Consider the following 72,089-nt stretch of genomic DNA (forward strand, 5'->3'; position numbering starts at 1 on the left):
AATATACATATACATGTATTGACCAAAACCGTGGTCTGTTACTAACATCTATTGACCAAATACATGGTTTAAAAGTAATATAAATTGGTCTTTTACCAACATGCAACATTGTATCTAGTTTACATAAATTGTATGTATCTAAAAATCAAATTTTAATGAACAAATACATGTATAATGTGTACATCAAATATATATATCTCTAATAATAAATAAAATTCATATTTTATTGAATGAATAAATGATCTAAATAAAAAGTATATACATATTGTATTTATAAAAAATGTTCTTTGAGAATAAATACATTAAATTAAATTGAATAAAATGTATAAATATAAAAATCACATTCTATTGAAAATAAACATGTTCAACCTAATCTACAATGTATATACATCATGTACATTATATATATCTAACATGCAAAACTAGAATATTCTATTGACATTGTAGTACATGTACATGTAAATATAAATTGATTATATCTAAAAATTCTATTCCATCTAGCGATATGTACATGTACATGTATATTACCAACAGTGGGATGAAACACCTATCAATCAATCTTTTATGAACATCAATTTACAAATACAGTGTACATACGCTATATAAATCTATTATGTCTATGAAACAAGTATCATGAGTATATAATATTTAACTAACAAATATTGAACAAGTGCATGTACATGAGCTTTAATTAATATACAATGTTTAACTAAATTAAATATATATGCCAATTTATGTTCTATAAAGGAATATATATATATGAACATGATGAACATGGTCTAAATAGATACAGTGTTTAATTAAACATCAACTGATTAACTAAATATTTTGTTTTTAAAAAATTATGTTTTTTTTAGTTGTTTTTTTTTAAATTCAAATATATAAGCCTTATTAAACAAATACATTTAACATGTTTAACATAACAACACATGTATGAACCATTGATGCTTCTTCAATAAAATAACCCAAATATACAGTAAGTGTCCCTGTAGTTTTATTCATTCTTTTAACCAAATATATTGTATGACAATACATGTACATGTATATACATTTTGTATAGTTAAATTGTATTCTTTTCTCTCTGACTTTTCAATCTGTACTGAATCTGGGGTTGTTCTGACATGAAAATAGTTTTCACACAAACAAAATTTACAAAATTATAATTTATTTTATAAATCTCACATCAAATCTACATGCTTATGCATGTATGTGGTTTTAAGATTGCATCGCACATGCCATTACTTTCATTTTCAAATTGATCACTGATGGTTTAAATTGTATAATGTAGGCTGCATTATTTTGCAACTTGTCCACTGTGCCTCCACCAATACCATTACATTCCCACTAAGTTGCACTGAATTAAAGCCAGGTTTAACATTCAGTTATTGGTTAAAGCTTGATGATGAGAACGAACAAACGAAACGTCCTCTGGATAAAGTTTGTACATGTTTAAAATCTACCAATGTCATTACACACTCATCTACATGTACATGTATGTGACGCATAATTCCGGTTAGGTTGTAACTTCAAGTCATTTGTTAAAGCTTCAGTGAGACAGGTAATAAAGCTGTTATTTAGTATCAATACATTCGATAAAACGCCAATTTATAGGACGATGAGAAACGAACAGACAACACTCTTTCAAAATAAAGTTGGAATAAATCCACCAATGCCATTTCACACTATATATCTACCACTACGTTGTGCTGAATTAAAGCAAATGTTGTAGCTTTGGGTAATTTGTTAAAGCCTTAGTGAGACGTAAAATCATATTTTTTGTTTCTTGTATTATCCATACCTTACAAAAAATGTCGGTTAATAGAACGACTAAGTACTGTAGAGCGAACCAACGAAACATCTTCTGAATACAGTTTGTATAAAATCCACCAATGCCATTACATATTATAGCTACGTGACGCGTAATTAAACACAGGTTGTAACTTTGGTTCATTTGAAAAAGCTTGAGTGAGACGTGAAATAAAACTGTGCATTAGTATCAAAACATTAGGTACGATGTCAATATTTAGGACGACGAGAACGAACATACAAATCAACTTCCGCATAAAGCTTGAATAAATTCCGACTTACAACAATAGTGGTAAAAGTTCAAAAACTCAAGTGCTTAAAAGATTTATCGTATATATCATCATGATCATTGTTGTGGAATACACTATTACATAATGTTCCTATAATGTGTACGATATGTTTACATATTCATAATCTATGTTCGTGCACATAAAATATCCAAGATGGCGATCGAGAGAGCTGCATCATCACTACATTCGTGCATTCATGAGTTCAAAAGGAATAATATGCACGAACGAATGCTTAAATAAAATTTACCTAGTTCCTTGCTTACACATATTCAAACATTGTATCGGTATAAAAGTCCGAATATCTAATAAAGTTTATAAAATCTCAAAATAAAAATCTTGTTTACAAAACTATCGATCTGTAGATAAGCAAGAAAGTGTAATAAGATACATAGTGAAGAAACTAACCAATGGGCATCCAGTCAAAAGAGCGTAATGCAGGGGTTCCCCAAAGGATTATGAAAATAATCAAAAAGAAATGAATTAATGGTTTTCGTCGTTTGCATAAAATAAGTTATTAAAATAACTTGCCTATATTTATATAATTATATAGGAAGTTTTATTCAATAATACAAAACGGTACACGCACGTTTATTTTGATATTGTGGTTATTAACTACGACCAACGATCATCTGTGCGCTTTTAATTACGTAGTATTGTGAGAAGAAATTAAGACTTTAACAGATTTTATTTTTTCCCATGATTCAACACATCGGACTAAAACGTCACAACCCACTCTCGTAGGTCAAGCAAAAAAGTTACAAATACTTGATTTTCTCCGTTATTAGAAGGAATATAAATATAAAACTTTGTGATTGTGCTTTTTATGTTAAGACGAACATATTAAGATGATAAGTTAAAAATCAAGGAATTTCCCTTTAAAAAAGTTGACTTTTCCAAAGTGTTCATTATGTATATTGTTAAATTTTTATTTTTTTTGTCGATTCGTCCATATTAAGATATTTTCCTTCTCTGTTAAGACATATGATAGAGATATTTCATATCGGATGTACTAAACTTGGGGTCCGACGTCCATGATTTTTTTACTCTATTTGGGAACCACGTAAAAGGATCAATATATTAATCTGTTATTTTCGCCATTGTTGAAACATATGATAAAAAGATCATAACATGATATTATTTAAGGTTTTTCGGCATATGATATATAAACAAAAGTTGTGGTATGATTGACAATGACACAACTCTCCACAAGAGACCAAAAAAACCACAGAAATTAACAACTATAGGTCACCGTATGGTCTTCAACAATTATCAAATCCCATACCATATAGTCAGCTATAAATGTCCTCGAAATGACAATGTAAAACAATTCAAATGAGAAAATTAACGGCCTTATATGATGTTTATTTAATTAACATTAGTCAGGTTATTGCATCATTAATATGAATGTAAGAAGATGTTGTATGATTAGCAACTATCCATCAAAATAAAATGGATGGATTTAAAAATTTTATAAGCAACCGCACGGTTTTCAACAATATATAAAATCATATAATTAGTTATGAAAAATCTGTCATAAAAAATATGAAACAATACATTTGTGAAAACAAAAATTGATCTATATGATAAAAACACGACAAACAAATATGATAATCACAAACTACTAATTGAATGCTCCTGAGTTAAAACAGGGGCCTATACAGTGTGGCGGTTTAAAATATGTGCGAGAGCTTAATCATCCTCTTTGAAGCACATTCGTATTTTTGTTTCAAGCAAAAGAAGTAACATTAAATATTTTAGTCCTATATTTTTGCAATGCTATATATTGAATAATCTTAAGTATTTAACATTTAACATACATTAAACAAATGAAAAAAAAAGAATACATAATAAATTTCATGTGTCTTTCGCGCCATTCTGGATATACATTTTTCTTGAACGCTCAAAGCCAAATATTTGAAAGCCAAGTACCGAAACAGTTGTAGAGCTATATTAACAAACAACAGATATTCGACATATAAATATTGTCATTATATGTTCATCATTATTAGTTATGCATTGTATAAAATGCAATATAAATTAATGAAAAAATAATCAGAACACAAAAGATGATTAAGGGTTTTGTTTTAGCATTTGTGTCGTGTCAGTTTTATTCACAAATGTATGAACACTCTTTCTCTGCAACGGTAGATGACCAGGTGTAATTTTTATTCCGAACCAAACGTACATACATTCCATTTGCAGCCGGTTGGCCTTCTCCCCAGTTAGAATACGTCATCAACATCCCATCGTTAAACGTCCATTTGTTGGAATTGTTTATCATTCTTGTTCCCTGTATACAGATAGAACGTTTAAAAACTAGACCAATGTCAGCTGAAAAAAAAAATAATGTGTGGTTTATCATTATATATAAAAATGCATAGTGAAAACAAACATAATTTGTAATGGTAAACATATTCATTTTGTTATCAGTATAATAAGCTAACTATTTATTACTTGTTTTTTACATACATATACACATTCATGGTTCTACAATCTCTCGATACCTGTATCTCGCAATGCACAAGGTCATGTTTTTCTCTGACTGTTTATGACGTCTTTACACGAAATCCATTGGATGATGGATGTGTACGGATTGATAATTAAGTCTTAGATATATGATTTTTTTATTAGTTGTTAAAGGCTTCGAACTAGCTTCCAGGAGGCTGTAATTCAGTGGTTGTCGTTTTTTATGTGTTACATATTTGTTTTTCGTTCATTTTTTATACATAAATTAGGCCGTTGGTTTTCTCGCTTGAATTGTTTTACATTGTCCTTTTTAGGGCCTTTTATAGCTTGCTGTGCGGCATGAGCTTCGTTCATTGTTGAAAGCCATTAGGTGATCTAAAGTGTCATTTTGGTATCTTGTGGAGCGTTGTCTCATTAGAAATCATACAACATCTTCTTTTTATATGCATGCATATACAGTTCTGAAAAAAGAGGTATTATATATATACATGATGTATAAAGTAGGCAACCATGACTCCAAGTAAAAAAAAAGTAGAGAGCATAGTAGAAATACAGATTAGCAAAAACTAAACATATGTACCAATAATTAATAAAGGTGTTAACTCCGGTTAAACCTCGTTTGATCTAAACCTTCTTTTTTCACTCTTTAAAAACTAACCATCTGTCATTATCGTATTGTATCGTATTGAATTTACATGTCCCAATTGATATATTACGATCGTGCATGTTCTTATTTGTATGGACTGCATTTGCTGTAGTACGCTCATTACACACAATCTAGTCCAGAATTGTTCGGAGGAACAGGGACTACATTCGATAGTTCGTCAATTGTTGACCTGAACGATATGTCTGTGGCTCATACCCCTATTGTAATGTTGCTTAGACTGAGCAAGTTGTACGATCCCCATCTGCGATTTCAATGACTGAAACGATATGTATGTTTCTCATATCAATATTGTCATGTTGCTTAGACTAAACAAGTTGTACGATCACCATCTGCGATTATAATGACCGAAACGATATGTCTCATATCAATATTGTCATCTTTTGCAGTCATAGATCTCACTTTATTGAAATAGCTCTTACATCAGTTATTTTACCGCATGTTTCTTTATCGATTGTGAAAATTGACCCTTTGGGGATTTGCATAGTGGTAGATACATTTATAGAAGGATGAACGTATCATATCGACAGACTCAGTCCTATTCTTGGTTGATGTAGCATGCGATTTTCTGAGTTTGAATGTGTTACCTCAATTCGTTTTAATTCGATTGATGAAATTTAAACACCGATAAACTACTGTTGACCTTAATTGTTTCCTGTGAGATGAGCTATAAATGGCAATTAGCCATCGTTTAAGATTAAACTATAAAAGTGGAAAATACTGTTTGGTGCATTTAATAAAGTAATAGCCTCCATCCATTTGCAACACACACATATACTCAGACTCCATTTTATAAATACCTTTCATTCATAGAAAGATTGAGTTACTCAATACACCAAATCGTACAAGTGGAACACTACGCTAAGAAATCGACAGAGACTGTTCAATCTAGTGTTTCTATATACGTATACAAAGAATTGTTTAAATCAAATGTAACTGATTATCGTTAACAGGTTTTACTGATGTTATCGGGATGATAATATACTCATTACATTCTTCTTACTATTGTCATCCGTTGTTACCGTATGAATGTAATTCATCTTTTTGTTCAACAAAATAATACCATACTTGATATGATTTGCTTTTGCGTACAGTACTTGGTAGGATTTTTTTTATTAGGTCTACATGGTATAGTTGCTCGTTCAATATCGTCAAACTAGATAGGCATTCAGTTTCCGATCTTTTCAGACAATTACGGGAAAAATTTTAAATGATCAAAACTGTATAGACATCATTTTATGTGTAGTTTTAGGATAACAGTCTACTTTTTAGACAATTGTAGTATATATATATATATATATAAACATTGGGATGATCTATCTAAAACGTGAGTAATACACAAAATACCTGATCACAAATATAATGATCATATCTCATTGGTAATAAATGTTTATATATGTTTGTTGAATATTCCGACAATTGATGTGAATAAAAGAGATTTATTTTATTTTTTTGGGGGGGGGGGGGGAGTAGGGAGGATGGGTAGAGTGATGGTTTATTTTATTTGCTTGTTTCCTTCATTCTTCTTGGAACTTATGTACGATCATATCATGCATAATTGGTTATATGCACTTTACTGTATCTCGTGCATAGCATTGATTAAATAAAATAATGAGAAGAACACAAACAATACGTTGTGTATATTGTGTTTGTTTGGTGTTGTTGAGATCGAATGCACTCAACGAAACGTTAAACTTAACAAATTACATAAAATGTCGCTAAGACAAGTTTATTAATACACTCTCAGGCCCATATTGTGTGTAACAAGAGCAGCATTATGTAGTATAGAAAATAATAATAACGATAACAAGGCTGTATGACATTTATAAAACATTGAAGAGCCTATCCCACATTCATGAAATACGTGTCATTGGACCGTAAGCAAACATTTTATAATCAATTATTGGTTGTTCATATTAAACAGAAGATTATGTTTCTGCAGATACATTTTCATAAAACTACAAATATTTTACCCTTAGCGATTCTAATGGGCCAAATGGCAATTGTCTCGGATCGAAGCTCTCTAGGTGAAGGCTTTATTTGCCGTTCACATAAATAAACGCACTATTTAACTATGGTAAAAGAAGAATGGAACAAACTGAATAAGTGACATGTTTAAACTATTTACAATAACATATTGAGATGTCTTTGGTAATCTAAATGACAATTGTACATTTATGTCTTCTAAGTATATAAAAATGACTTATTTGACATAGTTTAGCAGAGTTTGTTTACGTTTCCTTGTTTGTGGTGATTTTCGGTTTCACCAGTGTGAATTTCCCTCTTAAATGCTTATATTCTGACGTCCTAGTTCTATGACGTCTGGTAGCTCATTCATAAAAAAAGCATATGAAGTTGAAGTGCGATCGGAACAGCCCAAACACTATATTCATATTTTACCACGGGTGTGTAGTCAAAACGTTTGAAGGACATCATTTTAGAATGACTCATACACAATTATTTTGTCTCTTATCCTTTATTTTTTTTTTTTAATAATTCTGGGTTTGTCATTCTATAAAACACAGCCAACAATAAAGATAATATGCACTTTAGAATTGTACGTATAGTTTATAACTAATTATTTATACCTGTGATAAGTGCTATATAATGTTGTCTTTCTTCCGAATCAATCCTTACAAGTTCTTCGCCAGGTGCACTACAAGCCTTAGCCACATTAGAATGAGACGAATTAATGATGGGTCCAAACTTAAAGCAGAGATCGAGATGTCGAAAATAGAAGAAATCAGCTTTGCAGCGTCCATGTGCTTCTATAAAAAAGATACCAATTTTCATCCTGCAATATGCTTAAATGCTAATGGCATTGACCGTCAAATTCCTGTTGCCCGATTTCATTTAAAAGTTCTTTTCGATTTCATACATTTATGACTAAAACTATACCATAGAAATCAAAGTCCATCAACAAGAATTAACGATGAATGCATTTTCTATAGTTTTACAGCATTTCGTGCATTTGTAATGTTGAATAAAAGACGTCGTATCTAATTGATTTATTTATTTCACAAATGTGATCTACCAAATCAGACTGTTTATCAGGTTTGTAATAATATGAGCAAAACGACGGGTGCCACATGTGTAGCAGGATCTGCTTGCCCTTCCAGAACACCTCAGATCACCTCAAGTTTTTGTTGGGTTCCTGTCTTTAGTATTCAATGTTGTGTATTGTGTGCTTTTATGTGTCTGTTAGTCTTTTTCCATTTTGGCCATGTCGTTGCCAGTTGGTTTTTGATCTATGAATTTGATTGTGACTATGGTATCTTTTGCCCCTCTTTTATCTATAAGGATGAAATACAAAACAGGTCAAGGTCATATAACTTCTTTATCAAAATTTACAACAGCATGAACAAACAACGGGTGCCACATGTATAGCAGGGTCTGCTCACCCTTCCAGAGCACCTCAGATCACCTCAACTTCTTGTTGGGGTTCCTGTCTTTAGTTTTCAATGTTGTGTATTGTGTGCTTTTATGTGTCTGTTTGTCTTTCCATTTTGGCCATGTCGTTGTCAGTTTGTTTTCGATCTATGAATTTGATTGTCACTATGGTATCTTTTGTCCCTCTTTTATTTATAAAGAAAACCTACAAAACAGTTCATGGTCATATCACTTCTTTATCAACATGTATATGAAATAGACAAATAAGTATTGGCCATCGTATAATGACGATTATTTGAGGTAATTTCAATTTCTTGATATAGGTAGAATCCTGAATCAATTATATTCAAATTACAGATTTACCTTTAAAAAACATAATTTGTCGGAGGAATTTGTAAACGAAACGGTAATTCCTAATGGCTGCCTTGATTCCCTTTCAACGTTTTGACATTCTTCTTCTTTTCAATGAATGAGACTACGTGTTACCACTGTCTTTACACACGTACAACCAATACCAGTATGTCACAGGAAATTCGAATACGAATTCAAATGTGTTGGCTTTGATAGATTTGCAATCTAATTCTATACTAGTCAACAAAAGAAACGATACACGATTTTGAAATAAAATTTATCAAAAAGTATTAAATATAAAACAAAATGAAATACACTATTTTAAAAAGCTTTCATTTGCAATGTATGCACATGTGATAATGAAAATCAAAACTTGTCGCAAAGTATCTAAATTCCCTGTAAACGACTATAGGGTACAAATAAGTTTTGCGGAAAGTTGAATAAAAAATCGACACGTAATTTTCTAAGTACTAAATAAAATTTCAACTTTGTTTAAAAATATTCAATATGCTAATCAAGTTGTGTTTCATGTTGTAACTAATGGGTTGAAATATTGTTTTTTCAAATTTTTGGGAAAAAAAGTGGTTTTTTTTTTGAAATCTCAAAAAATGCAAAAAATTTGTTTTTAATTTTGGCTCAAATCAATGCTTTGGATATGAAAACAACACACAGTAAATTTGGAACATTTCGGATTAGTTTTAAGATTGTGAACGCTTTTTGAATACACATACTGTCTATGGTGAATCAGTTGATAATGTATACATTTTAACGATTTCTCGTGGGGCCGAACTTTGGTAAACAAATAAACGACGAAACTGTATGATTTTTAAAAACAAATTGATGGCAAACATTGTCTTTACCTTTAAATGAGAGGTTGGCATCATTAGTTGAAACTTCTGTTTTTCAAATTGTCGTTTCATGTAAATTTTGTAAAAAACAAAACAAATCGTCAAAAAACATCACGAAAGCAAAAAAATATTTTTTTAAACGGATTTATATTTCCATAATGATTAAGTATTACTACCTTCTATATTGGTCCTATAAACGGAAAACTTTATCTTAAATTTGAAAAAAAGTCTTGTATCGTTTCTTTTGTTGACTAGTATATTTTAGCGATGTTTTCCAGCTAATTTTAACGAAGTAAATTTACCATTGTTTCTATATTCTGATCATGATAACAATGTTAAATATTTAAAGATTATATACCATTTTTGTATATAAATCGAAACCCCACCTTCAAGATCTACACTAGCTTTAAAAGAATATTTCATGCAATGTTTGTATTCTCAAAGTATTGTTTTTCTGACTGAGTGCTGAGTTTAAGTTTTAATAACGTTTCTATTTTCTACCGGAAATAACTTTGAATTTGTATACTTACAAATAAACGTTTGGAAAAATAACCAACCAGTTCCAGATTTTGTTCTATTTGTGAAAGTGAACGGGTCTGAATGTAGAATACACGTTTTCGTAATTGTATCGTAGAAAAACGATACGCAGCGGTTATCATTCAAACATTTTATTGAACATTGCATAGAAGATCCTACGTAAGCTATGCCAAGAGATTTTTCATTTTCGTAAGTTCCATCATACGCATGGACATGTTGAGAGGTTATATCCCTTACAAGAGTTCCTGTTATCAATTCAAAATATAGTAGAACGCAGAGCACAGCGCTGTATGCAACCTCCATTTTGCTTCTGAAAAAAGCACTGCTTTCGTTGATCAAACAATTCTAACGTTTTCTGTTGCGATTTTTTAATTTTCCACGTCTGCAAAGTCAAAAAAATGAAGCGCAAATATTTGATGATCCGCTGCACATATATTTCAGGATTTTCGAAAGGAAACTTTTATTGTCAAGATCCAATCTGATGAACGGAAATGCATTACAAACTTTCTAAAAGGATACAAAAAATGGTATCCGATCGATAATTTTTTTTTAATGGTTTTTCCATTATAGTTAAAACAAAAGTGCAAAAAAATATAAAAAGCACTATGTGTAAAAAATAAGAATTGACTGTCATTGTTTGGTAACTTTCTAAAAGCATGAAATCATTATTCATGTTATTAGTTATGACGCATATAACCTACATACTTATGCAAACATGAACTGTAGGATTTGTTACTTTTGTGAAGTATCTATAATTCCACTATCCTGTATATGTGTATAGCAGATATAAAAACGATATTTTAACCGGATATGTTTTAAGCGCGGTTATATAGATCTTTTAAGTCGGTGGTCTGTCTTTTAACAGTTTAAAATGTATTCACAGTGATTGTTTGCTACGAATTGTTAACAATAGACATTATTGATATTGCGATCAATTACTTGAAATATATTGTCATATTGTTTAGAAACTAAGGTTTCAACTGCCTCAGGCAAAGTTGACATTAAATGGGTTTTTTTTTTTTTCTTATATTTGCAACTGGATTATATTTTGCCAAATGCCATCAGTTATCAAACAATTTTATTACCTTTTACATGAAGTTCAAATTCTTCTACATGAGTCTTAGATTAAGGAAGTCATTAAATATTTCACTTTATTTTCTTTATTTAAAAACTATGTTAACATGCTTGTAACCACCACATCTATCCTTTACGTATTCGACTAAACTCAAAACTACGAGTAATGATGCATGTTTGGCTCTACATGGCATATAGTTTAAACTACAACTACGCAATATAAACTTAAAGTATGCGTATTTTCCAAAAACAAGCTTTCAAAGAAATGGGAACGTTAAGTGTCCTACAATAAAGGACATAACGTGTAAGAATCACTTCCGATTCTTTTCATTTCATGATGTTGATTGTTGAAGTTTCCCAACGTAATAGACGCTGTTGTTAAACTTTTGAAAGGTGACGAATTATAGTTGCAATTTGCAAAGGCTATGTGCATTCTGTTCTGTGTGAATTAAAGCATGAAAAACATTTTTTTTTGTTCTTCTTTTTTCGACTATCCTTTCTCTAATTACCCTTATTAAACGATAAATCATGTAGACAATTGACGATATAAAATGCCAAATGTTGGACAAAAGGACTTTCTCGAAGATCTTATCATTTGATTTAAAATACTAACACAGGTTTTGTTTTCATATCATGTCGCATAAGATCGTCCATAAATATCGGACCTAAACCTATCTAGTCAAGAACGTTATCTACACATTCCGTAAAACTACAAAAACAAGTAAGTTTTATGCGTCATTCAAATAATATTTAAATATTTTGTTTATATACATTATTTTTAATCTCTGTGGACACCATTTATCCCGAAAACCAGAATTAAAAATAAAAAAGGGCAAATTAATCAGTTTTTTACTTGAACAAGGATATTCGGAATATACGTCAAATGAGACAACAACCCAACGACACATTAAAACAAGAGGATATAAGTGTATTACTTGTAGAGCGCTTAAAAAGGTTGTGGATTATTAAATAGAAACTGTCAAAGATTTGTAATTATATATAGACATATTGTAATATGTAACCGTGGACCAACATTTTTTTATCAATGTAGTTGCGGTTTATTTTTCTATCAAATTTAGCATTTCTTGATGCGTATTTATATGGTTTTTCAGCCGTTTTGAATCACCAACAATTGGTATTAGTTTAGCTGATTTAGATTGAATAGTGTTTTGTCCATAGATTTACGAGTTTTGAACAGCGGTATTCTACTGTTGCCTTTATTTTGTACCTGCTTGAATAGATAGGTGGTAGATTAACTGTTTTACAAATGTTTAGATTTCTTAAAATGAACGATTTGTCTCCATCTTCCTTATGGTCGAGTGTCGTCCGATTCAGGTAGTTATACATATTTATGTTGATTTTGAAAACTATACAAGGAACCACCCTACAATTAATTTTTGTTAGATTTATTAAAAATATCAATAGTTCTTAGAATTGTTTTATTTCATATTTGTTTGGATTTTTTTTGTTAAATTCTAAGTTATCAGAACATTTTTCTTAACGTTATTGTTTGATTTGAACCCTCTATAATGAAATTTATCGTCTGGTCATACTTAATGATATACGGTTAATGGTAATGCGACGGCTGTCCATCGATACAAATAATACAAAGACAACTAGAGGACAACAGACAGTCGGCTTTATAGTAACACAAAGACAACTAGAGGACAACAGACAGTCGTCTTTATAGTAACACAAAGACAACTAGAAGACAACAGACAGTCGGCTTTATAGTAACACGAAGACAACTAGAGGACAACAGACAGTCGGCTTTATAGTAAAACAAAAGGTAATGCAAACTATTCTGAAGTCTGAAAAAAACTTTGAATAATATTGAACGTAAGCAATCAAAAAGTAAAATCACAAAAATGCTGAACTTAGAGGAAAATCAATTCGGAAAGTCCATAATCACATGGCAAAATCAAATAACAAAACGCATCAAAAACGAATGGACAAGAACTGTCATATTCCTAACTTGGTACAGGCATTTTCAAATGTAGACAATAGAGGATTAAACCTGGTTTTATAGCGCTAACCCTCTCAAATTGATGACAGTCTCATCAAATTTCGTTATATTTACATTGATGCGTTAACTAAACAGACACAATAAATAAAATAGTCAAAATATGGGTACATCAGTCATCATCGTATAACAATTTTAAAAGGAACAATTTAACAGAACACAAAAACATCTATCTACAAACACATTCGTTGATTTATATGTCTAACGTCAGAAAATTTAATACGTCACATAGATTTGTCGTTTAATAGGCATACACACAATTTTAAAGTTTACATAGGCAATGTTAGCATATAGGGTTAAAAAATCAAACGTATGCAAGAATAAATTTTAGATATAGACCGAGATTGAAAATGGTCCAAAAGTTATCTATAGAATTTATAAGAATCCACAAATAGTTAATTCCATCTACTCCACAAAGATCAGCACCATGTCATATTCTTCAAATGACCATAAACACAAATACGATAAAGCTTTAGCCTGAAAAATATTGTATCAAATCAGTTGATTTATTGATTAATTAGTAAATGTTCAACGATCGTTAAGCACTAATGGCCATGTTGTGTCGATCACGATTTGCAGTTGAGGAAGCTGAAGGAAGCTGGGGGGAACTGACAATTCTATGCACTTAAGATGGAGTCGAACACATCGTAATTGTCAAGTGCGGGGTTCGAACTTACAAACAAAGTGTTGATAGGCTATAGTAGAAGAGTACAATACAAAAATTGAACTGCATTCGAGGCCTTCTTTATCAATCGCAGAGGAGATATTTTATTGAATGCATGATTTGAATAAATTGATTTATGTCTGCAAAAAAGTTAACTACAGGTTAACTAGGTTTTAATCGTTGATTTATAAACCATGATGAATATAATGATTTCCCCTATATCTTTATATTCCCTATAGCTTACACAGTATAACTTCCTTCATAACTCAAAACAGGATATAATATGTAAGAAAATTTTCGACTAGGTGTACACGAATGTCACGCGATGTAAATATTCTAATCTATAAACTTAAGGTAAATGAGCTATTTATTTTACACAAACTTAGTGTGCCATTATGAAATCTAATTTGCTGACTTTTCCGGGTGTAATATTTCTATTTTTGTTCCTACAAAAGTCCACCTGTTTTCTGTTGACGGGAATCAGCAATGGATTTGCCATCTATGTATGGAGGGACGGTTATGACCCAAGAAAACCCAGACGTAGCCAAAGTGACTTTCTGAACTGGGATAAACATTGGAAATGCTTTACAATTACCTGGGACACCCATAGTAGACGACAATGGCTATGGAACACATGTAAGGTCCCAGGCAGAGAAATTCAATATTCGAAAGATATTTCTTGTGGACGTTCATCATAAATTACGTGATGGGTTTAATGCAAAATCGTGCGGACTACCTGGAATTCAATTGATAAAACAAAAAATAAAGTGAAGGTCATTCAACAGTACTTGGGCTCCAGATATATGCACTCTTTGCCGTTAGTGACATTGCCGTATCAGAAAAGGATTTAATTTAGCACGTTGTCTGGTACAACGATCATTGCTCAGGTATTGCACACATAATATATAAAAAGTATAGGATGAATAGCAATCAGACGGTCATGTTTGTCACTACACATGCATGTATACTAAAGCATAGAAATATCTGAAACGTATATTTTGTATATACATATATTCAGGCAAAAAAAAACATCTACATATATGCATGAAAGCGAAATAGTTCTTTTTTAATTTCAAATATATGGTTTTATTGATATACACTGTTGAAATGATATCGCAAAGGATATTTGCAATACAAAATATATCAAGTGAATTGAGTGTCACCGGTTTGATTTCAATAAAAAAAAAAACATGTCAAATTGTCCTCTTTTCATATGACATAAAAATAAAATACTAGAATCTTACTTAAAATCTATCGCTTTGTTTCCACATTTTGTCATTAATGCTCTTTTATGTTTTATAGCTTACACTACGGTATTGGTATTGCTCATTGATTAAGGCCGTGTTGTAATCTTAAACTGATAATTGTCTCCTTGCCAATACAACGATAACGTGTTTTTTATTAATTGTTAACTGAACATTTATATTTTTACATCTGTAAATATCTAGCTACAAATGAGAAGTTTGATGGAGTTGCTGTCAACAATGAAGCCTATGTATCAATAAAATTTCACAGTGGACAGTCAGACCAGACACGGTACTTACAAAACCTAAATATGATCAAAACGGAAGAAACGAAACAAGTCCATGGTCATTTATTTACTCATTACTCCGTCAGCTGACACTGGGGACGCTGTGATAGTACACAGAAACTGATTACATACAACGGGAAAATACAAGATGCAGTCAGACACATGATTGACATTTTTGACATTATTGATGTCCCGGTAAAATTATATTTTGTTTTAGATACACGTGTGTCGGTGTTTTAATCTAACCTAGCTACACAACAACTGCATATTTGAAAAACAGGGTCCTACATGGACTGTACGATTGCACGCAAATTATATATGTAGGACTCTAAAGTGCGATGCGGACGCTAAAGTGCGATGGTCACGCTAAAGTGCGATGGTATACGCTAAAGTGCGATGCCACGACACGCTAAAGTGCGTTTTTCCGCGAATGCGTGTTTGTTCGCGAAAGTGTGAACGTTTGCATTATGACGCTTCAAGTCGTTTGAAAATACAAAAATCGACATGCCGATAAACGAGAATATTTGTGGCTCTCGATGAAGGTTTTTTACAAGACAAAAAAAGAGATACAAATGAAACGAAACATTTTTAATAGGTGATATAGAAGACTGTATGCGGAGGATTTTTTCCAACGAAATCAACCACAGTACAAAACCTTTGAACTCGCTGTGTCGTCGCAGACAAACATTTTTGTGTCAGGATAGTGGATAAAAGGTTTTCTCATCAACATAGAAAACTGGCGACAGTAAGGGGAAGGCGCAAACCGTAAAAGAGAGAGAAAAAATAAAAATACACCAAGTGTCAAAGTATTTCATTTCGTCCAAATTTAATTTAGAAGCTCCTTCTATGTTGTGAAGTATCATCATATGATTGCCGATGACACAAGTCTCGATCTAAGACTGGAAGCGTATGGCTAACCCAGCAGATAAATAGTAGTTTTATGACTAAAAGTTATCAGAACGACCATTGCAAAACAATTGGTACGTGTTGCTGATGTGCGCACTTAATAACTTATGACCTAAGGCGTGGAGTATCGGCTATAGTCGAATAGCTAGTTATATAAACCACACAATAACTCGTCTACAACAATTCAAAAGAGAAAAACAACGGCATACTTTATAAACAATATACAAAAACTAATATTAACACAGCAAAAATTAAAAGACATTGCCTGAACACCATTCCCGTTAAACCATCGCACTTTGGCGTGTAAACCAACGTCCTTTAACGTGTCATATACCATCGCACTTTAGCGTGGCATACCATCGCACTTTAGCGTGTCATCTGATCGCATATAAAAAACAAACAACCATCGCACTTTAGAGTCTGACACCATCGCACTTTAGCGTAGACCATTGCACTTTAGCGTGACCATTGTACTTTAGAGTACCATCGCACTTTAGAGTCTTACATATATATTAAAAAAAACGTTTGTCTAATAAAAATCTGTATATGCTGAGGTCATGTTACTAAATTTTTTTATCCTTTTAACAGATTGATACATTAATGAATCGATGCTATATTTTTTAGGTTGGTTTCATCACGTTCCCTCAAGTATCTGACCGGACTAAGTTGGAAGGATACCAGTATGCCTTAGATACCGGAAAGGAAATGTTCGTCACACTCTATACCAATAAGGTATGGTATCTACTTAACACATTATATCACCTACAAATTGGAACATGGCATATTCTAATTGTCCGTCTTTTTGTCTCTCCTGCGATAAAATATCAGAAATTAAGCTGATCAAGATTTAAACATAGATGAATTGTGTTGTTTCTTTATCAACCTTTTGTCCATATATATCTTGTTATTTTCCAAAAATGTTTATTCATCCATGCATTTCAAATGTTCCGGCTTGAGTGTCCTTTTGAGAGTGAATTGGAAAAGCGCTTAGGACGTACAGCATTTTAAAATGTTTTATAACGTATTTCTATAACATTCATTTTCGTCGTTTATTGATATTTTTTTTAATTAACACAAAAAATATTTAATAAAACTAAATTTAGACGCTTTAATATTCAGCCTTTACCTTGTTTCAATAATTTTTCCATTGTTTGGCCTTGAATGAAAGTGTATCATTTTTTGTTGGATCTGAAAATTATTGCTTTAGATTTTATGTCTTATTTCAGTTGTTTTAACAAAGATATTTTACTGATTTCTTTTTCAAGGCGAACCTTGCCAGACAAATTTATTTCCATCTCCGTGTAGCAAAGGTAACCATACCGAGGCTAGAATGTTTAATGTCTTTGATCATTTCAATAATAATGAATCGCGTACGCCCGCCTGTGTATTCACTATTTCAGAGGGATATATTCAAGTGGTGGGAATCCTGATTGGCCAATACATTGACATGAAAGACCATTAACAACAGACTTAGAACTCAATTATGCATAAAGAGTCTGATATTAAAATACTTTTTAATTCTTAATTTATGAAATGCTTGGTTGTCATGCAAATGTATTGTGTGCTTCCTAAAGTATGTTATTTAAGCACCAAGTATTGATGGTTTGTATGCGTTCTTAATCATAAGCTTTAACATTATTGGTTTGTAGTGATTTAAAATATCTATTATATGGGGTGGTAGGAAGCACGTCTCTTAATTCTAAATTGATGTTACATCTCAAAATATGTACAATCATATAAACTTTCGAATGAACTGTGTAGAAGTTAAAATGAAATGTACATATCATGACTTGTGTACTTTTCACGTTTTTTGTATGTGTATATGAATTTGAACAGGTGCCACATGTGGATCAGGATCTGTTTTTCTTTCCAAGGCAGTAGAGATCACCGTTTTATAGAGTTTGTGTTGTTTAGTCCTGATATGGTTTTCCATGTTATATTTTGTTTACTACTTGATACCTTTTCTCTTTTTAGCCAAGACGTTGCCAGTTTATTACGGCTTATGCGTGTGAGTGTCTATTTGTCATGTTTTTTTTTCCTATCTTGAGCATAATTAGATTAAAAATTGCGAATACCCATTTTCATGTCTATAAAATTGGGAGGGGATACCTACGGGTACCTATTGGGAGAGGATAGAAAAAGGTCACTGTTTGTACAGGATACCTAAGTTTAATTGTTGGGATTGGACACTAAAAGGTAGTAGGTTGGAAAGGATACCAAATGATAATTGTTTGGAGTCGATAACAAATGATAATTGTTGGCAGGCGATACCACAGGATAACTGTTAGGAGGCAATACCAGAGAAAATCAAGAGGTAATTGTCAGAAGAGGATACTTAATGGTACATGTACTTATTAGGAAAGGATACTAAAGGATGATTATTTGGAGAAAACTTCTGACAGATGATTGTTTGGAGAAGATACCAAATGGTTCTTATTGGAAGAGGATACAAAAGTATAATTGTTGAAAGAGGATGCCAAAGGGTAATTGTGATACTAAATTGTACTACATGTATTTTAGAGAGGATACCAATGTTAAATGTTGGAAGGATACTGACTGGTAATTGTTTGGAGAGGATATTAAGGTAATTGTCATAAGCGGATACAAAAGGGTACATACATGTTTTTGGGAGAGGATATCAAAGGGTTCATATTGGGAGAGGATACCAAAGTTTATTATTGAGAGAAAACTTTTGAAAGGTAATTGTTTGGAGTGGACACAAAAGGGTAATTGTAGGAGATGATATCAAATTAAGGTACATAATGGCTGTGGATACCAAAAGGTAATTGTTGTGAAAGGATGATTCTTAAAGTTAATCACGCAATTGGTGTCTTTATTTATTATTTTCAAGCATCCATATACCATCATCATAAGTCGTAATTCCTCCAAATTTGTGTCTCAACTACTGTAAAAACAAAAACAATGAAATGAAATTTACAAACAAATTCCCAAGTTTTATAGTTTATGAATTTAATAAAGGTTTTAAAAACTTTAACTGTAGATTAAGTCAATTTATTAGTAAAACAAGAAAAGGGTATATCATTTCTTTCTAGATGCTAGCTGCTAGTCATAAACAAGCTTCTGTTCGATTTTAGTACAAATCCAGGAAAGTTTAAGAACTTATTAAAATTTTAAAAACTTTAAACACAGAGTGAACGTTATGTTTCCATTGATAAGGAAAAACGGGTACAAGTTTAACACAATTTCTTTCTAGATACTATCTTATGATCATAAAAGAATGATAGCAGTATAATAAAAAGACACCAGTAAATAAATTCATCGCGTTAACAGAATTCCAGTTATTAGTTATTTCCATTTTTTTCTTTCTATTTGACTTGTTTAATCTCATTCAGATACTATATGTACAATTTACTAAATTGCATTAAAGAGAAATTGATTACGCAGCTGCTAGTATATCTTCATTAAAATTAGTTTTTAATGGTAACTTTTGTCCGTCATTATTGTTGACTTTTTTCTGTTTTCTACATTACTATTTATACCAGTTAATTATTAGTGTAAACTATGGTTAGACGCAACTTATTTGAGCCGCCATCACTTGATGACATAACCACATTGTCGTTGTCAATGTCGCTGTGAATGAGCTTTGGATAGGATATATTCCCATTTCTTTCGGTTTTGACTTTATCAGCTGTATCATCGATAGAACCAATTGAGTTCGTAGTGTCTTTAAGCGAAAAAAAAAAATGTTAATGTTATCGTTACAGCTGTGACAGTTTATCGTTGATGCTTGCTCGGAAGGAATATATTCACTATCCTGCTTTACGGTAATATCTGTAAAATCGACACAAATCCTGGCATGCACAGTGAAACAATCCGGTGGTTCAGATGCATTATTTTTATTTGCTGCACACAATGAATCTCGTTTGCTTTCCACGTTTTCTTTGGTAATCTTAATATTACTGAACCATACGTGCGAATAAAGTTGAATTGGTTGATAATGTTGGTGAATATCTGTAATATCGCGCTCTATTTCTCTACGGTAGACACTATTACACGAAACTTGATCGTTGTACAGAAGAGCATATCCTGATGTTTTCTCATCCCAGACGTGGAGTGGACCACGATATCCATATTTATCTGGTTTGCATAAGCTTCCATAAGGTTTGAAACATCTTAAAAAGTTATAACCTATCCCTTCAGTATTGGGTATACGAAGACCCGGTTGTTTAAAAATTTCAGAAAGTTGAGATTTTTTAGTCTTTGATCTTTTCAAATTGTCAGTCCTTTGAATTCTTGTTAAGACTTTCTCAGTACGACTTAAACTTTTCTTCGTTGGCATATCTGTGACTGCTTCCAAAATGTAGCATCTGTTTAGCGTTAAATCAGACTCTTTCAAATAGTTCATAGAACAACTAACAGCATGGTCCGCGAGCAGACGTACTTCCGCTTCCGTTTTCAACATGGCAATTTGATATTCATACGCAAACCCTAACTCTGACGCAATGTCTTTCAGTGTTTCCACTAGATCATGATTAGGAATGTCTAGTAGTTTACTCTCTATTCGTGACGCTTTTGCACGGCGTACAATCTGATAAATTTGACGGAAAAGTCCTTTTATACTATATGCACCCTTCGTCCGACAGGCATTCTTTTTTTTATTTCTTTTTTCACTAACAATCATGTCAACTTCGTCTTCAAAAGTTGCACAGAAATTAACTGAACAGTTACTAAACGCTTCCGGAAGTGACGCTCCGGTCTCCTAAAGCAGTTTTGTATACTTCCAGTGTTTCTGAACAAATGTTGCTACAAAACAGGTCACAAATACATTTCTTGTATGTTCGATTTCCGGCCATAACTTCTGTAAGAGAGATAATACAAATATATACAATAATAAATATCATTTTATATGAGAGGAAACGTGAAGGATGTCTTTATTCTTTCGTACGTTCCGTTATACGTATGTGTTTATGTTCGAATATAAATTTTTAAAATGTGTGAAGTCCAAGATAAGGGAAGGATTGTGCACTCAAAATCCAAAAATGAGTATAAACAAACATAATTTTAATATGAGGATTTAAGTTGAAATATAAAACAAATATGTTATATGATGATAAAACAAAAAGTATTGTGTTGGACTGTCTATATCGATAAGTGCATACTTGATCATTCATTGTCTGTAGTGCATGTTTCATATAATATAATACGTCATTGTGTGGTTGACTTGTTTTGTAATGTCTAACGCCGATTTCAACACTTCTGGCTGTTCAGTGGCGGCCATATTTTTATTTGGGCAGACGGCATTGAGTACCAACGACATTCGGCAGGATACATAAATTATATTTGTCAATTTAGAATGTAGTTGAAAGCATGTCTCATAGAATACCATTCAGTTCGATCGATATCGAATCCAAAGCGTGAGAGAGAGGCTAGACATAAACATTTTGAATGCTCAGTGGAATTTCCGTACGAGTAAACGGAAGAGGCAGAACAAAATACACAAACAAACATTCTATAAAGCACTACACGCAAAATCCAAGACATGGTAACAAACCCAATACAATTCAACGCTGATCGCAGGTGCTAAAGAGTGCTAGGCAGCTTCTGTTTCATTGGTTATTCAGTTGTGTTGCAAAAGGCAAGTCATGCGTTCCAGGGAAAGGGTTATAATTGCAGTATTTCATTTAATTTAGATAAGTTATTGGGTACAATTAATAATGAATGGTTTTCGTCTTAATGCAGCCAAAATATCATAACTATTAACTCAATATGGCTGACTATTTAAAAGTTTGTCTACTGCGTAAGTCTTTCATACAGAAGCTGTGTTTGTATCAAATGATAGATCAGTTGTTTGATGTTAATATCCGGGGGCAAATAACACATGCATATAATAACCTAAATGCAGTTGAAATTGTATTCAACAGACATACCTACTGACCGTCTAGATTTTGGACTGACTTATCTTCTCATTGTCCCATTTTATGTGCGTTTAGGCGAATGGGCCTATTAAATGCACTTCTAAGACGTACATATAATCCTTCTTAGAGTGCAAATTCGTGCTTATTTCTACGTTCTCATTCAATGTATTGATTCGAATATGAACCCGCATGATATATTGTATATGTGATTCATCATTTGTTTTGTTGTTAAGTTGCTGTCAAGATGCTTTTTATTCGAATTCTGATTTACAACTGTGATAAATCTATTGCACATGAACATATTGTTATTAAGTTTTAACTTGAAAATGCCAAAGCACTCGCACGACTTAGGAGGTTTATGAACCTTAAATTAAGCAATACTAATTGATCTGTAAGAGAAGTTAACTTCTTAAACGAAACAATTTTACTTACACGTGTAAACTGCTAATTCATACACTGAAATTGTAAATCCTAATATGGCGTCAGTTACAAAATGAAACTAGCCAATTAAAAATTTCCGAGGTGCATGAGGTACGTGGACCTTATTGATAAATTATCACATGCATGTAGTGTGATCATTATAGGTTTCATAACGAGTGAGAATTAGATATCGATTGATATCAACTCGAGTTATTATTATTGAAATTAAATAACGAGAGTTTATATCAAGCGATATCTAATTCTCACAAGTTGTTAAACCTATTTCTCTTATGGCAAAAAGTTGTATGTGCGTGGCCTATTTGTTGCGAGTTGTGTTGCTACGGCCGTTTTTCTTTGCAATGTATACTTTTTGAACTAATATGGTTTTATTTTATTGTGTTGTATGTTCTTGTGTGAACAGAATACTGTTCCATTGGCTCCCAGATATATCTTTTTTTTTATATTTTTATAGGTTTCATAACGAGTGCACGGGTTCCTTTCTTTATTTCTTCGTCCATGATAAGATTTATATTAGATAATGCAGACGATAAAGCAGACGAAAATCGCGAAAACCGGAAGTAAACAATCAGTTGTTAAGAAAAAAAAGTAGTCCCGGCATGACCTTTTCCAGTGAATAATGGCCTGATCAACGGCCAATGAAAATATTGGAAATTTACGAGATAAGTCAATCAAATTAACGTAATTTTGATATCACTTTTTCATATCACACTCCGTACGGTGTGATACGAAAAATATCTATTCACGTGGGAGTTAGAAAACAGGCCCCAACCATAAGAGAATTTCCTTTATTGATAAACCCAGTCTGCACGAATTCGATTGTATTTTGCTTATCAAATTCATACCTTATCAACAATGATAGTAAAAAAAATATCCGATAAAAAACGTTGAATGTAAACGATATGAACCTCCAGAGTCTTATGTTATAGGACTAACTTTTTTTAACCTTTTTTTTAAACATCATTAATTTCATATTACTTCATTCCGTGTTGAAGTTGTTTTATAAAGATGTCAATGTAACAGTGTCGATAGACATGAGAAATCTGTTATTAAAAGTATTTTGTAATAAAATGATCTATTATGTCATTGATCATCTGGTTGTCAATATCTACTCGAAGGTGAAGGTTCAAATAAAGACATAAGAAGATAACTTTTAATAATTATCAGTATGTGACGGATTCCGGAGGCGTATGTACAGGGCGTGTTTATTAACTAGTTAAAATATATTACAATTTTTTAATTGATAACTACCATGATTACTATGATAAATAAATAGCGCGCTATAAAACCACAAATGGCTTTGCGTAGAACACAATAAATGGAAAACCGATCAGGCATGGTAATAACACATTTGGAATACATTAATCATAGGTGCGAGACGAAATGTTTAAATATACAAAAATATCCAAAACCCTACTTAATATATATATATCAATGTATATATTTTGAATAAAATATCGCTCTTATCTGGGTATATATTGTGAGCCATTGCAGAAAAAAGTGCAAAATATTTGTTTGCACTGCCCTGACTATTTACGTTACCGCCAGATCAATTTTGTGTAAAACAGCTTCTTAAGAGTAACTTTATGAAAACTTATATTTCAAAATGGTAGTATAACACAAAGGTATAAAGCGAGATCTAATTGAATATTTTGCAACAGAGTTGGAGCATAAATATAATTCATAGCGACAGAAAGTAAAATATTGAACATGAATGTGGATACAAGTAGTTAAACATGTCAAACCTTAGTTCAGTATTCACATCAAAAGCTTACAAAACCTTTAAACAGACTTATTAAACAGGAATATAGTTACGATACTGTTGTCGGGTCATTAAAGATTGCATATTTTGGCGTTAATATTGATTCACTTATAGGGTCTTTGCATCGGAACTAAACACATTTATTCAAAAACCAGTTGTTGGCATGACACGGGTTATGTTCTTCTCATAGATGTTATGATGGTATGATACTAAACCCTTAACGGGAAGGATTGTGCCTGATGTTCATATGATGAAATCATAATCTTTCAGTCAGTTTAATTGAAGTCTGGAGCTGGCATGTCAGTTAACTGCTAGTAGTCTGTTGTTATTTATGTATTATTGTCATCTTGTTTATTTATTTTTTTTTTTTTTTTTTTGGTTACATCTTCTGACATCAGACTCGGACTTCTCTTGGACTGAATTTTAATGTGCGTATTGTTATGCGTTTACTTTTCTACATTGGCTAGAGGTATAGGGGGAGGGTTGAGATCTCACAAACATGTTTAACCCCGCCGCATTTTTGCGCCTGTCCTAGGTCAGGAGCCTCTGGCCTTTGTTAGTCTTGTATTATTTTAATTTTAGTTTCTTATGTACAATTAGGAAATTAGTATGGCGTTCATTATCACTGAACTAGTATATATTTGTTTAGGGGCCAGCTGAAGGACGCCCTCGGGTGCGGGAATTTCTCGCTACATTGAAGACTTGTTGGTGACCTTATGCTGTTGTTTTATTTTTCTATGGTCGGGTTGTTGTCTCTTTGGCACATTCCCCATTTCCATTCTCAATTTTATTAGTTGTTTAAACATAAATGTTAGGAAATTCATCACATATCATTCAATTGCTTGGAAAATCTTCTTCCGATACAATGTTACTATATATATCAAGCGATAGTAGAAATATCAATTAATTTACTTGTGTTGTAACAGCCAGTTTTCCAAGAAACACATGTTACCGTAAAACAAGCAACGTAACAGTACGCTATCATATGTAATATGCATTATACATAACATTCATAAGTCATAAGTAATGATTTGCCTGATGACACATTTGACAAAACAATTATCACTGCACACTTTTACCTTTTTTTTATATGTGTGACAAGAGTTGACAACCTTTGATATCTTGAGTCACACCTTACCTCGGATATTGTATATTGATCTAAGCAACAAAAGTTGGATTATGAGGGTCTTGTAAGAATCCAATGAAAAATGAATTTAATTATCGACATGTTAATCTTAAGCTGAGCTGATTACAATGTGATATAGTTATTGATTATAATTAATCATAGACTTGTTAAGATTAAGTGAATTTATATTATCTTATATGTCTAATGTACAGAAAAATCAATGTTCCTTTCACTAAAAAAAGTCAGTGTATAAGGGTCTACAACATAACACTTTCAACCGCTTTAAAATACGCATTCGAATTGTTTTTGTTTTTGGACTTCTAAACAATATAAGAAATATGTTTACCAATAATTTATAATTAAAATATATATCACCAAAAAGGAAATCACTGTATGAATCTTTCCATGGAGAAACTCAGTTCTGGATCATTCTGTATAAATGTCAAGTGTGGAGAATTTTTCAAATTATTATTTTTTGTGAATACATTTTTTAAAATCAAACCATATCTTCTTAATTTTATATTTACGATAAATTTAAGGAAATAATTGTAGGCGTTAATCATTGATAGTTTCCGGTTCGAAATATAAATCCCTCTAATAATAAAGTTAGAAGGACGCTCTTCAAGAACCAGTATGTTATATAAGTGTACACCTTAACATCAAAGTAAAAATGTACTATTGCCATCTATATATGGCTGTATAATATATTGCCATGTAAGGTAGTGCACACTGTCAAAGAAGAAATACTTTTCTGTATTTATTTCTGAAAACATGTTTTAAAGAATGGACGAAACAGTGATTACTTCACTAAAATTTCAATGTTGCATGGCTGACACAGATAAACAATAACATGTTAAATTTGATTTTTTATATACCTATTCCTACACAATTTTGAAAAATCCCATATTTTTAAATTGACTGCATTTAAATATAACTTTAAGCTTACTGGGCTTTATTGTGCGTTTGTTTAACAAATTGTGACTTGTATGGAGAGTTGTGTCTTTGGCGCTCATACCTCATCTTCTTATATCTGCATATGATCTATATAAAAAAGAAGATGTAGTAATGTTTTTCAATGAGACAACTTTCCACTAGAGACAACATGACAAAGAAAAAAAAACAACTATTGGTTACTGTACAGCCTTAAACAATGAGCAAAGCCCATACCGCATAGTCAGCTATAAAAGGCCCCAAATTACAATGTAAAACAATTCAAACGAGAAAACTAACGGCCTAATTAATGTATAAAAAACAAATATGTAACACATCAACAAACGACAACCACTGAATTACAGCCTGGTTTAGCTCTGGTAAATAAAAACTTCCTTATCAAGATGATGCAATAAAATTTTAATTCATATTTCCTTGTTAAAAATCCCCCACAGAAAAGAATTCAATCTTCACAAGGTAGCTATTTAACCAAAAGTTCCAAGTGGTTAAGTTCATATCATCCCCTCGATAAATTCAAGGACGCCATCGTCAGTTTGTTGACAACCATTGAACATCCGTTTCAAAGATGATAGCGGATATGTTCAAAATCTCGTTCCTGCAATTTTGTCATATTTCCCTTGAATGTGATCTGTTAAATGAAACGCATCACTTGGCTTGTACTGACATGACCAATAAGACGGGTGCTACTTGTGGCGCAGGATCTGCGTACCTTTCTGTAGCACCTTGGCTAGACCACCCTCAGATTTTGGTGTGGTTCTTTCTCGCTCTTTAGTTTTTTATGTTATGTTTTGTATTGTATTGTTTATCTATTGGTCTTTTTTAAAGTTTATTTTTCTTTTAATTTCGACTTAGGAGTTTGTGTGTCCCTTTGGTATCTAACGCTTCAACGGCTAAACCTTGTAATTACCATCACTAATATTGTTCATTAAATCTGATGGGTTGCAAACAAAAAGAGCATTCTAGAAGATAAAGTAGATTTCAGTATAGAAAAGTATAACTTAAGGATGTCTGCTTGTCATGTTTTGGATTTTTTTTTTCAGATTTTCGGAATCCTCTAGTTTTATCCATTTGAATGCCTTAAAAAAAAATCCCCATGAAGCCCCAGTTTTCTTTTAACAAATCTTTTATATTTATAATTATAAGTCATTTGTAAAATTCTTATAAAATTCTATTTATTTTTTAATAGTATTTGAGAACTTTAACTGGTCAATGATAAAGCTATGAAAAGTCAAGAGAGAACATTTTCCCGCCAAAATTCCAATGGCTAATATCTCGAAAACAAGCACATTGACCCCTATATTTTTTTTGCTTTTTTGATTCCTCAATTTATTCCCTATCAATGCATACTAGTTTTATGAAAAGTTATTTATTTTGAAACTGAGCAGCAAACATCATTAATTCTTCATTGTCATTTGCAATCCTGAAAATGATGCAAACTAAGAACGTTGGTCCTAGTATGTTTTATAGAAAAACAACATAAGTGTCTTTGTTAAACATCAGTTCTAACGCAAGGTCGGAATTGTTGTTATTGTAGAATGGCTTTTTCTATAACCAACCAGAAATCCAGAAATTTAAAAACTACAAAAAAGTTTCGGAAGAAAATAATTATTATATGAGCGTGTCTGCAGAATCTAAATCAACACTTACAACTTCAGAGGAACTGAATAAATATACTCTTGCTTCCTGCGCCAATCAAAACTGGCCAACATGATATGCCTGGGTTGTTAAGAGTGACATTAAACACAAACACAAATAGAGTGAAGGTCAATCTATTTTCGTGAAGACCTATGTCATTTAACATGGGGCCAAATAACTAGTTTAACCACGCATCATTCTGTATGTGCCTGTCAGATGTTAAGAGTCTGTAATTCAGTGATAGTCGTTTGTTGTTGTGTGACACATTTCTTTTTCATACATTATTTTCTACATTAATAAGTTAAGGCAGTTAGTGTTTTCTTGTTTTCATTTTTCATTGTACATGTTGTATTGTTTTTTATAGCTGACTATGGGGTATTGAGGAGGAACGTAATATTCAGTGGTTATCGTTTATTTATGTGGTTCATAAGTGTTTCTCTTTTCAGTGTATATATATATATAGATTACACTGTTGTTTTCTGTTTGAATGGGTTTTCACTGTTCATATTTGGGACCCTTATAGCTCCGGGTTGAAGACCCTATTTAGACTTATAATGGATTACTTTTACAAATTGTGACTTAGACGGAGAGTTTTCTTATGTCACTCATACTCCATCTTCATATATCTACTAATTATTTAAAATTGGACACTTTAGATTAGTGATACAGTGTATGATCATAGACCCTTGGCCATCGAGGCCCATTAGATGAGAGGACAATAACTTTCCTTTGTGTTTCAGGATCTCCTATGAGTCATAAAAAGTTTTCAATGCTACATGCATAAGTTATTTGGTTAAACAATCTGATAAAATCAAATAAGTCATTAAGATATACTATTGAATTAAGATCTCTCTCATTAAAATGGTTCAGACCGACCACTATCTTAGTATGGCAGATTTAGTGTTAATTTACTATAGAAAATTAATACATTAGGGTTTAATAGCCAGTCAAGGCCGTATTAAACTCCCAACATCATATTCATGAAATACTTAATGTTTGAAAAGCTTCTATCTTTTATTTTCTGACAAATCCGGATATACAAAAATACATGAAATAAAAAATTCTTAAATAAATAATAAAAATAGAAAATCTGACAAATTATTCATAACTTATTTGAAAATTCTATCTCATTGATTTCTTTTTATTCACAAACATCTGTTTTTTCATGAACAATTTATGCAAAATTATGGCAATTTTGCACAACTTTTAGTTTGAATAATACATGTAGCATGGTCATGTTATAGTGACCCATACTTGAGGTAATGAGATTTTTTTGGGGGGAAACATAGTAAATTCCTAGTTTTGGCAAAGTATTATAAATTTCTATCTTAGAAAATATATACCAATGATCCACCTTACATGCACTACAAACTGCTCAGAGTCTGAATTGACAAGTTTTTGTGCTCGACCAGTAAAATCGAGCACACATTTTACTCGACTAGTCTCAACATTGTCTCGACTGAACTTAACTGTACTTAAGAGTACTCGACTAGGTCTCGACTTTACTTAATTAGTCCGTTTCAGTACTTGATTACAGACTGGCCTTCTGATGCGAACATAACAATATTAAATCTACATACACTCACGAAGAGTTAACAAAAGTATATATTTGTCATACTCAACTGTCTGATTGAACGCTACCATTCAATAGTATTTGCTTGTTACTTTTCTGTAAGTTTTATTTCGCTTTTATGTGAAATAAAAAAAAATGTGTAAATGTTTAAGCATAATCAAGTTGTTGTAATACCTAAAATAATTTGAAATGTTAATAATGATGCATGCGTTGTGTATTAAAACACTATAACGGGTACAGTACGTCAATATCGGAATTACTGTATTTTTGGTATTAAATATCAGCTGATCATCTTTGATGATTGTCTTTCTTTCCATATTACGGAGATTTTATTAAACAAAATTGGAATTATTAAAATCGTAATTATGGTAATGAAAGATTCGAAATAGTTGTATGATAGAGGTGCATTGTTCATGTAACTGGTTTGATGAACTGACCTATTAGCTCTAATGATTTTTTCTTCTCCTAGTAAGATTCGTTTGTAATGAAACCAGAAATATTAATATCGTAATTGTTGTATTTAATTTCTTTAAAAAATATATGATAAAATTACATTGCTCATCAGCTGTGATTTTGCTTATTAACAGACTTAGAAAATAACGCCTACATGTGAATCAAACATAGGATTATTCGTCATGTAAATGAGGGGCAATAGATACCAGAGGTACATTCAAATTTATAGATCGAAAATAAACTAACAACGGCATGGCTACAAAAAACACACAAACAATAGTACACAAGACACAACATAGAAAAACTAAAGACTAAACAACACGAACACCTCCAAAACAAGGAGTATCTCAGGTGCTTCCAAAGGGTAAGCATATATGTCCGTTGAACATCCGTTAGGCGTCCGTTTTGTACGGTACTCGTCAGTTTTGTTTCCGTTTTGTATCCGTTACGTGTCCGTTATACATCCGTTCGAGATATGGAAGATAAATCCACCAACGGACTTCTACCGGACGTTTAACGGATAAAACGGATGTTGAACGGATGAGAAACGGATTTCTACCGGACGTAATACGGATAAAACGGATGATGAACGGATCTGAAACGGATAAATGCAAATTGAAAATTTCGCGTCAGAAATGCCAATTATTGCTATGTCAGATTTCTTAAGGTTCATGAATTCTTATTATTCATAATCGATCTTAGAGTATAGGCACGTCTTCACAATCAAGCAGTTCTTATTCAGGCCAGACACTGCCCTTTGGCGGAATTTTGAAGAATAAACCAAAATCAGTTACACAGAATCATTTTGAATATGTATGCGATTTACATGTATTATTATTGTCGCCTTTGATTTTTATCGAATATCTTGTATATCCGTTTGATCCGGTACGCTTCCGTTAGGTGTCCGTTTTATGCGGTACTCGTCCGTTGGATGTACGTTCGACATCCGTTCTGTCCGGTACGTGTTCGTTTCTCGTACGTTGCATATCCGGTGTGTGTCCGTTATGCATCCGTTACACGTCCGTTTTATTCCGTCAGTACATCAACGGACTCCCAACGGATAACAATTTTGTCAACGGACAACTTTTATTTTCATCCGTTAGGCGTCTGTTCGTGCTATCCGGTAAGGTGTGACCGAGGCTTTACATAGTGGTACTTTAAAATGTTTTATTACAAACGAACTTCAAAATTTTTAAATATATCTCAAACCATGCATACCTTATTATGGCTACCATAAAGCTATAAAGGTGATGCAGAATCTTACGTGTCCGTAGTATACCCTCTTAAATTTCGCGATCTTTGTGTGTTACATTGTTCAAGAAGACATGCTCTTATACATGTTTAATAAACCTGCAGAGTTAGTCTTGTGTTGTTTTAAATCTTTCCCATGTTTTTTTTTCAGGATATTTAACGATTATACATGTCATACAACAATTAAATATAAGCATAAATCAACTGAAGTAGATTGGCATCCTCTGCATAATGAACCACCTGTTGAAATATTCAAAATTGATCAATATGGAAATCAATGTATTCCACCAGGGGCGCACGAGATGGTGAAGCAGCGTTTAGACGAACAAGAGTGGTCGGAATTTAAAAGGTTCTGTTTATTTGTTCATCCTTTTATTTTATTTTATTTTATTTTTATTTTTTTTTTTTTTATTTTATTTTATTCTATTTTATCTTATTTTATTTCATTTTTTTTTTTTTTTTTATTTTATTATAAAATGACTTTCAGTATGAGTTGGAGACATGTCTAAAGCACTGGAAGAGAGAGAGCATATCTTGCTCTACTTGCTTTTAGCGCTGCTGTATTCAATTTAAAGTTCCTGGCATGGCAAAATGAAAAAAAGCACAAACGTGAGAAACACTGGATTATTTTTTGAGAAAAAAAAACAAATAGCAAATATAATAGACAGTAAAAAACGAAATCAATTAATTGCATGCTCATAGTTTGGACGACGGATACATGATACGACGCAGCTAAACATATGTGCAAGGATTCAACTCTCCGCTAATACTGGGGAAGTGATGACACAGTAACAACCAGCAAGTGCTTAAAATACTTGAAATAAAGCAAAACTCTTGAGTCGTACAATACACATGAATAGTATTACACAAAAAGAACTGACTTATTATTTCTAATATCAATCGATGTGTCAAATAAAGTTTGCAAATTGAAAATATAGCATCAATTATGAAACGAAATGGAAATCAAAATCGGTAATCTCATTGTCAATTTCTTTGTTTTCTGAACTATAACAATCTAAAAATAAATATATAAACTCATGAGGTGTTTTAATTTGCAGGTCTTTAAAAAACGAATTTTTTACTTGCACAATTCTCGCAAGACAACAAGGAAAAATGAGAAGAGTTTTTAGACAATCCGTTGCTGCCGTCAGATCGAAATGAAGCTGAATGGCCTCTTTTGACAAAGCTTCAGACATACAAAACACGGACAGTAGATGAAGCTATGTCAGAAAAAGAACAAGAGATCATTCGAAAATATGAAGAGAAACGTAAAACTCACAAGTTGGTAAGTTTCATGTTAATATTTCACGTCTAAAACAGGACATTTAAGCTTGTCAAACTAATTCAAATATGTAAAAGGTCATTATGATTCTATACTAAAGAATATAAAGTTTATTAATAATCATCAGACTAATTAACATGTTATAATTTACCTCAGCCATTCAGGAGATGTTGATTTCTTATGCTCTTCAGTTTCGATAATTAATAATGATATTGATTAAAATTTGAATTGTGTTGATTCGATCGCCATTGATGAATAGCGTGTTAAAAAAAAAATCGCGAATATGACAAATTATATGCCTGGCATTTTATTTATATATATCTCTTTGCCTAGAAGGTCAAGTGAGTTTTTCTCATCACTCGGCGTCCGTCGTCGTCCGGTTACTTTTACAAAAATCTTCACCTTTGAAGTTGCATAGAAACATTCAACCAAACTTGGCCACATTTATCATTAGAAATATCTAGCTGGAAAAAAATGTGTCCTCTGACCCCGCCTGTCAATCAACATAGCCGATATTGCTAAAAATAGAACATATGGGTAAAATGCAGTTTCTGGCTTCTATCGCTAAAACTAAAGCATTTAGAGCAAAATTTTAATACGAAAAAAAAATTGGACAAAGCAGACAGCCCGTTGTTGGATTGCTGTCCCTGAATAAGTAGTTTTAAGGAAAATTTGCCTTTTTTTGATATTCTCTCTAATATTACTATGAATAGAGATAACTATTAACAGCAATAATGTTTAACAAAGAAAAATTTAAAAACAAGTAAAAAAAAATTCAATCGACCCCTGAAAAAGTGTTTGCCCTTCGTAGTCAATTTTTAACAATTTTTCGTAAACTTTTACTTAAATCTTCTCCTCCTAATCTTACATAGACAAATTCAACCTTTAAAATGACAAATGGGCTGAAAAGCAGTTAAATAACACGAAATATCTTTGTACACGTGGTAGGTGCTACCCTTATTTTTTCCCCTTTTACTTGGTTGATTTTCAAGCTTTTAAATATGATACATACATGTAGATACAACATGATGTAATGCCCTTATTAAAAGGAAATATCTACTCTTCTTCTTTAAAGGTCTGTACTAAAGCACCTGTCATAGGAGGCAGCAGAGGTGTATACCAAGACAGACGGTCGTACACAATAGGACACATGGTCCTTTTTATCAATAATACAGAAAATGGTATTGGTAAAGTTATTGAGAAGTGCGATGAAGAGTTGACTGTGAAAGTTTTCAAACGAATGCGCGGGCAGTACTTAGAAACAGAAGAAGAAGTTAAAATCCATGTTACAAAATGTTTCTGTGGATCATTTGATCTGACAAATAGTAAAAATATCCCTCTACGAATAAAGGAGAAGATTGCAAATAATCACATAGATGGAATATCATAACTTACAATACTTATGGGTACTTTGTTAATAATTTCATTGAAATTGGATTAGAAACGCAATGGAAATATTTTTGTACACTTAATAGTCCGTTAGTTTTCCAGTTTGAACTGATTTACATTTTATTGTTTTGATGTCATTTATCGCTGACTATGCAGTATGGGCTTTGTTCATTGTTGACGGCCGTACACTGACTATATGCAGTATGGGTTTTCCTCATTGGTGAAAGCCGCTTGCTGAACTATATTATATAGTTGTTAATTTATGTTACATTTGGTCTCTTGTAAAGAGTTGTCTCATTGCGGCGATTATACCACACCTTCTTACTTATATTAGCTGCATGAAACAGGTAAATCAATTCAAACTAGAAAAATAATAGCCTAATCACTGTACAAAAATATTTGCATTGCGTTTTCAATCAAATTTCAATGAAATATGTTGTGAATATTTTTTGAAGGAATCTACATGCAACTTTGCTATTTCATATTTTAGCTGGGAAAACCTATAGTGCCCTAATTGTTTTGTATACTCTCAAAGCACTTACTTTAAGTTCTCTTACAATTATTCTATCATTATAATGATGTTTTTTTTTCCTGTATAGTCCTTACAAAATGTGTCATTTTGTCACAATCTGTATCTTGAGTAAATGCCTGGTGACTTATCATTTTTATAATATTTTTTATCACATCACAATATAAACTTCATTTTGGCAAAGTTTGATAAAAAATTATGATTTTTAGTTGAGACTCCTATACCACCTCTAAACTTTTTTTAATTTCTTTAATTATTGATCCATAATTTATTTCCCACTTAAAACAAACAATTTCCTGCAAAACTTGTCAGGCACATTAGATACATTCTAGAACAATGACCGTGAAAAGTCGTTTAGTAAAGTAACAATCTTGAAAAAGTCATTCTCATTCTCCAGTTGACGTAAATGATCATAGATTAGATATAAAATGTTGTTCAAATTGTAATTATTGCAAGGTTAAAGCACGAGAGAAACTTCGCGCCTTAATTTTATTACTGCTTTGACCCTTTATTTGTGATTTATTAAACATTTTAGATTAGGAAGTTTAAATGTTATCCATCTGCAATAACAATTAACCGAATTGGCTGAATCAGAGGTGGTTGTCAGAATGTTCTGAACTCATAATAAAATTATACATTTCTTGACACAGCGACCTTGTATTCTCCATCACAGGTTGATTGTACAGAATTCATGAATTAAAGTAATTGTAATAAAGTAATTTTAATGCATTAAAAAGCACAATCATGCGAAGGTCGTGTTATATTATTATGAATTATTTTTATATTAGAATTTAGTATAATTTATTAACATAAAATATGTGTTCGTCGTCTTTAAGCATATATATAATAGGTATAATATGTTGTTTAGATTTTATTTTTTGCAAATTAACTTTCCTTTTATAACTAATAATTTACCAATTTGTTCTAATGTCTTCCGAGTCTCTCTTAAATTTGATTAACTAATACATATGTTAGAGTAGAAAATGAAGGTCATTTGCGAATCTTTTCTCCTGACCTATCAAAGCGACATGTTTATGAGGTTAGATCTGAGAGTTAGATAAACCAATTCACATGACTATCTCATGAAATATGACTTTACGATGCACATCAGTTCTTTGTTGAAGAACAAAGACAAACCCATATATTTAAATTGATGAATGTGCTGATTTTCAAGACATGTCTGTAAAAATAACTTAGTCAGCGGGTAACAAACAGGTTTCTGTGGTTAAAATTAATTTCATCATTATAACAAACACTTTTCGTTCATTTTGATTTGAGCATATTTGAATTATAAGGTCAAAACAATAAAAGAACATAAGGAAACTATTGATCTTAGGATCTACAACTTGAAGATGGTTAGTATTTAATTCTTAAGAAAGGTTTATCATTTACTTTCAATTAATTTTACCAGTATAGAATAGACTAAAATAAAAGAGTCAAATAATTAACGTCATTGCATCATAATTTATCATCCCCTTTCTGACGCGTTTCATTTGGTGTCTTCCCATTTCTCCAATTTTTAAAATAATGTATTCTCATTTAGCCGACTTTTTTAATTTTGTTAATTATTGGGTTGTTTGTTTAGTAATAATAAGGTGTCTTTCTAAAATTTGACAGGAAGTTTGTTCCTGTATGTTTATATATTATTTGAAAAATACAAGTATATATATATAAAATATGCGATAGTAAACGTGTTACATTTTATTTTGTAGATGTGTATCTTAAATAATAGATAAATATTTCATCATTTATAAAGAAGAAACCCACAAATCAGTAATATTTTCATGTTAACATTTTATGAAAGTAAATCTGAATTTCAAAAGAAAAAGCTCGTCTACATGTCAAATTGTTTTCACGGCGAGCGTCTTTTAAGATGCAAGTTCTCCCTGCGACGTAGATCCTGTTTTTTTCGAAATCAATGTATTTGTCTTTTGTTTATTGATTGCCCTTCTGTATTCTGTTAGTGCTGCATTCCTTTTGTTATTTTGTAATTTTGTTATTAACTAGATCGTAAGTTTTAAAAAACAGCAGCCACATACTTAACTATGTGAATTGAACTTTTTCTTTATCCTACATATTGGTCTTTTGATGTTGTCCCTAAAACAACAACCTAACAAAAGAGCAGAACACAGCCGAATGCTACCAATGTGTCCTTTAAACAGCGAGTAAAATCCAGCTCCTGGGATAGGCTTCAGCTAGCCCCTTAAAATGTGTACTACTTTAGTGTAAATGAACGTCGTTGTAAACTCAAATATATATAAATAAACATAAATTAAAAAAACATACGAGACTGACAAAGGCCAGAGGCTATTGACTTAGTACAGGCCCAAACACGGCGGGTCTTAATATGTTTTGTGAGAACTCAACCCTTTCCCTATACCTCAAACCAATGCATAATAACAAACACACAGCAATATACACAGAAAAACTATATTTCAAAGAAGTCCGAATCTAATGCCAGAAAAAGGCAATATAAACAACTCAGCAAAATGACAAGGATACATAAATTAGCAAAGGACTACTAGCAGTCACTGACATGTCAGTTCCAGAAGTCAATCGAACTGATCGAAACGATTGTCTTCATCATATGAATATCAGGCACAACCCCTCCTGGTAATGGAATAGTATCATACCCTCATAAAATATATGAGAACATAACCTGTGTGACGCCAACTGGTTTTAGAATACATGTGTTTATTTTAAATGCAAAGTGTAGATCATAATTTTCTGATACAAATGCATAGTTGAATCAAAAAATATTTTATTCCGTTCAGGATTTCTTTTTTACAGATGTTAAATGCTGTTAAATTGTATCTCAATCCTCCCTGATCCTTATTGCTTAAGCCACAGTCACACTGTCACGTTTAATTACGTTTTGAAAGCGTAGCGAATCGTTAATATACGTTACGAAGCGTATCGAAACGTAGTGATCCTTTGTCTAAAACGGGACCTGTCCCGTATGTTTTGAAACTTCAACAGCAAACGTAGCGAAAATTGAAACGAAGTAGAACCCTAGTAAACAAGTATCAACGCTTAGGGGAACGTACCAAAACGTGCTAACCACGTATCGATACGTATCAATGTGGGGTGGAAACGTGGGTTTACACTTGCTAATATGTAGCAAAACGTGATCAGAATACGTTCTTATCCCGTTTTGCTACGTATTAGCACAAACCTAGTAAAACTTTACTTTAAAAACACGGGACATTTTCAGTAGTTGAACATGTTGAAACGTAGCATTTTGAAACGTAATAACACGTGACAAGGTGAATGGGGCTTATACTAGGACCTGATCAAACATCACTTTTTATGCAATTTTAAGTTAACCGTAGTGATGTCTGATTTCAATGGAGTGAACATGATATTTGTTAAGCAAACGACAACAGTCAACCATTCTCGACCGTTTACAATCACATAGTTTACTTATTAAAATATGTTGACTGTTATAAAAATAATTACCTTCCTTCATTTCTTTCTACCCATAAACATATCATAACTAGTCGCATCGGTTAGGCGTAACGATCAAATCTGATGCCTCCTCCTGCGCGAATGTAGCACGTTCTAGATGTTAAAAAACCGCCGCAACATTATTTGGAGCCGTCCTCATTGTTCCTTTTGCTGATATGTTGGAAAGAAGTATTTCTGCTATACTCTAACATACTCACGTTTACTAATGAAAAACGAAGTCCCTGCACTTTCTTCCAGGAAAACCGTTTTTCGAACAAACCGTAGCCTACATTAGTTTGCTTTCATTTGCATGTATATGAAATATTTGCCACTGAACGTTAAACAAGCAACAATCAATCATCAACTAATTAAGATAAGGACATTAATGTATACTCTTTCATAATAAGGATGCTTGATATATATAAAATATTTTTTATCTGATCGAAAAAAATCGTAAAAAGTACTGATGTATAAAAAAAAATATCGTCTTATCCGAATTCGGATAACCACCAAGAAGATTTAATATTGAATATAGACATACTTATCCGAATTCGGATAAGGATCGTCATTGCATACCAAACTCTGTGAGGTCATACATTTTCTTCTCCAAATTCGGATAAGAATCGTCATAGCATACCAAACTATGTGAGGTCATACATTTTTCTAATCCGAATTCGGATAAGGATCGTCATAGCATACCAAACTCTGTGAGGTCATACATTTTTCTTATCCGAATTCGGATAAGGATCGTCATTGCATACCAAACTCTGTGAGGTCATACATTTTTCTTATCCGAATTCGGATAAGGATCGTCACTGCATACCAAACTCTGTGAGGTCATACATTTTCTTCTCCAAATTCGGATAAGGATCGTCATAGCATACCAAACTCCGTGAGGTCATACATTTTTCTAATCCGAATTCGGATAAGGATCGTCATAGAATACCAAAATCTGTGAGGTCATACATTTTTCTTATCCGAATTCGGATAAGGATCGTCATTGCATACCAAACTCTGTGAGGTCATACATTTTTCTTATCCGAATTCGGATAAGGATCGTCACTGCATACCAAACTCTGTGAGGTCATACATTTTCTTCTCCAAATTCGGATAAGGATCGTCATAGCATACCAAACTCTGTGAGGTCATACATTTTTCTAATCCGAATTCGGATAAGGATCGTCATAGCATACCAAACTCTGTGAGGTCATACATTTTTTCTTATCCGAATTCGGATAAGAACAGTTATAAGTCCTTGATAATGAGTATTATGTATTTTATACAAATTCGGATAACATTAGTTTCTGTCCGATTCCCGATCTAAACTGTGATAATTCGAATATTAATTCTTCTTGTCTTTTTGTCCAAACTCAGATAACACAATGACTACTGCAATTTTACTGTTGAGTCCAACATATGTCGCCTACCAACATTCTTATTTCAGAAATCTCGCTTATCCGAAACACCTATTGACTTGAGCATATGGAAATGCTCAAAAGCAGTTGGAAGCTGTTATTATCGAATGAAACTTATTTTGTTATTTGAATCTAGTTCTTAGTAACTTGATCATATTAATTGATGTATAAGACACGTGAAAGACACGTGAAATTAGTTGTTATTTTCTACATTGAACTACCAAATTTCGTAATTTCTAATTGGCCTTCATTAAGCTTATGATGACTTTAAAGTGTTACGTATCTCCTGGCTATTTGTGATATTCATTCTTTAATGATAATATTCTTTTGTCAAATTTGATCTAGTTTGATCTAGTTTAGTATTTGTGTCTTTTTTACTCATGGCGTTGTCATTTTATTTTCGACTAATGCGTTTGAGTGTACCTTTTCCTTCGCCTCTCTTTTTCAGAAAAAGTTAAAAAAACAAACTAATATTTTGTAAAAGGTCAACGATAATTAAGATACAAATTAATTTAATGAGAAGGTTTATTTCAACACATATTATTCGGGAACCATAAACTCCAAACATAACAATTGGGACCTTTTGAAATAACAGAGCGTCTTTAAGAAACGACAATATTTCTAAATCTGTTTTGCACTAGCTCATCATGATTTAAACAAGTTATTTAAGGAATGACTGTAATATTTTTTCTGTCTATGAAGAAATAACATAAAAAATTTGGTGCACACTGAATAACGCGCGTAGCGGGTTATTTAACAGTGTGCACCACATTTTTTATGTTATTTCGAATAGACAGAAACAATATTACAGTCATTTCTTATAATTTAATTCTAAATTCCATTTAAAACCCTAGAAAACCATGAAAAAACGTTGATGACGTCACGGTCACATGACTACATTATGTCTATGGGCTCATAACAAAATAACGTCGGCCAATCAGAAGACGCGTTACATCCAAAATTAAATTACTTGATAAAACTAGCACACAAAACTTATCTGAAACATAAAAAACAAAAACATGCAAGATAAGACATGACATGACATGACAAACCAAACAACTTACAATACAACAATTATAAAAACCCACACTGTGAATTAACTTATATTCGTGACCGATTCATTTTTCGTTAGTAAATAAAATTCAGCGCTAAAAATCGGCGTGGCTATGTAATATTGAATCGTTCCTTTTAAAACTACTTCAAGTAAATTAGAAAATCACGGATTTAAATCGATGCGAAAAAGAGAAACATATTCTGACATTGGACTTTGACTTCTTTTGAACTGAGTTTAACTGTGCGTATCGTTGTGTATTCGTTTTTTCTACATTGGCTAGAAGTATAGTGGGAGGGTTGAAATCTCAAAAAACTTGTTTTACCCCACCGCATTTTCGCGCCTGTCCCAAGTCAGGGGCTTCTGTCTGGTCTTTGTTAATCTTGTATGATTTTATGTTTAGTTTCTTGTGTATATTTCGTAGTTTAGTAGGACGTCAATTATCACATAAGCAACACGACGGGTGCCGCATGTGGAGCAGGATCTGCTTACCCTTCCGGAGCACCTGAGATCACCCCTAGTTTTTTGGTGGGGTTCGTGTTGTTTATTCTTTAGTTTTCTATGTTGTGTTGTGTGTGCTGTTGTTTGTTCGTCTTTTTCATTTTTAGCCATGGCGTTGGCAGTTTGTTTTAGATTTATGAGTTTGACTGTCCCTTTGGTATCTTTCGTCCCTCTTTTATCACTGAACTATTACACATTTTTGTTTGTGGACCGGCTGAAGAACGCCTCCTAGTGTGGGTGGTTCTCGCTGCATTGAAGACCCATTGATGGGCTTTTTTTTTTTTTTTTTTTTTTTGGTTTTGTTGTTGTCTCTTTGACACATTTTCCATAACCATTCTCAATTTAATACTTACACCAAGTCTATTGCATCCAAGATTTTCAATCACAAGAGAGTTTTAGAGGCCTTTAACCTCAAGCCTCCGGATTGCTCATGTGCATCGTCACAACACAATTATAGTCCAGCTGGTCATGTTATTACTGGTGACCTTGGCATCATTACCAATGAACAACTTAGAGAGTTGTTAGCCAAGGGACCAAAATATAGAATCTTCCAGCCCATCAACTGGAAAAAGAATTTCAAGTTACTGATGGATGCAGTTGAGGAATATGCAAGAAAATGGGTAAAGCGCGAACCAGACGAACCAGAACTGGTCACTTTGTCTGAATGGATCAAAGCTATTCGATCATGCATTCAGAGGCGAATACAAAAACTACGATGTAATATGAGTACAAGAGTTACTAACCCTTTCAAGAATCTGGATGTTGTGGATGCTTTATCCTCTTTGCAGGACAAATATGTCGTTGTTCCAGAAGACAAAGCCTCCAATAGTATTGTCTTCTTATGTAAAAAACATTATTTGCAATGTGTCACAACAGAGCTTGGAATAAATAAAACTACTGGTAACCCTACATATTCTTTAGCATCATTTACCAAGGACGAAATTTTACAAATCATCAATCTGTCCTTCTGGTATCAACATCAAAGAAAACGAAGATAATTTACCTTCCTTATGCTGGATACCTAAATTACACAAAACTCCATATAAAGAACGATACATAGCTGGTTCTTCAAAATGTTCGACTAAACATCTTTCTAAAGTACTGACTACTATTCTTTCTACAGTTAAAGATGGGCTTCAAAAATATTGTGATGAGATATATTCTACCAGTGGTGTTAACCAGATGTGGATTCTCAAAAAATCGAAAGATCTACTGCTTAATCTTCGATTACAATCTTTGCAATTTTGCAGCAACATAAAGACTTTTGATTTTTCTACGCTATACACTAATATTCCCCATGCTCAGTTGAAAGATCGACTTCACCATCTCATAAAACAGAGCTTTTTCTATAAAAATGGGAATCGTAGATACAAACTTTTGGTTTTGGGTTACACTAATTCATATTTTGTCAAGAATCACGCTGAATCTTCCAGAAAATATACTGAAGATGATATTATCAAAATCCTGGACTTTTTGATCGACAATATATTTGTTGAGTTTGGAGGATTTATATTTCAACAGACAGTCGGTATTCCAATAGTTACTAATTGTGCACCCCTATTGGCCGATTTGTTTTTGTACTCGTATGAAGCAGAATTCATTCAGAACCTTCTAAAAGACAAAAAGAAAAAGCACCTTGCGAAATTCTTTAATTTTACTTTCCGATATATTGATGATGTTCTATCATTGAATAACCCATATTTCAGCCAACACTTACATCTCATATATCCCAGCGAACTTGAAATTAAGGATACTACTGATACTAGAAGGACTGCTTCATACCTTGATCTTTTCCTCAATATTGACGCAGATGGACGACTTCACACAAAAATCTATGATAAACGGGACGATTTCAACTTCCCAATTATCAATTTCCCCTTTCACAGCAGTAACATACCCTCTGCCCCTTCGTATGGTGTTTACATATCACAATTGATACGTTATTCTCGTGAATGTTCACACTATACGGACTTCATATACAGAAGTGTGCTCCTTACACAGAAACTGCTTTAACAAAGTTATGAGGAGGACAGATTAAAATTGACACTCCGTAAATTTTATGGACACCATCACGAATTAGTTGATCCATATGTTGTGTCTTTGACCAAACTAGCTAAGAACATGTTTACCACATGATAGATTGTGGTTTGTCATTACGTCGTCTAATCTTTTATTTACCGAACGTGACTTATTCCCGATTGTGACTGTTTTGCTGAGTGTGAATTCGCATTACTTTAAGACGTGTTACGGTACTTATCTATCCCAAATTCATGTATTTAGTTTGATGTTATATTAATTTTGTAGTTTTCATCGGATTTTGTCAATTTGGTTGACGTCTTTTCTATTAAATTCATGTGTTATGGTAAAAACAATTAATCACCGCCTTCATTTATTAGTTTTGATTTTGTTCCACGTAATCTGTACGATTTTTATGTTTGAAGTTAGATTCAAAACAAACTGGACATATATATAATATAGTTAATTGCTATTAATTAGTATTGCAATGTGCATTGTGTTTAAATGTAATATCAGTATTTAGTTCTATTATAATCTTAAATCAATCCTATTTCTATCTTATTTTTTAGATATAGTTTTTCAAATATGACGTCATTTTTGTGCTGTTTCAGAAATTCAAATGTCTGCGTGACGTTATATTGTGCCTTTTCACCACTTCGTGTGTTATGACTTTTTGCCTTTAGGCCTGGACTGAGTCGGGTGTGTCTATTTTCTGTGTTGGTCTTCAATGTATTATGTCATGTATGTATTCGGGTTTTGTTTTCTGTAATTAGTTAAGACGTCAGTTTTATCATGTAAATCTTTTATATTCATTTGATAAAATTTACTGTTTGCAATAGCATAAATTGTTCTACATAATAAGGATGTTCTTATCACAAGCAGAAAACCCAAGCCGTGTTTGGCACAACCTTTTTCAACTTTTGATCCTCAGAGCTGTACAACTTTGTACCCATTTTTTGACTTTTGAACTTTTGTATCTGGACGTCACTGGTAAGTCTTGTGTTGACGAGGCGCGTTTTTGACATATTGAATTTTGAACCTGATGCCTTTTGTTATTTATTATTCATGTTTTTCTTTGCTTAATACGTTCTCCTATTTATTTGTATTGTAGTCCTGTATTGTAGTTATGTTGTCATTTAATGTTATATTTAACAATGCCATCAAAGTGCGAGGTTTGGCATGCCACAAAACCAGGTTCAACCCACCATTTTTTTCTTTAAAAATGTCCTGTACCAAGTCAGGAAAATTGCCTTTATTATATCATAGTTCGTTTCTGTGTGTGTAACATTTTTACGTTGTGTTTCCGTTGTGTCGTTTGTTTTCTCCTATATTTGAGTGTGAATTCACATTACTATAAAACGTGTCACGGTACTTTTCTATCCCAAATTCATGTATTTGGTTTTGATTTTATATTGGTTATTCTCATCGGATTTTGTCTAATGCTAAGTCCGTTGCTGTGTGTGTTACATTTTAATGGTGTTTCGTTGTTCTCCTCTAATATTTCCCTCAGTTTTACTTTGTTACCCCGATTTAGTTTTTTGTTTTTTGTCCATAGATTTATGAGTTTTGAACAGCGGTATACTACTGTTGCCTTTATTTATAGAAATGGCTAAAATTGAAACAAATTAACTGCAAAAATAAGTTGGTTAAGAGTATATTGATCAACAGCAGTATTTGTACAATGTTAAATACTTTAATTATCTCAAAAGAATTAATGAAATATGATGTTTTAAATATAGTTAGTGGAAAGATATTGCAGCGCCGTCGTTGGGCGAATAATCCCGATTAACTTACATCAGCTTATAATAAGTCTATTACAAAAGGCGTTATTTATCTTTTTTTTTCAGTACCAGGGAACCAATAAGAATACATCATTGCAAGATATAAAACAAGTATATGGTGTGTGAGGGCAGATTTTATTTTAAAAATGTTGAACCTTAGATTCATTGTCATCGTGTATCTTTGCTTGTAAGATATAGGCATGCATTTAACACGAATTCTATTTATAATAGTTTCGTCTATCGCTCTGCTTTTAAATTCCATTTCCCTCATTGTTTTAAATAAATCGTCAAAGTTACGCAAATCGAGATTCGAAAAATTAGTTATACATTTGAGCATAAGTGACATAATTTTTCTCGTTGAAGCTAACATTTACGTTCTGTTGAAAGAATTTGATACCGGGCTTGATACACAATATACGTATACGTGTCTTAGTGTTATAAACTTTACAGCAGGGACATATATATTTGCACTTTTCCAAGGTTTTCTAATTTGTTTGGAGCGTCTCAATGCAACATTTGCTGTAGAGGTAACAGCTATACGAGGTATAACGTCAAACAAAGGAGTTGTTATTGGATGCATTGTATGTCATCTAGGCTCAGTTCTTCAAACGGTAATTGAAATATTTCTGTTTCAAACCAATTTACCAGCATGTGATACAAGTGCGTCAGCTATCAAGACAACTTTATTTATACATGCTATTCCAATGGCATTTCTTTGTATTTTAACCGTCGTTATTTATGTAGCGATCGTTGTTAGAATATACATGAGACAACATAATCATCCTTGTAAAACCATGAGGGAACAGTTGATGATAAAAGCCCTTAAAACACTAAGTATAGTGATGTTGATCACTCTAATTGCTAACGCACCAAGTTGTATAATGAACTTTTATGCGGAATTCTATGGACGTTCGGAACACATAATTAACTGGATTTATTACTGTAACACTTTGACAATGATTCATCCACTTTTAGATCCGATAATTTATGTTTTTCGTCTGCAAGATTTTCGTTATCAGATTCTTTGTAGAAAACAGGATTTGCAAAATGAATCGAGGAGAGGCAACACGAATGTAACTTTTGATTTCAGCATGTGAATAATATAAATATAAAAAAATATAAATGGAACACTCTGAAGGTATGTCAAATGGGTTAGAGTTAATGTCTCCTGTTACACAAAGACATTTATTCCACATTCAAATTACTATCATCTGACTCCTTCTAGAAAAAGTCAGGAAACCAGCACAGCAATATTGAAAAATAAACCGGCCTAGCTATAAATAAGCAGACGTTGTACAGGAACATTGTGTGCTTGATTCATTCCTGCTCAATCTGTGTTTGGTATAATATACAAAAGGTATGCTAGTGGTTAGCTTTAGAACCATAGTCTTTTCCACAGACTCTTCGTTACACTTGGAATTGCGTTTTTCGAAGGTCATCTAAAGTCAATTATTGTGTCTATTTCACTATACAAATCTATTATATATAATCTATGAATATTTTTTTAAATATTAAATCAATGAATATATTTGTTATTGATGAACCTGTATCTGTATTAGTTATTTTCAGTTCATTTTTCCTTTATTTGTCACACATTTCTGCTCGTTATTATCTAATCTTTATATACATTACTTCTGTTATTTTCTGTTCATTGGTGTGTTTGGACCACTTTTTTATATGGTCCCCTATCATACTGGGAATTTTACGCCATTTAAACAATTTTAGAATTATTAGGTTATAAGTCAGTTATCAAGTTGCTTATCTTCAATAGAGGCAAACAATTTTGAGAAGAATCTACCAACTGTTTTGGAGTATTCCTGATTCGGAAAGAAATTAAGATGATTGCCAATCTCGTCTTTAGATTTTACTTCTTTGTTAAAAGCTTCGACGCGGTTCACAAAAAACTGAAGTGTCATTAAGGACATTAATTTATACAAAATTTTAAAACTATCATTGTGTGAGATGAATCAAGCCAGAAGCAAACTTATAAAAAAGAAGATGTGGTATGATTGCCAATGAGACAACTATCCACAAAAGACCAAAATGACACAGACATTAACAACTATAGGTCACCGTACGGCCTTCAACAAGGAGCAAAGCCCATACCGCATAGTCAGCTATAAAAGGCCCCTATAAGACAATGTAAAACAATTCAAACGAGAAAACTAACGGCCTTATTAATGTAAAAAAATGAACGAAAAACAAATATGTAACACATAAACAAACGACAACCACTGAATATACAGGCTCCTGACTTGGGACAGGCACATACATAAATAATGTGGCGGGGTTGAACATGTTAGTGGGATCCCAACCCTCCCCCTAACCTGGGACAGTGGTATAACAGTACAACAAAAGAACGAACTATAAAAATCAGTTGAAAAAGGCTTAACTCATCAGATGGACAAAAATATAAGTGGACGTGGCCGGGTACTTATACATCCCGACACAAAAAGACACAGTGAACAGATCTGAGAGTACTCGCAGTTATCTGACAGCTAGTTCAAAGCCACTAACAACTAATAAAAAATCATGCATCTAAGACTAAACTATCAATCCGTGCACATCCAACATCCAATGGATTTAGTGTAAAGACATCATAAACAGCCAGAGAAAAACATGACCTTGTGCAATGCCAAGTTACAGGTATCGACAGATTGTAGATCCATGAATATGTATATATATAACATACTAGTAAAATTTAGTTAGCTTTTAATCTACTGATAACAAAATCAATATTTATTCCAATAAAAACAATATTCAATTATCTTATTGCGGTGTTGAATAGGTAACCTTTTAGAATAAGTTTTTTTAAAGGAGCGACAAGTTTACATGGATCATTTCTAAATTTCCGGGCACGGTTAACAACATTTCCGTAAAAATGAGGATGTGCTATCCCGTTTGAAATAAGTTTTCTACAGATACATCCAAACTTCAAAACCAAATCTTTATATCTATGGAAAAATTTAGTAAAGGTTTTCAGTAGTTTATGGTAACGATATCCCTGGTTTAATAATTTACCAGTAATACATGTAGGTTGCGTTCGTTAAAATCAAAAACGTCACAATATATTCAAAAATGACCTTACATTGAAATTGAAATAATTTCGGTTATGGAGTTTACTCTTGTTAATATTTTTTAAAGAATTATATCTTTGGTCCTTTCTTTAGAGCCAGGACTTCGAAACTGTCGTATGGCAGACATGGCGTGCAAATTAAATCATACGCGAATCAGCTCGACGCAATCATTGGCATGTTTGGCACAATTAAATGCGTTTAATGATTTCAGGAAAACAGTGTCACAGATGAGTTACATGTACAACGGCTTAAATGGGTCCATACTGCAGTTTCAAGTTAGAATACTTTTAACTGTGAATCTGTATGGAGGACAGATTTTAAGAATTATAAAGTCAAGAACACTTTTTTGTTTCTTTACCTTAAGTCTTTGGCAATAGCCAATACCATATTAGTGAAAACAGTATCGTTATGTTCTGCTTCTAAGGTAACGTTTCAGATGTTATGTGTATAAATTGTATGTTATTATCTTTAGCAAATATGTTGTTATGTAGTAAAAAATAGATATAACTTGAACATGTTGAAGCTAACAAAAACTGAGAAGAAACTATTTCAACTTCCAAATTATCATCATTGCTCTGTGATATGGTATAAACATTCTTCATCTGAATCAGATTTGTGGAGTTCTGATCCTCCTAAAATATTTAGTTGAATCAAGTACGAGAGCTCCATCATTTTTTTATTAATTTAGACCCCGAACAAACACCCGAAACTGTTAGACGATACACATAATAGCAAAAGTACTCGGAATGTTGAAGAAATGAATAATAAGCAAAACTACTCTTTTCAGACCAAACTAATTTGAAGTATTTCCTTCTTTCAATCGATATGCGATATAGTTTTACGTGTTTTCTTCCGGTTAATTAAAGTTTAAAAACTGAACTCTGGTTTTATAACTACTGCAGTACTGAAATAATTATTTGTAAAATAAAACCTTAAAAGTTAGAAGGATTGATATCTACATGTTGTTATGTGTATTTCTCATCAGTGTAAATACATATGGCATGGATCGTCCTTGTATGCATATTTTAGACATGATAACGAGGCTCACGACTATGACACTACAGATGTCATCAGCTGAACATCATCTATGGTAATTATATATAGATACTACAAAAGTATTGGGATAACATTCATATCTTAGCAAGTTTTTAATTATAATATATCTTTTCGCATTTAAATTATCAAAAAGAAGAAAAATATATATATAGATTTTACTTTGTGATTAATGCATGAAGTATGGCGTTTTGTGTAGTTTGCGGTTGCAGATACTGTACGCGTGCTTTGACTTTTATAAACGACAGGACCTTACACCGGATTAACATAGCAGTTTGTTCTCAACATTTTACCTTAAATGGGCATACCCGATACCGAGCAAGCTATCAGAATTGGGATACTTGATTGAAAAAGCAGAAGAAAGAGGATGCAATACCTGACATTCATGAGAATATGGATTCAGAAAGATCATATCATAAAAATACTTGGCTTGTTTGCACAAAAAGAAGACAAAAAACGCCTGGTACGATTTAAAACCTTTATTACTGATCGAAATGTATGCGAAAACTACGTTATGGTTACTAAATTGGTTTCAATATTTTGAGAATGTAACTTTTAAATATAATATCGTTCTTCTTTTTGTTGGTTTTTTTTTAATTGTGTGTAATACCTATCCATATTTTCTCCCTTTCTTACTTTTGGTATATTGTAACTGCACATAACATTTTTTTTCCCGTACGAGATGATTCCATTCTTCATATATAAATAAAGAAATGTTAAAGTTCTGATTTTCATCTATTTGCTTTTTAGTATTTCAGGTATACAAATAGTACCTGCTGGCCTTAGAAGGTGTCTCACTTTTGGTTAAATATGTCAGTTATACTGGACACTGTCATTTTATATACACTTTATATATATTTGATGAATATTCTCCATTTATGAAACGTTCACTTTCTTTAGTTGATGTATCTAACATTCGTTAAACTTTCTTAATCGGATAATATCATCCCTTTAGTCTTAATGGAATTCCACATGTATCGCCATCTACGGCCCTCGCTAGGTTTGTAGGGTACATAAAACAGCACTTTCTATACTACCGTTTTTAATCGGGTAATATTTATTCTACTTGTTTGAGTATCTGATAATGTGAATGTTAAAAATTACTTTCATTTTGTTTGGATTGTTATTAAAGACTCGTTTTAAAGCATAACAGTTCTGTTCTTTGTAATGAGCAAAGGGAATCAAAACTATTGGAATATGCACAAAATACTGTTTGTATGCTAAATTTTATTTCATTAATACAATTAATGGTTTGAAATATAGAATCACATTTTGTTTCTTCAATGACTTTATAATTGAAACCACCATTATTAGCTTTACAAAAAAAATTAGAATGAAGTGTTGCATATGTTACACACCTTGAAGTTTTTTTAATGTGTACCATTTCATATTTCTTAGAGGATTATACATCCAATATTTATCCAATAAAAACACAAAAAAATCTTTTGGCACAAATTACATAGAAGCATAAATATATGTGGTGAAGCTCTGGCGAACTATGATAACCGTATATAGTTTGTGGTGAACCTCTTTCGAACTATGATAGCCGTATATAGTTAGTTGTGAAGCTCTGGCGAACTATGATAGCCGTATATAGTTTGTGGTTAACCTCTTCCGAACTATGATAGCCGTATACATTTTGTAGTGAAGCTCTAGCGAACTATAATAGCCGTATATAGTTTGTGGTGAAGCTCTGGCGAACTATGATAGCCGTATATAGTTTGTGGTGAACCTCTTTCGAACTATGATAGCCGTATATAGTTAGTTGTGAAGCTCTGGCGAACTAAGATAGCCGTATATAGTTTGTGGTGAAGCTCTTGCGAACTGTGATAGCCTTATATAGTTTGTGGTGAAGCTCTGACGAACTATTATAGCCGTATATAGTTTGTGGTTAACCTCTTCCGAACTATGATAGCCGTATACATTTTGTAGTGAAGCTCTAGCGAACTATAATAGCCGTATATAGTTTGTGGTGAAGCTCTGGCGAACTATGATAGCCGTATATAGTTTGTGGTGAACCTCTTTCGAACTATGATAGCCGTATATAGTTAGTTGTGAAGCTCTGGCGAACTAAGATAGCCGTATATAGTTTGTGGTGAAGCTCTGGCGAACTGTAAAAGCCGTAAAAAGTTTGTGGCGAAGCTCTAGCGAACTATGATAGCCGTATATAGTTTGTGGTGAACCTCTTCCGAACTATGATAGCCGTATATAGTTTGTGGTGAACCTCTTGCGGACTATGATAGCCGTATATAGTTTGTGGTGGAGCTCTGGCGAACTATGATAGCCGTATATAGTTTGTGGTGAAGCTCTGGCGAACTGTGATAGCCGTATATAGTTTGTTGGGAAGCTCTGGCGAACTGTGATAGCCGTATATAGTTTGTGATGAAGCTATGGCGACCTATGACAGCCGTATATAGTTTGTAGTGAAGCTCTGGCGAACTATGATAGCCGTATATAGTTTGTGGCGAAGCACTAGCGAACTGTGATAGCCGTATATAGTTTGTGGTGAAGCTCTGGCGAACTGTGATAGCCGTATATAGTTTATGGTGAAGCTCTGGAGAACTATGATAGCCGTATATAGTTTGTGGTGAACCTCTTGCGAACTATGATAGCCGTACATAGTTTGTGGTGAAGCCCTGGCGAACTATTATAGCCGTATATAGTTTGTGGTGAAGCTCCGGCGAACTGTGATAGTCGTATATAGTTTGTGGTGAAGCTCTAGCGAACTATAATAGCCGTATATAGTTTGTGGTGAACCTCTTGCGAACTATGATAGCCGTATATAGTTTGTGGTGAACCTCTGACGAACTATGCTAGCCGTATATAGTTTGTGGTGAAGCTCTGGCGAACTAAGATAGCCATATATAGTTTGTGGTGAAGCTCTGGCGAACTGTGAGAGCCGTATATAGTTTGTGGTGAAGCTCTGGCGAACTATGATAGCCGTATATAGTTTTTGGTGAAGCTCTGGCGACCTATGATAGCCGTATATAGTTTGTGGTGAAGCTCAGGCGAACTATAATAACCGTATATAGTTTGTGGTGAAGCCCTGGTGAACTATGATAGCCGTATATAGTTTTTGGGGAACCTCTTGCGAACTATGGTAGCCGTATATAGTTTGTGGTGAAGCCCTGGCGAACTATGATTGTCGTATATAGTTTGTGCTGAAGCTCCGACGAACTATAATAGCCGTATATAGTTTGTGGTGAAGCTCTGGCGAACTGTGATAGCCGTATATAGTTTGTGGTGAACCTCTTGGGATCTATGATAGCCGTATATAGTTTGAAGTGAAGCTCTGGCGAACTATAATAGCCGTATATAGTTTGTGGTGAAGCTCTGACGAACTATGATAGCCGTATATAGTTTGTGGTTAACCTCTGGCGAACTATGATAGCCGTATACATTTTTTAGTGAAGCTCTGGCGAACTATGATAGCCGTATATAGTTTGTGGTGAAGCTCTGGCGAACTATGATAGCCGTATATAGTTTGTGGTGAACCTCTTTCGAACTATGATAGCCGTATATAGTTAGTTGTGAAGCTCTGGCGAACTATGATAGCCGTATATAGTTTGTGGTGAAGCTTTGGCGAACTGTGATAGCCTTATATAGTTTGTGGTGAAGCTCTGGCGAACTATGATAGCCGTATATAGTTTGTGGTTAACCTCTAGCGAACTATGATAGCCGTATACATTTTGTAGTGAAGCTCTGGCGAACTATGATAGCCGTATATAGTTTGTGGTGAAGCTCTGGCGAACTATGATAGCCGTATATAGTTTGTGGTGAACCTCTTTCGAACTATGATAGCCGTATATAGTTAGTAATGAAGCTCTGGCGAACTATGATAGCCGTATATAGTTTGTGGTGAAGCTCTGGCGAACTGTAAAAGCCGTAAAAAGTTTGTGGCGAAGCTCTAGCGAACTTTGATAGCCGTATATAGTTTGTGGTGAACCTCTTGCGAACTATGATAGCCGTATATAGTTTGTGGTGAAGCTCTGGCGAACTGTAATAGCCGTATATAGTTTGTGGTGAAGCTCTGGCGACCTATGATAGCCGTATATAGTTTGTAGTGAAGCTCTGGCGAACTATGATAGCCGTATATATTTTGTGGCGAAGCACTAGCGAACTATGATAGCCGTATATAGTTTGTGGTGAAGCTCTGGCGAACTATGATAGCCGTATATAGTTTGTGGTGAAGCTCTGGCGACCTATGATAGCCGTATATAGTTTGTGGTGAAGCTCAGGCGAACTATAATAACCGTATATAGTTTGTGGTGAAGCTCTGGCGAATTATGATAGCCGTACATAGTTTGTGGTGAAGCCGTGGTGAACTATGATAGCCGTATAAAGTTTTTGGTGAACCTCTTGCAAACTATGGTAGCCGTATATAGTTTGTGGTGAACCTCTTTCAAACTATGATAGCCGTATATAGTTAGTTGTGAAGCTCTGGCGAACAAATGATAGTCTTATATAGTTTGTGGTGAAGCTCTGGCGAACTATTATAACCGTATATAGTTTGTGGTTAACCTCTGGCGAACTATGATAGCCGTATACATTTTGTAGTGAAGCTCTGGCGAACTATGATAGCCGTATATAGTTTGTGGTGAAGCTCTGGCGAACTATGATAGCCGTATATAGTTTGTGGTGAAGCCCTGGCGAACTATGATTGTCGTATATAGTTTGTGATGAAGCTCCGACGAACTATAATAGCCGTATATAGTTTGTGGTGAAGCTCTGGCGAACTATGATAGCCGTATATAGTTTGTGGTGAAGCTCTGGCGAACTATGATAGCCGTATATAGTTTGTGGTGAAGCCCTGGCGAACTATGATTGTCGTATATAGTTTGTGATGAAGCTCCGACGAACTATAATAGCCGTATATAGTTTGTGGTGAAGCTCTGGCGAACTGTGATAGCCATATATAGTTTGTGGTGAAGCTCTGGCGATCTATGATAGCCGTATATAGTTTGTGGTGAACCTCTTGCGAACTATGATAGCCGTACATAGTTTGTGGTGAAGCTTGTGGGAACTGTGATAGCCGTATATAGTTTGTGGTGAAGCTCTGGTGACCTATGATAGCCGTATAAAGTTTGTAGTGAAGCTCTGGCGAACTATGATAGCCGTATGTAGTTTGTGGCGAAGCTCTAGCGAACTATGATAGCCGTATATAGTTTGTGGTGAAGCTCTGGCGAACTATGATAGCCGTATATAGTTTGTGGTGAAGCTCTGGCGACCTATGATAGCCGTATATAGTTTGTGGTGAAGCTCAGGCGAACTATAATAACTGTATATAGTTTGTGGTGAAGCTCTGGCGAATTATGATAGCCGTACATAGTTTGTGGTGAAGCCCTGGTGAACTATGATAGCCGTATATAGTTTTTGGTGAACCTCTTGCGAACTATGGTAGCCGTATATAGTTTGTGGTGAAGCCCTGGCGAACTATGATTGTTGTATATAGTTTGTGCTGAAGCTCCGACGAACTATAATAGCCGTATATAGTTTGTGGTGAAGCTCTGGCGAACTGTGATAGCCGTAAATAGTTTGTGGTGAAGCTCTGGCGAACTGTGATAGCCGTATATAGTTTGTGGTGAACCTCTTGTGATCTATGATAGCCGTATATAGTTTGTAGTGAAGCTCTGGCGAATTATAATAGCCGTATATAGTTTGTGGTGAAACTCTGACGAACTATGATAGCCGTATATGGTTTGCGAACTTCTGGTGACTTTTTGTTTCGAAATTCCGGTAAACTTTCAAAATCTGATATAGTCTGTAGTGAACTTACGGTAAACTTTCAAAGTCTGATATAATCTGTGGTGAACTTCCGGTATACTTTCAAAGTCTGATATAATCTGTGGTGAACTTCCGGTATACTTTCAAAGTCTGATATAATCTGTAGTGAACTTCTTGCAAATCAAGTATCATTATGCTATTATTTGTGACAAACTGTCTGTTAATTCGTTTTCAAAACTGTCACATAGGGATCAAATTTCAAATTGTGTTAATAATTAAGAATCATAGTTGTTATTTATCTGCTCAGCTTCTGATCAAGATTTCATTTTTAAGAAATGAGAAAGAGATAAACATAAATTGTAAACACAAACAAAATATATAGGTACATTGCATGCATAAATATATAGTTACTCCGTGAAGAAATCAAAATGAGCTGATTCATTTCTTAACAGATTCATTTGTCTGGAAATACAAGACTACTTATGTTTTTTTTATGGTGAATTATAAAAAAAACTTTGATATAGGTATGACAACATTTATACCAAATCATATTTAAATTAAGCATAAAATGATCTTAAATATTAATACAATGTGATTTAACAATAAAGAATTACAATATTAAAACATAAGAAGACAATTCCTACAAAACATCAAAAGTTTAAATGTACAACTGCAATGATAATCCTTTTAGCAGTTAGAGTGTAATACAACAAATGAGGGTTCTTTGACATAAATATTGTACCAATAATAACAAATTAACAACCAAAAATGTCTATTTAAGTGACTTACAAAGAGATGATGAATAATGCATGGCCTGTTCCAGGAACTAATCGTGTGAATCACATATAACTCGGATATCTATTATCAGAAGTCCATTACTAGTCTATTATATATAACATCTATTTACTTTTCACATGAAAACACCAACATTATAACTTCCCTACTTTTTCAAATTTAAAGAATCTAGAAGTCTGTTTTTATTGCATGGTTCATGCTCAATATTGGAAATAAAATTGGGAATGGAAATGGGGAATGTGTCAAAGAGACAACAACCTGACCTGACATAGAGCAGACAACAGTCGACGGCCACAAATGGGTCAATGCAGCGAGAAACTCCCGCACCCGGAGGAGTCCTACAACTGGCCCTTGAACAAATATGTATACTAGTTCAGTGGTAATGGACGTCATACTAAACTCCGAATTATACACAAGAAACTAAAAATTATACAAGACTAACAAAGGCCAGAGGCTCCTGACTTGGGACAGGCGCAAAAATGCGGCGGAGGTTAAACTTGTTTTTCAATATCTCACCCCCCTCCCCAAATATCCCCCCTAAATATCTCTAGTCAATGTAGAAAAACAAACACACAACAATAAGCTACATGTACTTATAATAGTAAAGGCATGCAATACAGTTTGCGGCGAAGTTCCAGAAAACTTGAAGACTTCTATAAAGTTCGTTAAAAAAGTTCCTTAAATTTTACAAATGTTTTATAAAAGGCACTGCCTGGCTACAGTTACATATTCACTGAAGTAATATGATCTTTAAGAACATCAGAACAATATTAACACTTAAAACTATTGAAACAATATTATTAATATTATTATTTATCATTATTACAGATACCATCTAGTACATATGAAAGAATTAAGCAACAAAACTCTAGAAGGTTCAAGTTTAGTAAATCTAGCGTACATTAAAGTTTTTCATGTATTATAACAATTATAACGCACTGTAACCGTAGACCCAAATATTATTGTCACATTAATAATTTATCGGTTCCTTATCCCACCATGCATTCCGGTGATTAGTCTCAAATTTAACAATACTTTCTTTTTTATTATGTCAACCGATCGACAATGTCGGGTGACATATTGCTTTTCCTCTGTTTCTTTACTATTATTATGTCACCCGATCGACAATGTCGGGTGACATATTGCTTTTCCTCTATTATTATTATTTTTTTTCCACCTAATTTTGTCCGGCAGTTTTCTCAGAGCCAAAGGAACCAATCTGAATGATGGTGCACTATAACAAGGAACCCTGACTTTCGAGTTGCAGTGCAACTTTGGAACTAAAAAATGGCTGCCATCACCATGGAAACGGAAAAATGGTGAAAAAATATAATTTTTAAATTAGGTGAATTGTTTGAGAATGCTTAACCTTAAAATCTTTAGATTTTAATACAATGTAGGTGCCCACTATATACTGCTTTGGGATGATTTTGGCAATCATTGGAACTGCTATGTTGCCATGGATACTACACCAAAAATTTCACAAAATATGGAAATGCTCCAAATTTTATAAAACTTCACAGTAACGATGAGCAACATTGTAAGATGTGGAATTTGGCGTTGGAATTTTGAAAATGTCTGCCGTTACCATGGAAACAATGCAAAACAGGTCAAAATGGTCCAAAAACCTTAAAGTGGCATAAACTTTCTTAATATGGTAGGTCAAATCCATTGAAACTTTGATGGTATGGTCCCTCCCATGTACCAATGTGGTATATGCCATTAAATTTTGGGAATGGTCTCTGTTGCCATAGGAACCATCACAAATGTCAAAAATTTCAAAAATTTCAAAATGCTCCAAAGTTGATGAAACTTAATATGATTGTAGACTGGCAAATCTGGATGAGACTTTTGACGATGGAATTTCCAAAATGGCCACTGTTGCCATGGAAACTGCAAAAAAGTCAAATATTTTCAAAATGCTCCAATGTCATGTTTTTAAAAATGATCTAAATGTACTGAAAATTTACAGAAAAATGTATAGCCATGCAAATATGTGCATTCACTGTTAAAAGTTTTTGAAATGGCTGCCGCTTAGTGGCAATGGGGGGAAGGGTGACATCCGCTATTGCTTGCAATAGCAATTCTAGTTATGTCACCCGATCGACAATGTCGGGTGACATATTCGTCGCTGGGCTTCTAAAATGTCGTATATGACTTTTTTGGCTAAAAATACTTTTTGACACCAATGGTCTGGGCGGGAAGAAATCTTTAGTATCAAAAAATAGCATACAGTTAGACCAATCAAAATGTGTGAAATAAGACATATTACAAAATTGCCAATGTCAGTTGTTTGTAAAGTTTGCTTCCAAAATGTGGTATGAAAACTTAAAAATCGTTGTAGAATGGCTTTGGGAACAAAATAATTGTACATTTCTTTATTTCTGTGAAAATAATTTAAGTTCATGGATAATCCAGAAATGTCAACGTTTTTATTTCACTGCTATTTACAAAAATGTTCAGGTTCACATACGACATTTTGGAAGCATGCATTTTGCCAAAATTGTCAAAGCCTGTTTGTGAGACATTTTTTTCTTGAAAAATTTGTAATTTACAACATTTTAGAAGCCCAGCGACGTATTGCTTTTCCTCTGTTTCTTTTTCTGTATTATTATTATTATTATACTTCCACCTATTTTGTCCGGCAGGTTTTTTGGAGTGAAATGGAACCAATCTTAATGATAGTTCACTATAAGATGGAACAAAAAATTTCGGGGTGCAGGTGGGTCTAAGACCATAAAAAATGGCTGCCGTTTCCATGGAAACAGAATAATTGTGAAAAATTCCAGTTTTTGGTTTTGGTGAATAATTTGCAGATTCTTAAACTCAGAATCCTCATATTTTGATACAATGTAGGTGCCAGCCATATACTGGTTTTGGATGATTTTGGCATTCATTGGAACTACTATGTTGCCATGGAAACTGCACCAAAAATTTCAAAAATATCAAAATGCTCCAATTTTTTTTAAACTTCATGGTAACGATGAGCAACATTGGTAGATGTGGAATTTGGCGTTGGAATTTCCAAAATGTCTTCCGTTACCATGGAAACAGAGCATAAGTGTCAAATTTTTTTAAAATGCTCTGAATGTACTGAAAATTTACAGAAAGATGTATTGCCATGTATATATGTGCATTCACTATTAAACCATTTTGAAATGGCTGCCGGTTAGTGGCAATAGGGGAAGGGTGACATCCGCTATTGCTTGCAATGGCAATTCTAGTTATTATTATTCTTCCAATGATTTTGTCCGGCAGTTTTCTTGGAGACAATGAAACCAATCTTAATGATAGTTGACTATAATGAGGAACACAAAATTCCGGGTTGCAGTAGGTCATAAGACCATTAAAAATGGCTGCCGTTACCATGGAAACGGAACAAATGTGAAAAATTAAATTTTTGGGTTTTGGTGAATAATTTGGAGATGCTTAAACTCAGAATCATTATATTTTGATACAATGTAGGTGCCGGGCATATACTGGTTTTGGATGATTTTGGCAATCATTGGAACTACTATGTTGTCATGGAAACCACACCAAAAATTTCCAAAATATCAAAATGCTCCAAATTTTTTGAAACTTTAGCATCACGATGAGCAACTTTGGTAGATGTGGAATTTGGCATTGGAATTTCGAAAATGTCTTGTGTTACCATGGAAACAAGGCAAAAATGGTCAAAACGCTTTAAAAACCTTAAAAAGTGGCATTTACTTCCTTAAAATGGTAGGTCAAATCCATTGAAACTCTTATGGTATGTTCCCTCACATGTACCAATGTGGAATCTGCCATTAGAAATTTGGAATGGTCTATGTTACCATAGAAACCAGCCAAAATGTCAAAAATTTCAAAAATTTCAAGATGCTCAAAAAGTATTGAAACTTAGTATGATTGTTGACTGTCAAGTCTGCATGAGACTTTTGGAGTTGGAATTTCCAAAATGGTCAACGTTGCCATGGAAACTGCAGAAATGTCAAATATTTTCAAAATGCTCCAAACTTAATAAAACTTTATATTATTGTCACCTGCCATGTATAAATGTGACTTTTGACTTTGAAATTTTCAAAATGGCTGCCGTTGCTATGGAAACAGCAGAAATGTGAAACTTTTGACAATGCTCTTATTGTACTGAAAATTTACAGAAAGATATATTGCAATTCATAGATCTGCATTCACTGTTAAGTTGTTTTGAATTGGCTACCGCTTAGTGACAATGGGGGGAAGGGTGACATCCGCTATTGCTTGCAATGGCAATTCTAGTTATTGTTACATTTCCATGTACATGATGTAACCGTTGCCAGTGCCTTTAAAAAAAAGCTAAGAGTTTGCGGCAAACTTGCGGCACGTACACTTTTACATTTATTTTCCGGAAGGTGGCTTCTAGTGGCGAACACTGAACGGTGAACAACTTTTTGGGTCTCAGTCTGGTGAAATAAAAAGATTTCTCTTTTCATAATGGTGAATCTAACAACGAAATAACTAATTTACAAATAATTTCATTGTATTCACTGCACATATATATATATATATGTAGTACAGCTTGCAAGACAGAAAGAATATAAGTTATTATATTATTTTTCATATTTGGCTGTTATAAGACTTCAGCATAGCATATTGTCTTGCATTGAGTTTAACTATATTATTTACTATTTTGACATTAAGACTTATAAAGTCATATTTCTTTATATTCAGATTCCAGTATGTGAAGTATAAGAGTATACAGTAACTTTATCTAGAAGAGCACTGCTCAGCCATTGTATTATATACACGGTAAGCTGTGTTCTGTGTTTATACGTTTATTTATTTACGTGTTGTCTATTTGTACTAAAGTGTTTTAATTAATGTGTGTCTTGTCTGTGTTGGTTATGTGTTATTGTTTAGTTTACGAATATATCCGAATAGAATATAGTCATGCAGGTATTAGAATTGATTACTTTAGATAATGATCGTTGACACAAGGTGTTATTGATATCTGTAGTATTGCATATTGAACAGTTACCGGAAATAGACTTTGGTATAAATGCTTATGATTTGTAGTAAAACATACTTTATTAATACATGTAATAATGGTATATTTCGAACTGAAGTTAACGTTCATTTTATTAATATGGAGATTATAGCTAGAGTTATCGTTCTTTGAACGTATGTATTGTGTCTTATTGTGTGTTTTATATGTTACAGGGTGTTTATTTGAGATTACTTGAATAAACCATTAGAACCCAACTCAGTCTTATTTACGCCCAACTTGATGAGTATATACATATAAACTGCATGGATGCTATTATATCTAATTTGTAGTAACTTAAAAAGCTCTCTAAATGTTGCGGTTCATACCCGACCTCATACCCCCCCCCCCCCCCAAAAAAAAAAAAGGCAGACCGGCCCTTGAAAGTAACCGACATTATATTATTCTTTAAGTGTATTAATTAACACATTTCACATCTCGTCTTTACCAATGGTACTACTGACAAAAGGCCATCGACATATCTCAGTAGATATAAATATATATATATATAGTTCTTAGCGCCAACAACGGTGTTAATGTTACATTGTACCATCATGACCATTGTACAGGCTTGATGTAGTCAAAGGAACGTCGTAGGGCCACGTGTGATAGTAACTGCTTATCATTGACCGTTAAGTCCTTGTACGGTTTTACCTTTTAGCAAGAAATTGCATGTATATCTAAATCCTAAAAAAATGCTTTAATAAAAAAATAAGTGTCACAGGGTAATATGGCCACTTGATCTTCGTAAATAGGGCGTTGAATGTGTGACGAAATATAATGTTGCAAACCATTTATTTCACACTGAAAGTACATAATTATAATAAACATTTATTTCAAATGTTAACTTGAAGTTTCCTTATAAATTGAACTATGAATTGGATAGAAGTACATGCACGATAAGGCCTAAAAGAAAATGTGCTTACCTGAAAGTAGGGAAAAAGTTAGGTGTCCCTTATTTAGCGTGCTAAAGTGTGTGAAACTCGCATTAGTACGAGTTCACCGTATATATAGTGCTAGAAAAAGTGGCGGGGTTGTATGTATAATAACTTCGTGCAGAGTAGTATATAGAATAAAGTCTTTTTCTAACTGTCCGTCAATGAATGAATGAATGAATGAATGAATGAATGAATGAATGAACGTAGTAAATATATAGTACACACAACATATAGTGTAGTACTAGTATATAACTGTACCCTAATAAATAGCTACGATGACACATTCTCGGCCCATGGGGAAAATTTCGTCCCCGAAATTTTTATCTCATAGCATGACTAGTTCAAAAGGAAAATATAATAGTAAGTAAAATTATCTGCCATAATACATAGCAATGACAAATTCTTTACACACACACACACGAACAAAATGAACAAAACGAAATCATATGATCCCGAATTTAGGAAAAAGGACAAGTAAAAAAAAATATTTATGTGAAATTCCATCATACCAAGTAGATAGCCCGCAAGTGCAACTCTACCAAGGTAGAATGGTGGAAAGTCATAGCATGAAACATATATATCTTATCCTTGTATCAAAACTCTAAAATAGTATCTACGAAAATAAAAATGAAATAACGCAATATATATGTATATATGTAATGTATGCATGAACACAAAACGACAGTAACCCAACAAGGATCATTTCACAGTGGTACCATCCAATTTTGTTTCATTTTCCAAAATGATTCTCTCTATATACTGAAACCATTTACAACCAAGATCCTCCGAGGGATGTACACCATCCACTAGCTTGGAAAAGATATATTTTATCTTATCACCCTTGTGTACATACGTGTGAAGGAAAGGAGTGATCATATTGTTTCTACAATTAAGCTCAGTTATGAACTTATTTATTTCCCGCAAGATCTCGTGTAACTTTTCTTGCATTTTCGGATATTCCTCCTCATATAATAGATATTTTGTTTTATTTATCCTAAGCCTATGACTATTCCAATCCCGGAAACTAGACGTTGTAATAGTAGTGAATACAACTTTTCCCCCAAACTCCTTAATTCTACGCTCAGTATCCGAAATAATCTCTTTCATTTTAGAAACATGATCAACTTCCAGATCTAACCAAGACTCTTCGTATAAATTAAATTGATCTTTTTTCCTTGTTAATGTACAGATATCAGGAATTCTAACAACAAAATATATTATACAACCACTCATATCGTCCTTTAGTCTAGAAACCGCTATACGGCACAAATCTTGTAATCTACCACCAGACTTGACATAAATATCCTTACAAGCCATCCCATAGAAACACTTCCTCCACTAGACGTGAACAGATATGAATGAGGATAAGACACCATATCTATAAACAACAACAAAAAACTTTATAAAACTATATTACACCATATGAATAAAAAAAAATGAAAAAAAGCAAATATAAATGAATATACACACAAATAAACTTAAAACAACTTAAAACTGACACAAAAATATCAACGATACAAAACATAATCCTGATACCGTTGAGGAACTCTGCTGTGTCTTGTCGTACGACGTAAAACAGGTTGTGCATCCGTTTGCTCACGTGTATCAGAATTCTCTCTCGAATTATCACTGCCTGGTGCACCCCTAAATGTAGAACTAGAACTAGGATTTAACTCAGATTGACTTATACGTGTCTGACCAGACGTATCACTAAAAACTTCACCACTATAACCTGACTGTGTTATAGACAACGGACGAGAACTACTAAAATCGGAACTGACACTCGAAACGGGTAAAGAACTACCAAAAGATGTCGGTAAAAACTCTGGTGCTCGAGGATTTAAAACCAAAGAAGCATTCGGTTCTCGTCTCTTATCCCTGGAGACCGAGTAACAACAACACATATGTCGTCATCTTCGTCTTCGTCTTCCTCACTGTTAACACTTACCTCATTTAGCGTTTGATCATTTTCATCTCTTTTAACGTTATCGTCTTTTTGTAATTCCAGAAAGGTCTAGTTGGAGATTTATCCTTTTTACTTCTTGACTGAGACTGTTCTCGTACTATCTCTTCGGTAGGTAGTGAGAAAATAAGTAATATCATATTTCTATGTACAGTCACCTTCCTTGAACGACCGTGTACAGGTTTTAGTATGTATACAGGTATACTTGGGTCAGGTTGAGATTCTATAATATATGGATCTCTATCCCACTTGTTCTGTTCAAAGTTTATGCTTACCTTTAAATCCGACTTTCTTTAATAAAACTCTATCTCCCTTCTGCAGATTAGAATGGCGTACCTTCAAGTCATACCTGGTCTTATGACGTTTACTTGCCTTTTCAGCCACATTAGCGGCTGCCTTGTAAGCGAATTTCAATCCCTTTTCTAAATTACTTACGTATCTTTTGTGATCTTTTACAGGTGAGCCAGATGAAATCCCTAAGAACGCGTCTATAGCCAGTCTTGGATGCCAACCAAACATTAGAAAGTGAGGACTATATCCTGTACTTTCATGTCTGGATGCATTGTAAGAATGGACAAGAGGTGCTACATAGGTTTTCCAATCTGATTTCTGATCTTCCTCTAACGTACCCAACATGTTCAATAGTGTCTGGTTAAACCGCTCACATGCACTGTCCGTTTCCCTGAGGATGATACGGAGTCATCCTGGACTTCTTAATATTAGCTAACTTACACAACTCCCTTATAATCTTCGACTCAAAATTACGACCCTGGTCGCTGTGTAATCTAGTCGGAAATGAATAATGTTGGATGAAATTTTCCCATAGGCACTTAGCTATTGTTTTAGCCGTCTGATTACGTGTAGGTATCGCTTGAGCATAGCGAGTGAAATGGTCCGTAAAGACTAATATGTTCTCATATCCACCTTTTGACTGTTCTAAAGTGAGAAAGTCAATACATACTAACTCAAGTGGATACGATGTATGTATACTTACCATTTCGGCAGTTTTTTATGCAGTTAAGCTGCATTATGCGAGCACCCTAGATTTGTGTTCTACCCAATAAATGCTGAAATACTTGCCATTGTTATTATCTAGCTCGCTACTATGTTATATATATAACTAATTGAACACTTTTTTAATACTTTTTATTCTGGATTACAATAAAAATGACCAGAAAAACCTTAAATGATCGTCGATTTATTCAAAAGTTTTAAAGTTACACATAGGAAGTAGTGCTTATTAAGAATCCTTGTGTAGTTCATTATGACTTGTGCTTTTAGCTAAGATGTCAACTTTAGAACAATTGTATGAAATATTTAATCGCCGAAAATCTCTTAAGACAAGTAGTTCAGATTTCTCAAATGACAAAAGTCGTAGGAATATTGTTTGTCATCAATACGAAGTACAACTACGTCAGTAGTCCATTATATAATAAGTTCAACTGTTCATGCTGTTGGCGGCAATTTCAAATTAGAAAAAGAAATTTTCGTAGTTTTTCAATTTGGAGGCAGGTGTGCAAATTAGCGGTGGTCCGAGGTCCGCGACCTTCCACTTTTGCAAGCGGAATGTCGAATAGGATAGTTGGTTTCTATAGCTACGCCCGACGTAGTCACCTTCCACTTGAAAGAAAATATTAAGAAATTACTTTGCAAACCTTTTCACTATGTTCACCAAAGTCTCCAATTAAACGAGCTAAAAACTTATTTTTATCATTATTAGTCATGACAGCTATGTTCATTTTGTTCAACCGCTAGCTTTATACAGAAAATCGCCGACAAATATTGTATAAATTCGAGTAAAATCGTATCTGATTGACAAAAACAACATTGTAAACACATAACAATGGCGGCCGTAAAGACAAAATTTTACAATATCGGATACGATTCCGGAAGCGGATAAGGGTAATTCCCGGTTTGGCGATCATTTACAAAATAAATCCAAGCAGGTGTAAAAATACATCTTTGCATGGTAAATGAATATAAACAGTAGAATTGTAAATCAAAAGATGTATGTAAAACAAAGAAAAAGCAGAAAAATATTTTATTCAGAAACTTAAAATTACTTTTTGACAAATTTTAATTTAAAAATCCAATACAAAAGGACAGCTTGGAACAGTATATCTAACACTATACATTTTCATAGTCACAGTCTAAATTTTCTTTATAAATGATAAATGATGATAATGCATGTGAGATGCTTTTAAAGTGTAAACATATTACTGCAATTTCGAAGGGATATTTGTTTTTCTCAATTTTGAAGGGTCAATTGAAGTAGCTGAAAGTTTCTTTCTTTATTTTCACAAATAATGCAACTATGAAACGGTCGAGCTCCCCACCCCTAAACCATATGAGGGGCAGATCCAGGATTTTAGGTTAGGAGGGGCGCCAACTTAAATTTTCGCCGAGCAGAGCGAGGCTAAAAAAAAATTGAGGTAAAATTATCGGAATATTCTTTATTAAGCTGAGAACAACCCATGCTTTGCAAATTTAAGGGGTGTGCAAACCCGCAACCCTCCCCCGTCTGAATCAGCCCCTGCATGATATATTCAAGTATAGGACAATATAATAAATAAAAAAATGAAATATAGGGGGAATCCCTGGAGTTAACCCACCCCCTCCTGTTTGAGAACTTGGAAACGGTCGAGATCCACACCCCTTAACCATATATATTTAAGGAATGACTGTAATATTTTTTCTGTCTATGAAGAAATAACATAAAAAATCTGGTGCACACTGAATAACGCGCGTAGCGGGTTATTTACAGTGTGCACCACATTTTTTATGTTATTTCGAATAGACAGAAAAAATATTACAGTCATTTCTTATAATTTAATTCTAAATTCCATTTTAAACCGTAGAAAACCATGAAAAAACGTTGATGACGTCACGGTCACATGACTAAAGTATGTCTATGGGCTGACAACAAAATAACGTCGGCCAATCACAAGACGCGTTACATCCAAAATTAAATTATTCATGTTTGTGACAATATGAAAAATCAAATGAAATATTAGAAGAGTCGCTCGGGGTCACCCCACCCCTCCTGTTTTAGAATTTAAAAATGGTCGAGATCCCCACTCCTAAATCATATATATTCATGTATGGGACAATATAACAAATCAGATGAAATATAGGGGGAGTCCCTTGGGTCACCCCACCCCCTCCTGTTTGAGAATTTGAAACCCGTTGAGATCGCCACCCCTTAACCATATATTTTCATGTACGGTACAATATAACAATTCAATTGAAAGATAGGGGGAGTCCCTGAGGTCACTGTTCACCCTCCTGTTCGATAACTTGGAAATGGTCAAGATCCTTACCCCTAAACCATATATACTCATGTATGGGACAATAAAACAAATCAAATGAAATATAGGGGAAGTCCCTGCGGTCACCCCAACCCTCCTGTTTGAGAACTTGGAAACGGTCGAGATCCCCACACCAAAACAATATATATTCATGTATGGGCCAATATATCTAATTAAATGAAATATAGGGGGAGTCCCTGGGGTCACCCTACCCCTCCTGTTTGAGAACTTGGAAACCAATGAGATCCCCACCCCTAAACCATATATATTCATGTATGGGACAATATAACAGATAAAATGAAATGTAGGGGAAGTCCCTAGGGTCACCCTACCCCCAGTGGCGGATCCAGAAATTTTCATAAGTGGGCCCCACTGACCGACCTAAGAGGGGCCCGCTCCAGTCACGCTTCAGTGATTCCCTATATAATCAACCAATTTTTTTTTACCAAAAAGGGGGGCCGGGATCCCTGCCCCCTAAATCCTCTGCCTACCCCTACCTGTTTGAGAACTTGAAACCCGTTGAGATCCCCACCCCTAAATTATATATATTCATATGTATGGGACAAAATAACAAATCATTTACATTTACTATGAGCAGGTCAGTCAGACCTCACCTTTGATCCCTGTTGTAGTGAACATTTGTCTGATTCGTGTCTCATAACTTTTGTACTATAGAACACAAACTCAGTTTTCTGTCCAGGGAAACCAGTCCATTCACACTATTACATGTTCATACTAAGTCAAATTGAACTTCTAGCAGTCAAATAAAACCAAGGTTAACTACCAAGTAGAACAACTGCAATCATTGGGAACTTGTACCACTGCAGACTCACCATAAAAAAATATACATAGATATATGCATTGCTTTTGAAACCTTGATAACATATAAATTATTTGCCTTTATAAATAAATCATTAGATAAACATGAATGTACTATATATGAATGTTTAATGTTGAGGCAACATTGCCACAGTTTTCATAATTACGGTTGCCTTGGTTTTTGGTTAACTGGCTTCAGCGCTTACGGCGCTTTGATTTACACTTTGTCTTCCTCAAAATACAGTTTCTACAGGACATTACCTTTGTCTCTACATCTTTGTCTACACCAGGCCAAAAGAATCTAGACTTCACTAGAAATAGTGTCCTATCTCTGCCCTGGTGTCCAATATCATCGTGTAGACCCTGTAAAACGATATCTCTGAGTACTGATGGCAACACTAGTTGTACTACCTTTTCATTATACAGACTACTGTGCCTGTATAATATCCCATCTTTTAAGGCCAGTTTATCCCAGTCCCGCAAATACTTACGGACATCCTCATTTTCTAATGATATTTTTCTTTTTGTGGGTTTATGCCCGCTCTGTTCTAACGCAATAACTCTCCGAATAGATGGATCAGCGTTCTGCTCCTCCTGCCAGTCAATAGTACTAATATCTACCTCATGTAAATCCTCAGTAACGGCATTCTGAGTCAATAAAATGGTCTCAATAAATGGACTGGGTGAAGCAATACAAGATGTACATAACGCTTTTATAGCATCATTAAACATCTGTTTAGTCACCGGCTGTATCCTAGATAACGCATCGGCGTCTTTATTGGACTTACCTGTTCTATAGGTCAATTTGAAGTCATAGTTAGAAAGGGAAGCGACCCATCTATGCCCGACGGCGTCTAGCTTCGCTCGATCAAATACATATGTCAGCGGATTATTATCCGTTTTGACTTCAAATTTGCTACCATATAGATATTCGTGAAATTTATCTGTCACCGCCCATTTAAGAGCTAAGAACTCTCTTTTATGGATTGGGTACAGCCTCTCCGCTCCTCGCAAGCTACGGCTTGCATAGGCAATTACTATGTCAATGCCTTCCTGTTTCTGGTATAATACCGCCCCTAAACCGTCATTACTAGCGTCAACATGCACAGTAAACGGCAAGGTATAATCAGCATATATTAAGCCAGTATAGGAGGAGAGGTTAATTTCCCTATTACCTTTGTCATAGCTTCCTGTTGAGCTTCATCCCAAAACCACTTAGTTGGCACCTTCTTGCGTTTTACCTTAGATTTCTGTTTCTGTGTACAATGACCAATTAAAAGGTCATTTAAAGGTTTTACGATCTTAGCGTAATCCTTGATGAAACGTCTATAGTATGATGTGAAACCAAGAAACCTCCTCAGATCTTTCACATTCTTAATGGCAGGCCAATTTTTCACGACAGAGATCTTTTCTGGATCTGTTTTTATACCCTCCTTGGACACAATAAAACCCAGATACTTGATGTCTTTCTTGAAAAACTCGCACTTCTTACCTTTCAACTTCAGGTTGTGTTCCTTTAATTTGGAGAAAACGGATTCTAACCTCTTCAGATGCTCTTCTTCCGTCTTTGAATAAATAATAATATCGCCTAAATATATTAGACATTCCCTGAAAAGTAACTCACCCATACTTCGTTCCATAAGCCTTTGGAAGGTGGAACATGCGTTAGTGAGCCCAAATGGTAATCTGTTGCATTCGTAGAACCCTAAGGGTCCTAAATTGAATGCTGTTTTATGTTTGTCTGACTCTTTAACCCTGCACTGACAATAGGCTGAGCAAAGGTCCAATTTTGAATAGTACCTGGCTCCTGCTAAACAGTCCAACGTATCATCTATTCTTGGCAAACTTCTGGCGTCCAAAATAGTCTTTTTATTAATCTTTCTAAAATCAATACAAAAGCGTAAGGACCCATCTGGCTTCCGTACTAATACTACATTACTAGAGAAAGGACTAGATGACTCCCGTATAGCCCCTGCTTCTATCATCTCTCTAATATGTTCCCTTACCTCGTCAAACATTGATGGTGGTATCCTCCTACAGGATTCTCTGAATGGTTTTTCATCTGTGAGATTTATCTCATGTTCTACTAGAGTGGTAAAACCTAAATCTGTTGGACCAGTCGAAAATATAGACTTCCAATTACAGATAAGGTTTTCCAACTTACCTTTCATTTCTGGTGTCAACTCTGTTAATTCCACTCCTAATTTGTCTAGTATTTTACCTTTATCTTGTTCATCACCTTTCTTTGATGATTCAGTATTTTCATCTGAACTGTCTAAATCAGCATGACGTACTATCTTTACCTCATTTAATCCACAAATAACACTCCTAGCCTTAAGATATATTGCCTTTGCTGTCATATTAAATATCCTAACTGGTACCCTGCTTTTACCAGTAGGCTTGAGGCTAACTACCCTAGGGCATATCCCTAAACTACCTTGATTATCATTAAGACACTCGGTAACTGCTGTCTGATTACCCGACTTTGTCTTACATAAACCAGTAACAGTCATGATAGACATTGGACTTACCTTAATAGGACGTCTGTTGACTTTACAAGACTTGTAATACTAGCATCCATAGCTGAAAATGCTGTTTCCCATTCACGTGGTATATTTACCTGAGAGTCACATGTTAATGTGGACTTAATAGGTCTTAATACGTTTGTACCTATAATAACAGGAACAGATCTGTTATAATCTGTTTCTGGTACAACCAATAACGGAACCATCATGGATTCAGTATGAAAAGGTACTTTTATATTTACCTCAACATATCCATGGTATGGTAACTGCGAACCTTCAGCAATTGCAACTCGCACTGATAATATAAACTCATCTAAAGTTTTTACTGTCGGAACTGGATGTAAATATCTCAATGTAGGTTCACTAATAGTAGAAACCATAGATCCACTATCTATCAAAGACTTACATTTTTTTCCATTTACATATACATGTGTTTCATTTGACTTTCCAACCATCCTATCTAATAATGTAGTTCTAGGCTTACTTACCGTATCATTTTTAGATTTAGCTAATGTGGGACCATGTTTTACATCAACAAGTTTAGAATCCCCAATTTGTCCCTCATTGGAGATTCCTACTCGTTTAAATTATCTTCCGTATGCTGCATTGCATGCCCAGACTCACTTTGATAAGTACCTCGGTTACCACCCCGATCATTCTGATATCTATTACCTCGACCATATCGCCGTGAATTATTTCCACGTCTATTACCACGAGAATACCCAGTGTTAAACTGATTATTACCCGTCGTCCTTGGTGCTTCGTCTGGTGTCTTTTTTTCTAGAGTGTCCAACCTTTTACCCATACGATCTATCTTTTTCAAGATATCATCAAGTTTGACTGAATCTGAAGAAATAGGCTGATGCTGAACAATGCTAGTAGGCTTTTCTGAATTTAACAATTCAAGCTCAATAGCCCTGATTTCTTTCCTTAATTGATCAAAATCCTTAACAGTGTCAAATTTATACCTACTTGAATTTTTAAGCAGTGGATCTCTTATCCCGGACCAAAATTTAGAACGAAGCATTTCATTCTTTGTTTCAAAAGTAATGTCCCCTTTCTCAACAGCAGGCTGAATAATAGACTCCAAAGTCATACCAAAATCAGCTACTGTCTGATTTTGTTGTTGGGTCTCCTTATAAAACTTCTCAAGTAAGGCTTCGCTAGTATATACATTACCATACACACCCTCTAACTTATCAAGTATCTGCTGAGGAGAGGCATGCTCAGATAACGACAACAGGCTTCGCGCCTTACCCTTTAATGACCCTCTAACAGACTGTAATACAACTGAATCAGAATAATTCCCTTCACGTAAAACACACTTAACCTCAAACATCCAAACATCAAAAGTCGCTTCACTTTTAGCTTCACCAGAAAAAATTGGGAATCTCGGTCGCTGATATGCACTGAAACTACTAGACGTATTTCCAAAACCTTGGATCCCACCAGTACGACAAAAACTAGACCCTCTTATGGGTGTAGGGGGAGGGCCGGGGCCTTGGTGGTATACCTTCAGTTTTCACCTTTGGGGTACTGTGTCTTTGTTCATGCCCCGCTATAACTTTATAATATGTAACTATGTGTATGTAAGAACTTAATCATTTTGTCTATGTCTACTTTAGACACATTTTCGACTAATTCGCCCTCCTCGGCGGATTTATTACTAGCCATGATACTTAACAAATGTTCAAACTGGGCTGACTGTGTCTTAGTAAAATATTCAGTTCTATACAAGAACAAGGTAACAATACTTGGACAATACAAACATATACACAAATACAAGGACAATACAAACGGAAATAATGAAAATGATGAAATGAGCATGAATAATGACTACTCACCTTTCACATGTCAAA

The 72,089-nt window shown here is 33.7% G+C and overlaps 2 protein-coding genes across 2 annotated transcripts; one reads left to right on the forward strand and one right to left on the reverse strand.

The window, feature by feature from the left end:
- Window positions 1–19,957: 19,957 nt before the first annotated feature.
- Window positions 19,958–21,682, reverse strand: LOC143055234 (uncharacterized). The gene is made up of 2 exons (XM_076228367.1): window positions 21,671–21,682; window positions 19,958–21,270 (listed from the first exon to the last, which is right to left on the reverse strand). Exons 1-2 carry the CDS (start codon window positions 21,680–21,682, stop codon window positions 20,077–20,079), a joined length of 1,206 nt encoding a protein of 401 aa, XP_076084482.1. The 3' UTR covers window positions 19,958–20,076.
- Window positions 21,683–32,716: 11,034 nt separating this feature from the next.
- On the forward strand, window positions 32,717–35,566 carry LOC143054941 (uncharacterized). The gene is made up of 2 exons (XM_076228039.1): window positions 32,717–32,900; window positions 33,973–35,566. Exons 1-2 carry the CDS (start codon window positions 32,838–32,840, stop codon window positions 34,285–34,287), a joined length of 378 nt encoding a protein of 125 aa, XP_076084154.1. The 5' UTR covers window positions 32,717–32,837; the 3' UTR covers window positions 34,288–35,566.
- The last annotated feature ends 36,523 nt before the right edge of the window (window positions 35,567–72,089 follow it).

The sequence above is a fragment of the Mytilus galloprovincialis genome, chromosome 12 (assembly GCF_965363235.1).
Source record: "Mytilus galloprovincialis chromosome 12, xbMytGall1.hap1.1, whole genome shotgun sequence".
NCBI classification, from domain to species: Eukaryota; Metazoa; Mollusca; class Bivalvia; order Mytilida; family Mytilidae; genus Mytilus; species Mytilus galloprovincialis.

Excerpts from the sequence above, each read along its gene's own strand:
- LOC143054941 (XM_076228039.1), top strand. The coding sequence starts at position 32,838 with ATGTCAGAAAAAGAACAAGAGATCATTCGAAAATATGAAGAGAAACGT. Across the intron at positions 32,901-33,972 it reads AACGTAAAACTCACAAGTTG|GTCTGTACTAAAGCACCTGT; the intron begins GTAAGTTTCATG and ends TCTTCTTTAAAG.